The following is a 72,089-nucleotide window of genomic DNA, read 5'->3' on the forward strand; positions in this document are numbered from 1 at the left end:
AAAGATATATACGGACTTAGTTATACTATTTACATAAAATCGGACGAAAATATATATGGAAGCTATATCTATATCTGACCCGATTTTCTCGAAACTTGACACAAGTTATTCTAGACTCAATTCAGTACACGATGCAAAATTTCGTGCAAATCGAAAGATATATACTGACTTTGGTGCACCATTTACATAAAATCGGACTAAAATATATATGGGAGCTATATTTAAATCAGACCCCGACACACGTCATTCTAGACTCAATTCAGTACACTATGCAAAATTTCGTGCAAATCGAAAAATATGTAGGGACTTTGGTGCACCATTTACATTAAATCGCACGAAAATATATATGGGAGGTATATTTAAATCTGGTCCTATTTTCTCGAAACTTGACACATGTCATTCTAGACTCTATATACGGAAAATTTCGTGCAAATCTAAAGATATATAGGGACTTTGGTGCACGATTTACATAAAATCGGACGAAACTATATATGGGAGCTATATCTGAACCGTTTTTTTACGAAACTTAGCACATATTATTCTGGACCTAATTCAGTACCCTATGCGAAATTTCGTGCAAATCGAAAGATATATACAGACTTAGTTGCACCATGTACATAAAGTCGGACGAAACTATATATGGGAGCTATATCTAAATCTGAACCGATTTTCTTCAATTTAAATAGGGTTCGTCTTTGGGCCAAATAGACACTTTCCAACCGAATTATCTGTTATTTTATATTTTGAGTTCTAATTGGGTAACAAATTCCCATAAAAAGTTATTAATTATTAAATGTTGGTATTTTTAGGGTTCTACGTTTGTAGGTGTCCCCAATATAAAGAAATCCACTTTTTAATTTTTAAATTTTACAAAATGTCCTTGTAAAACATAATCGACATAGTTTTACTTCTATGTTCCTTATATAAAGATAACAAGATTTATCGCTTAGTACCAACAATTTAGCACGGTCGTAATTAACGACTTTTAACCCAATAGTTTTATTATCGATACACATACAAACTTCAAATTCTTCCCTTACCAATAGTGAAAGTTTCACGTCAATACATGCATTCATTACTGAGCTATGGCTATTTAAAGTTTACCTTGTGTCAAAATATAGCGGCTACACGATTCTGTTTGCCTATTACCCGAAATTGAAAAAAATAAGAAATTGTATGTTCACAAGAACAAACAAAATGCGGGGATAGGTAGGTGCGTTAGTTAGTACTTACGTTGTGTGTTTTCATGTTATTTTTCAAATTCTGAGCATATTTTTAGGCGTTACATGAAAAACATACCGCATACAAATTTGTAATGAATATCTTATTTCAATGTATGCATGTAAAAGTATGCTCAGACATTGTAAACTAAAAGTCAAACACACACCGAACGATCTTTTGTTTTTTTAAAACTTGGAATTTCTTCATTTTCATTTTTTTTGTGGTAATAGGCAAACAGAATCGTGTAGCCGCTATATTTTGACACAAGGTAAACTTTAAATAGCTATAGCTCAGTAATGAATGCATGTATTGGCATGATATTTTCACTATATGTTGAGGGAGAATTTGTAGTTTTTATGTGTATCGATCGATTAACACATTTATAAAATTAAGTATTAACAAAATTAATTAGTTTTTAAAAACTGCCTTTAAATTTTGGGGGAAATTAGTTTTTTAAGAAAAAAAAATTAGATTGCTGTTGAAATTTAGAGTAAATGAATTTAATTTGTTTTTGTACAAAAAATTAGAATAATTGAGGGAATATCAAGGACATAAAGAACAAATGCTGCTGTAGAAGTTCAATTACTATACGTCATGAGACGTTGTAAAATATCAATACGATTTATGAAATAATATATTTTAGATGTCCTTCTAAAATATATGGGGTCCTCAATATGTTTGTAACACCTAGATATAATGCTAAGACCCCATAAAGTATATATGCATGTTCTTTTTTAGAAAAAAATTGTATGTCGATTTAGACATGTCCGCTTGTCTGTTGAAATCACGATAGACCTCTCAATGTTTAAGATAGAGATTTGAAATTTCGTAATGATATTGGTAGGATTTTTGGTATTTCAAATTAGAGATATGGGTCCAGGTTTTTTCGTAGCTCCCAAAAAAAGTCCCGCCCAATTGTCAGAATTTTGAGGTTTTTGTAACCTTTTTCCAGCCGAAACGATCTAATTTGGTACTTTTGGAAGCTGGCATATATCTGTGCATTTCAATTTTTTACGAAAATTTGCCTTCAAAAGGGGTGTAAGTTATTCTTCCTTGTGGCCCATGGGTTACAAAATATCCTTGGAAAACATAGTCGAGATAGTCGAACGACTTTTTAGCCCATTTTATATATTTAAAACTAAATCTAATTTTACATTTTTTACACATACTCTTATTTTTATAAAAAAAATATTTTTTTTTTTGTCATCTATTTTAATTTTCAAATTCTGATCGCCTTATATATAACCGACTCCATCTTAGGAATTATACACGATTATATATATATATTATCGACATTGTTAGACGTATTGAGCTGCAGTGACTACGTTGGTCAAGTCATGTTGTGAGAATGGATGAACATTGCCAGAAGGCATATGCGTCTTTCAAGAAGGGGAAAAATAAGATGGAAAGATCAAGTGGAAGATAACATTTGCGAATATGGTCATTCAAATTGGAAAAATTGTGCAAAAGACCGACTCGCCTGGAAATCTTTTTTAAGCTCGGCTTATGGAACGAAAGTTCTGTCACAAGCCAGCTAAGTAAGTCTTAATTATTAAAGAAATCATTATCGTCGTGAATATTGTTACTTTTTTTTTTTAAATATTGTTAAAAATAATACACCGAGTTCAGCCATGCTTAAGTGTGAGATGAAGCTAAGATATGTAATATGATGCGAATGCATTCCAATTTCAGATATTAGACATATAAAGCATTTTTAGGAATCTTCTATTATCACCTTACACATGTTTATAGATTTTTAAATCATTTATCTACTATAATCTCACCATTTGTAATAGCCAATTAAAACAGGTACATGATTTTTTTTCTTAATTTCTTTTTTTTTAATATTTATATTCTTCTTTTGAAAATCTTTATAATAATATGGTATTTTAAAAAATGTTTATAATATTCATATATATATTTGGATTAATTTCAATTTTTCAATAAAGATATAATTTTTTAAAAAATTCATTTTATATCTATATTTTTAAAATGTATATGTAATTTTTTTAGGTATATGATGTAGAGGTACGTTTAAAAAACTACATTTAAAATAAAATTAAAAAACAACAGTCTTATTAAAAAAAACGAGAAGTTAATAACGATGATGAGAATCAATTCAATTGATAATTTCGAATTAATAAAAAAAACAATGTGATGTCCTGATTTAAAAACAAGCGATATACGTACAATTATAATAAAAAAAAAAAAAACAATTTTTAATATTCAATGTTTTCGTATCAAAGTTATTAATATTTTTAAAATGTTTTGTAAACAAATTTAACAAAACAACAACTTCAATATATTATAAGCTACATCACTGTTGCATATACCCAAGAGCCTATCTAAAAAAATGAAAAAGTAGATTCATCAAGGTAAAAATCGTTTAAAAAATTCACATCGCTTGAAAAAAAAATGTTCTAACATATTTTGTTTTAATTTAAAAATCGATTAAAAATTCACATCGCTTGAAAAAAAAATGTTCTAATAGATTTTGTTTTAATTTACAGTTGTGATAAATAATGTTAAATATTTTTGTATATATAAACAATGTGATGTAGCTTATAACACAAAGGACAACTATTAAAAATGTTTTTTTTTTCTTTTTTGTAATATAGGAATATTAATAAAAACTATGATAACATTTAGAAAAAATTCTCCACTTCCTGAATATTTTTTTAAATTTATTTTATAAATATCTTGTTTTTTTCAATTTTTCTTTTTTGTTTGTTTTCCTACTAAATAATGAAAATGTGAATCACAATATGTAAATGACTTGTTTTTTCGCGTCTTCTCTATGCGCAAATTGTTTTTTGTCTAATTTTTTTTCTGTTTGGGTTTTTTCTATAACAAATATTTATACATTTTTAAAAATTATGATAAAAAACAGCAGACTTTGTAAATAAATGTTTCAATTATAATAAATGCAACAACAAATTTGTTTTATGTGTGTTTGTAACAACAAAATGCAGCAATAACAAATTAAAATTTCTTATATCTAATAGAGATTAGACGAAATTAAATATATAAGGCTAATGTATTGTAATAATAATAAATGATGAAACAAAATAGATGCAGGATTGCTGTGCTTTGAGATTTGTGGTTTCGTTTGTTTTTTTGCTTTGTTAGACTTTCAAGGTGATGTCGGTGAACGGTGATTGTTTTTTGATTTTTAGGCATCCAATTTATGTGGCTAGTTTTAGTTTTTGATTTTTTTCCAAGGGGGTTGGTGTTTTGTTTTAGAACCGAAAAATGAAATTTTGTTTTTTTGAAAAAAAGAAAGAATTTTGGTTAGTAATTTGCAAAAAAGAAAGAATATAGTAAAAAAAAGTGAAGTCAAATTTTGATAGAAATGAAATATAAATTTGTTTAAGCCACCTGTGTATAGGAGAAATAGTTTTTGTAGCTGCGTCGCCTGTAGTAAACCATAACCACATATGAAAGGAAGAGCATTATTGTAATGATGGCCACCAAAATACCTGTTTGAGAGAAGAATCAATGAGATTATATATAAATATAATGAACTACTAATGAATTATGGATAATTAGGTTTTATGGAAAATATATAATTTGTTAAAAAAAAAATATTTTTTTTTATATTTTTAAGTCATTGTTCACGTTTTGTTGTATTTTTTCATATACCAGCATGTCTTGCGTAAGTCCAGTGAAAAAAAATATATTTTGGTATTCTACTGATTGCATAAAAACTTGATGTCTTATGTAATCAAGATAAAAATTCTTGATTATCTGTAGTCAACAGAATTTCTCTACGTCTTCTATATTACCATACAATATTCTATAGACACGAACAATGTTTAAAGTCTTCTGTAGGTAGTTAATACAATTAATAATAAACAAGAAATTCAAAAGACGAACGGGACCGACTAAATAATACCCTTAACCACTTTGGATACATACAAGCGATGATAATGTGTACAATATCCTATTGATAGGAAAAACATAGCATATTTGGATGTTCATTGACATGGAATCGGGTGAAAAACAAATGTGATCTACATAGATATTTGAACCAATAAAAAAGCATACACATACAATTCTGAAATCTATGAAAAATCATGTCAATCTTTTTTGTGTAATATTTGTATGAAATCCGGCAGATATATGTAAACCTTAACCGATTTCAACAACATTTCACACACATCAAACTGGACTTAATTCAGTATGCTGTGCAAAATTTTGACTGAAACGGACAAATATTGGGTGTTTGGTGCACCATTTACATAACATCGGACGAAACTACATACGGGAGCTATATCTAAATCTGAACCGATTCCTACAAATTTCGCCTACATCAATCTGAACATCTTTCAGTACTCTGTGTAAAATTTTGTCTCAATCGGACAAATATTGGGAGTGCATTATTCACATAAAATCACATTATTCACATAAAATCGGACGAAACTGTATATGGGAGCTATATCTAAATCTGCACCGATTTTAACCAAACTTCGCATACATCTATCTGGATATAATTCAGTACGCTGTGCAGTACATTGTACAAAATTGTGTGCCAGTATTCCAAACTTTTGGTCTTTAGTGCACAATTTACCGATTTTACATAAAATCGGAGGAAAGTATATATGGGAACTATATATAAATCTGAACGAATTTTCACGAAACTTAGCACACGTCATTCTAGACTTAATTTAGTACGCTATGGTAAAATGTGTTTAAATCGAAGTTTATATAGAGGCTTTGGTGCACCATTTACATAAAATCTGACGAAAATATATATGGGAGCTAGATCTAAATCTGAACCGATTTTCACGAAACTTTACACACATAATTCAAGACTTAATTCAGTACGCTATGCCAAAATTCGTGCAAATCGAAAGATATATAGGGACGTTAGTACATCATTTACATTAATTCGGGCGAAAATATATATGGGAGCTATATATTAATCTGAACCGATTTTTTCCAATTTCAATAGGGTTCGTCGTCGAATGAGCTGTGCCAAATTTCATCCAATTCGAATAATAAATGCGACCTTTACTTGTTTACAATTTAACATGGACAGACAGACGGACGGACATGCATAAATCGACTTAGAAAGTGATTCTATGCACATTCTCAAAAGGAACCATGTATCTCGTTTCCTTTTGTCTGTTACACACATATGCACAAATACATAATACCGTGTACCACAGTGTGGAGAAGGATATAAAAAATGAAGATTCAGTTTACTTTCATACACTTTATTAAAAAAGGTACTGGTATATTTCCTTAAAAAATTGCTAAAAATCGAAATCTTTGTCCCCGTTTAAAATTATTTCTGGAATAATGAACGAAAAGATCCCCACAGCGTGTCGATTGAGAGTTAACATATTAGACAAAAATATTGCTCACGTTTATATCAGTAATATTGCCAAAGACACAATTTCCCTTAAATTCAAGTGTTTCGAGAAATCCTAATCCGAATATTTTCAAATCTCTTGGAATTGGGGAATATTGTACCCCCTTTTTGGGTTATATCCCAACGTAAACTTTCAAAACACGTGTGTTCTATTTTTGACCCCTCTTTCATAATCCGTTGCAATTTCCCGGAATTATTTTTTGTGTCGCACAGTTTTTTACACTAACTAGGAAATTATTTTTTTTTCACAAATTGGCTCCTATTTATGAACTTAAGACAGATTTTTTATCTCAATTGGTGTATTTTTTATTTCCAAAAACTTACCCATTGCCGTACCAATATTCGCCTCTTCATAGGTCATCATAAGTGTTGAAAGTTTACATTCACTTTCCCAATCCTGTGGTAAAATATCACTATAAACATTGAACAATTTATTCAGGGGGCATTCGATGCCACAATCTGGTATGTACATTGGTTCCGGTTCAGCTGTGGTATTTTTATAGAAAATCGAAATAAATGGTTCATTTTTATCGTTGAGACGCATTTCCAATAAAATACAAGCAGTATAGGGTGGACTGTGGATCTACAAAAATAAAGGACAAAACAATTAAAAAAAAAAACAATAACAACAATTTGTATATAAAATGCCTTTATCAACTTCTGAACGAATTCCAGAGAGAGAGTGAAACCACCATAACCTTATTTGAAAATTTGTATTATTTTTAAATCGATAGTAGTAGCCCACTAGAGTTCGTTCGAGCAACAGGCCGTACATATCAACTTACATCAAACAATTTCAAAGTATTTAAAACATTCGAAACTGTGGTATCATGAGCCGAATAGATCCACACCGAACGATCTGGATTTAGTTTGCCCTTTGATTTATCAACAAAACGTTGTAACATTTCTTTAATTATGGGACCAGATTTCAGGCGGGCCATTTGACGTGTGTAGGTGGCAATGGAAAAAGTGAAAGCAGCCACTGCAGTCATATCGGCACTTGGATATATTTTCTTGGTCCATTCTGGCAATGTTTTATTGTAAAGTTCTTCAATAAAAAACGTGTTATTAATTCGTTGTATATCTTCCAATGTATCAACCGTACGTCCCGAATATTTTGTTAAATAATTAAATAGATAGGTATATTGATCTTTGATTTTTTGAAATTCCGCTGAGTCCATCAATGCCGAATAGGCATATTCGTAGGCTGGACAACCAGCTTTGGCAGCAAGAACCTGTAAAATTAAAAATAAAATATTTTAGTTTAATGTATATTGGGATATTTGTCGGTTATTTCTTACCGGATCCATTTTCTCTGGTGTTGTATGCACCGGAATGGGCTGCCAATGTATTTCGGGATTCCATACATCCTTGGCCACCGGTTCATACAGTCCAGCCAAATTTGATAATGCACTCATCAATGTACGATCTACATCGGTTGATCGTATATAGATCTCATCTTTATTATAGGTTTTACTCAGCAGACTGGAATAGCGTTTACGCAACCACTGGCCCAAATGATAGTGTTGTTGTTTACCAATCTGTAATCAAGAGGTAATAATAAAACAATGTGATTTATTAAATAGGAAATGAAATTATTTGTTGCTAGGGTGAAGATTTTAATATATGTAATCGGTATGCTATAATATTAATATATCAGATTTTTAGTGTAAATACATTTGTGTACCATCAGAATTAAGGCTAGTGTGGTTATATACACTTTGATATGACAAAAAGGCTATAGAGAAGACAAGGAATTGTCCGTGTGACGAATATTTATACCCTTAGCCTTACAGCTAATGAGGATATATACACTTTTGTATTGTTACAAAGAAAATGTTGAATTTTTTTTCAATCCAATATTTTTAAATGAATTAACCCAAACATTAGAAGATTTTTTTTTAAATAAGGGCACATATTGGCCCACTCCTTCTGGTACCTCCCCCACAATGTGTCAAAATTTTGAAAATCTGTTAATTCTATACCAAGCTAATGTCCGATTTGATACAAACTTTACACTTGCTTCAAAGAGCAACCAGGGACTATCACTAATCCTATCATAAGGGTCATATGATTGCCACTTGAAGATCATCGTCTTCGTGGTCGGTATATCGTATGGCTTTTTATGCCTTTGACCATGAACCTAGGAGTTAACTTCTCCAGAGGAGGTGGATACCTTTTCTGTACTCTTTTTCTTCTCCGCAGTTTGTTGCTCAACGGCGGCCGATGGGTCAGTCAGACGCGAAGTCATCGTATTTTTGGTTGAAGGTTGCGGACCTTCTGATGAGCGAATGCGCTTCACAGATTTGTTCTGCGGGGCAGTATTCGCTCTTCCAGAAGACGATGGTTCCTTGCCAAACTTGACCGTCTTCCTATTCCGACCAACGGTGGGGCTACTCAATGTCTTAGTACCTTTGTCAGTTGGCGTAATCCCTTTCAAACAATTTGGATTCGATGGATTTACAAAGGTCTGGTGCGCAAAATGACCCCTGAAGGCAGCAACCGCTTTTCATCAAAACTTTGCATTTTGTAATATTTCTTTCAAACATAAATTAAGTTAGGCTATGAGGAATATCGGCCCACTACTTCTGGTACCTCTCACACAAACCGATTTTTATGAAACATAGCACACATCATTCTAGACTTAATTCAGTACGCTATACCGAAATTCGTACAAATCGAAAGATATATAGGGACTTTGGTACACCATTTACATAAAATCGATGATACTATAAATGGGAGCTATATCTAAATTTGAACCGATTTTGATGAAACTTAGTACACATCATTCTAGGCTCAATTTGTTACGCTATGCCAAATTTCGTGCAAATCGAAAGATATATATGGCCTTTGGTCCACCATTTACCTTAAATCGGACATAAATATATATCTAAGCTATATTTAAATCTAGCACACATTTCTCCTACTTCAGTACGCCATACAAAATTTCGTACAAATCGAAAGATATATTGCAACTTTGGTGCAAATTTCATCCAATTCGGATCATATATATGCGACTTATACTTCGTTTACAATTTTACATGGACAGATAGGGTTCGCCCTTGGAACAAATAAATGAGCTGTGTCAAATTTCATCCAAATCGGATTATAAATGGTCTATCTCTATTCCTTTTGCGTGTTATGCACAAATACATAAATATGCATATGTACAAATACATAATACCCTTTACCACAGTGTGGCGGTGGTAATGGCTCACGCAAAAGGGGAAGGCCACGATTTAGGTGTAAAGATCAAGTGGAAAATAACATTTCGGAACATAACATTTTAACCGAACCCAAGAACCTAAAAATTCCAATGAAAAAATTATCAAATTAAAATATTATACCACTCAAAGGGAAATAAAACCCTGACCCCCCCATGCCAATTCATATCCATATTTATAATTAATTCACCTACATATCAATTGATAGCTTTGTTTAGAAAAAATCGGTCATATATTTTTCAAACAAAAAATAAGACATGAATAGATAAAATATAAATACTTTATTTAATCAATCGAACTGCATTGTTTGAAAATTGTTAACGTTTTGAACAAAGAAAGTAAACCACAAAATGGTGTGACTACACGTAAGTGACTAGACATTTGTAATATGCGACTGAAATAGTAGGTAAATATTTCAAAAATAAGGCAAGCTACTTTATGACGCATTATTACAAATGTCTAAAGTTGGTGGTGAGTGGCAGGGCATGCACTGGGAATAAGTGTGTAAAGGAATTAAATGAATTTAATTCGAACTCGGGAGTAATAAGCAAGATAAATGATTTTCAAAAGTTGAAACCCGGTTAAGGGTAATACACCTAATAAAAACCTTAGGTGTATTACCCTTGTCTTATAACAATTCACAGAAATCTGATAAGACAGGACACAGATAAACGCCTGCACACACACTCACTGAACACACCCTATTCCTATATCGATTGCAATTATTTCATCATATTTGCTTATCATTATATTTTTATGGTGTTTATTTATTGATAATTTTACATACATACACACACGGATTTTATTTATTGAAATAATAATTATTGTAAATTAATAAACAGCAATTTTTTACTTTTTTATTATTTTTTTATAAAACAAAGAACAAATCAAACAACTGGGTGGCGAACAATTTCCTTCAATGCCGTTGAAAAAAATAAATTATCATCTATAAAGTCCTGAATAGGAACAATAGGAATAAAGAAATTGAAATCATGTGTTTACAATCTTCCTAAGAATAGCTTGCATTATTTATTTATAGAAGAGATAAACATAACAACAGCAACAACAAAAATGCAAAAAAAAATCAACTTTGTACTGTAACTCTAATATTCGATTTGTAGTGGTTTTCAATATTTACGCATCATGGCAGCAGCAGAAGTCACGCTGCAGCTCCTAGCTAGCTGTTGCATTCTTATCATTTTGCAAAGCTGTCCGGGGGTATAAGTCGTCATAGTAAAATGGTCATTGCTGCAATTGTTGACTTATTTTATTGGATGAATGATGGACAGACTGTGCTGCAGTGTTGTCTGTCTGTCCACATTTTTGTAGTCAAGCATTCATTTAATTTAATATAAAAAAATAATGATAACTGCCTACTGCTGCACTTTGTGTTAATAAACTCATTATGAAATGATTTCAAGTCACGTGAGGAAGACGGACACAACAGAACAGAATCAATTGAATGCTTTTGCTTGGGGGCAAGTCGAATACTTGGGGGCAAGTTTGTTTGTTTGGGTTTTCATATTAAATAATAACCATGATGCTGCTAATGATGTTTGAACTCGGATTTGAGTAAAGTTCAATGAATTGATTTAATAAAAAACAATTAATTTATGTGGAATGTTATTTTAAGACTAAAAAATGTTATCAATGTAAATATTTTTGAATTATGTTTTAATACTTGCTAGATTCGGAATTGAATTAATTCAAACCAGTTTTGGAAATACAATTTTAAACATATATATTGGCGGGACCGGATATAGAAGACATTTGTCAGACGCCATGCAAAACAAAAACAAGTAAAACCAGTAAGAAAAGATAAAAATTCGGACAGGACCGACTGTATCATACCTTTCACCACTTTGGGTACATACAAGGGATGATAATGTGTACAATATCCAGTTGATAGAAAAACATAGCATCTTTGGATGACCATTGACATAAAATCGGGTAAAAACGAATGTGATCTACATAGATATTTGAACCAACAAGAAACCATGCACATGCCATTCTGAAATCAATGAAAAATTGCATGTCAAACGGGCAGACTTGGATTCTTTGGTGTACCATTTGTATGAAATCGAGTAAAATTATGTAAGGGGACTATATAAACACATGGACCTAATTTAGCAACCGCCGCATACACCATTTATTTTTTATTATCACCCTATATTCAATTTAATACCCTCTGCCAAATTTCATGTAAATCGAACAAACGTAGGCCCTTCGGTGATCCATTTGCATAAAATCGAACGAAAAAAAAAAAAAATATATATATATATATATATATATATGACCTATATCAAAATCTGAACCGTTTTCAACAAACCTTATCACACATAACTTTTTCCTCAATTAATCGCTCAATCGGACAAACTATATATGGGAGCTATATCTAAATCTGAACCGATTTTAACAAAACTTCGCCGACATCAGTCTGAACCTAATTCAGTACTCTGTGCAGAATTTTGTCCCAATGGGGAGTTTGGTACATCAAAATCGGATGAAACTATATATGGGACCTATATCTAAATCTTGACCGATTTCAACAAAACTTCGCATACACCAGTCTGCACATAAGTTAATACGCTGCGCAAAATGTTGTTTGATTCGTACAAATATTGCGAGTTTGGTGCATCATTTACATTAAATCGGACGAAAATATATATGGGAGCTATAACTAAATCTGAACCGTTATTCACGCGAATCTTAACACTCATCGTTCTAGACTTAATTCAGTACGTTATGTCAAATTTCGTATATATCCAAAGATATATAGGGACTTTGTTACATCATTTACATTAAATCGGACGATAAGATATATGGTAGCTATATCGAAATCTGAACCGATTTTCCCCAAACTTACCACTCATTATTCTAGACTCAATTCATTACGCTATGCCAAATTTTGGAGAAATCGGAGGATATAAAAGAAATTTGTTGCACCATTTACATAAAATCGGGCAAAACTATATATGGGAGCTATATCTAAATCTGAACCGATTTTCACGAAACGTAGGACATATCATTCTGGACCTAATTGAGGACCTTATGACAAATTTCGTGCAAATCGAAAGATATACAGGGACTTTAGTACACCATTTACATTAAATCGGACGAAAATATATATGAGAGTTATATCTAAACCTGAACCGATTTTCACGAAACATAACACACATCATTATATACCTAATTCAGTACGTTATGCCAAATTTCGTATAAATCCAAAGATATATAGGGACTTTGTTGCACCATTTACATTAAATAGGAGGGAAAAAATGGGAGCTATATTTAAATCTGAATCGATTTTCACGAAACTTAACACACACTATTCTAGACTTAATTCAGTATCATTTAGATAAAATCGGACGAAACTATATATGGGAGCTATATCAAAATCTGAACCGATGTTTCCCAATTTCAATAGGGTTCATCCTTGGGCCAAATAAATGAGCTGTGCCAATTTTCATCCAATTTGGATAATAAATGCAACATACACTTCATTTACAATTTAAGATGGACAGACGGACATGCATAGATCGACTCAGAAAGTGATTCCATGCCTCTTCCTAAATGGAACCATGTGTCTATCTCATTTCCTTTTGGCTGTTACAAACATATGCACAAAGATATAATACCCACAGTGTGGTGAAGGGTATTGAAATACCATGTGAGTAATTCTCATCAATCCACAAAAGAGATGCCCTTCTCAATACTGTTTTCGGAACCCTTTTGCAACAAAAATGGTAGTACTTGGTTTTACTCATGCCGTCTAGGCCAGTAATATTTAGTTTTATTCATTTTTACACAATGAGTAGGTGAGATAATCCTACCCAATTGTATCATCCCAACCCGTAACTCTGTAGAATAAAAATATCTAACTGTCATTAAATTGAATTAATAATTTTGTGCACACAAATTGTTGATCATTAAATATTCACACAAATATTTGTATACAATATTCATAATGGAAAATTTGAATTTTTTTAATCAAATATTATCATGTTTAGACCACTTCTTTCTTTGTACTTTCCTACCCTACCTACCTTCTATCTTCCCACAATACTATCAAATGGCAACAAAACCTAATACCATGAACAACGTAAACATTCAAAACTCATTAACAAATTGTTATTTAATATTATCAAAAGAGAAAAAACATCAACAACAACAAATAAAGTATTCATTAGTATTCTGCATGTGTGGCAAAAAATCGGAGCAGTTTTTTTGGTGCGTTTGGCGCAAGTTAATGAAACTGGTTAAAAATTAAAGACATACAACATGATTTATGTTGTGTTTTTTGTTAAAAAAAATCTACGATTTTAGTGAGTGGTATGGCTAACATAGACAAGCAAAAATAAAAAAAAACTAATACAGGGTGCAAAAGCAAACAATGATAAATATATGATAAAGATTAAAAAATAGTGATAAGACATATAAAATATGAAATTTACAAAAGCTATCAAAAAAAAGGAAAAATTTAAAATTAATTACATTTCTATTTACAATTAAATGAAATCTTCCAATAAGAATTGCCTTCACACAATACTAATTTCAAATAATAAAAAAAAACAAGTTTCAATTTAGCAATCTATTTAAACAGCATTTGACTTTTAACCAAAAAAATTTTAGAAGGTATGTGGGCTGGTTTATTTGCCCAAAACACACACACATGTGAACGTGTGTTTCTATACGTAGGCATTTTGCAAAATGTGAAATGATACATAAAAGGGTATTAACCCATATCAAGTGTTTTCAAGAAAAAAAAAATAGCAAGACAAAAGTATTCAATTCTTTTTTAACGGTATCATTTTTCTGTTATTTATCTTAACACTTTTTTTATTGATAAGAGAAGAAATTTATTGAATGACAGGAGAATTTTGAGTGTGTTATTTTAATTTTGGGTTTCTGCAAATTGGTATGACAATTTTGTAAGATCATTAAATAAAATATACGCATTAAATATTTATGCAGTACAAATTAATTACAGTATTTCAAGAATGAGTTTACACATTGAATAAATAAAAACTTTTGTTTTCAATTTTGTTAGTAATAAACATAAATTTCTATTTAAAGTTAAATTTAAATAGAAATTTATGACCCCAATTCTCGGGGTCAAAAATTTTTTTTGATTTCATTCGAATCTACACTAATTCAAGAATGTTCCTACAAAATTTCAAGATAAAATCTCAAGAACTCTTGAAGATATAGCCGATTTATTGTGTCAGCATCAAGTAACGGCTTCTCAAACTTTAAACGCGTTTTTCTCTTTTGTGAATGGCGGGCACGATAACTCAAAAACTAATGACCCAATCGATTCCAAATTTTTACACGTTTCTCTGTGAGTTTGCAGCTGTCGTATGAACTAGGATAAAGCCAATCGGTGAAGATCTTCCTTATTTTTTAACTTGGTTTTTGGTAAAAAATCGGCGATTTTCCAAAAATATTTTTTCAAAGGACCGCCATTTTGTTAGTTTTAGAGCGAAGTCAATAATCCTAGTTCATACGAGAGACAGACATGTGCTCTTTCTAACACCGTTGGAATTTTTGGATTCCGATGTTCCAGTGGAGAGTTATCATACCCGCCGTCAAAAATAAGGACTTTTCTTTAATTACAAAAAAATAAAACATTTTTGTAAATTATTTTTCTTCTCTTTTAAATCTTCAAATATATATGTGCTAACATTAACAAGCATTGGTATTGCTTGGGGGGTTCCCTTAATCGAACAAACATTAGGAGTTTGGTGCACCATTTATGTAAAATCGGACGAACACATATGCATTGTTGGAGCTATATCAAAATCTGAACCGATTTTCCCGAAACTTACCACACATCATTCTAGACTCAATTCATTACGCATGCCAAATTTCGTGCAAATCGAAGAATATATAGGGACTTTGGTACACCATTTACATAAAATCGGAAGAAAATATATATGGGCGCTATATCTACATCTGAACCGATTTTCACAAAACAAAAATCATTCTAGGCATTATTCAGTACGCTTTGCAAAATTTCGCCCAAATCGAAGAATATATAGGGACTTTGGTGCACTATTTTCCTAAAATCGAACGAAAATATATGGAAGCTATATCTAAATTTGAACTGATTTTCTCGAAACTTACCACTCATCCTTTTACACTAAATTCAGTACGCTATGCCAATTTTCGTGCAAATCGAAGGATATATAGGGACTTTGGTGCACCAGTTACATAAAATTGGACGAAAATATATATGTGAGCTATTTCTAAATCTGAACCGATTTTCACGAAACTTAACACAAATCATTCTAAACTTAATTTAGTACGCTATGCCAAATTTGGTGAAAACCGAAAGATATATAGGGACGTTGGTGCACCATTTAATTTCAATCGAAAGAAAATATATATGGGAGCTATATATTAATCTGAACCGATTTTTTCCAATTTCAATAGGGTTCGTCGTTGGGTCAGCCAAATGAATGAGCGTGCCAAATGTCATCCAATTCGAATAATAAATGCGACCTGTACTTTGTTTATAATTTAACATGGACAGACAAACGGACGGACATGCATAAATCGACTTATAAAGTGATTATATGCATATTCTCAAAAGGAAGCATGTGTCTACCTCGTTTCCTTTTGCCTGTTACAAACATATGCACAAAGACATAATACCCTGTACCACAGTGTGGTGAAGGGTATAAATATCCAAAAACAATAATATTTTGTTGTAACTAATTTTTAAATTGTTTATTTTTATTTGTACCAATTATCATTAAACTGTTTTTGTCAATAGACATTTACTCACACGGAAGTTAAACACAAACAAAAAAAACAAAGCAAGATAATAAACGTTTACTTTTTCAAACTGCAAATATTAATTTAAAAACAGACAGAAATAACATTAGTGAGTAAATAACGTCACATGCGGATAAGAGAAGTGATGCCAAAGAATGTAAATATTTCAATTTGTAATATTACAAATATTAGAAGTGTAAATAAACTATGCTTCCCAACAAGTGTATGTGATAATTCTTATCATCGCCTAATTGAATATTTATGGATTATTAATTTATTTTTATAGTTGACAACACAAATTATGCCCTCACTTTCGTTTAAATAGCGCCTCTGAGTGTAAATACAAATTTACAATGCATTTTGGTGATGATGGCGACTATTAGAAACGAAGTGCAAATGTTTTCCTAATAACATCTTATCAGCTAAATAACAACAATGCACGTGACTGACAACATCCTCATCATCTGTAAATATTAGCTGTCACTGAATTGATTTTGTATTTAAAATTTACATAAAAAAGGACGACAGATGGAAAATATTATTTGAGAAATTTGCATACATTTCTAATCGGAGATTGTAATGAAATATAGTATTTCAAGAATGATTTTAAACATTGACAATTATTAAATAATTTTAAAAAATAGAAATTCGAAATAACACTAATAATCGAGAAACTGGTTTAAACCATTTACACAAAGCTGCATTCAAAAAGAAGCTCAATGTTTGGGTACCACACCAATTAACAGAAAAAATAGGATGGATTGATTTTCCATCTGTGATGCCTTGGCCAAACGGAATGAGATAGACTCATTTCTTAGGCGGATGGTGACTGGAGATGGGAAATGTATCACATATGATAACCCTGTGCGAAACCGATCGTTGTCAAAGAGCGGTGAAGCACCTCAAACGGTGGCCAAAGCAGAACTAACGGCCAGGAAGGTTAAAATGGCAACAAATCATACAATAAAATGGTGCATATCCGAAGCATGTAAATAAAGTCATATAGTAAACAATACAATTTTTTACAATTGTCCCTTAATACTTTTTAGTAGAACTTTAGGAGTACTATCAGCGGTAAAAAAAAATTTGAGGGTGCACCATTTACATAAAATCGACGAAAATATATATCGGAGCTATACCTAAATCTGAACCGATTTTTACGAAACTTAACACGCATCACTCTAGACTTCATTCAGTTCGCTATGCCAAATTCCGTGCAAATTGAACGATATATAGGGATCTTGGTGCACCATGCTTAAACAAACAGATTATTTTATCTATTCCAATAGATATTTTCATACGATTTTTTTATTCATATAATGTCGGTCCAATGCTTTTTGATAAAAAAAACTATGTACAAGTCTTGTTTTAAATTGCATGTTATTCTATATTATTTAAACCATTTCTAACCATATGTTACCATCAAAGATATGCATCGAAAGTAAAAACAACAAATATTTTGTATAATTATCTTTTTCGAAAGAAAGACACGATTCAAAATCAAAAGTCGCCGAGTTATTAATCACTTACAACTTTCGAAAAAAAAACAAACAGCAAAAAAGAAATATCACACATTTTTCGTTGATTTTGAAGGTCGAGCTCCGAAACGCACGTTCATATGTTTTAATATCTGTTTTTGTCTATATCTGTCGGCACGGCTAGCTCGCACCATTGAGTGTGCATAGTTAAATAGTAAAAGACAAAAAAAAAAGAAAAACGAATTCAAAAAACACGTTTGTTGTCATATTGAAATGAATAAAATCAATGATTTTTGTTTTTAATCCTGAAAATGGGGTTGTGGGGGCTGCACTACATGTAAAACAGCTACAAAGGTTAATAGCCTCTACAAACATGGTGACATTTTTAAATAAAACCTCACTCAGACGCACAAAAAAATGGTAAATAAAACTTACATTGGTCAATTGACCCCAGCCAGTGGGCCAGAATTCCGGTTTACGCCAGGGATCCGTGGGATATGGTTCAATGGGAGTACGGTCACCATGACGATAGATCTTAAGGAAATGACGAAGAAGGAAAAAAAGAGGGAAATACCCAAATTATAAATAAATCCCTCAAACTGCACCATAACAACAACAACAACTTACCACATGGGCAAAAACTAATTTTCCTTTTAGATTTGTTGTACCAGCTGTTGCTTCTTTGGGCGAAAATTCATCGCCAATGGAGGACAACATCATATTGTTCTCTTCCTGCTGCTCACCCATCATTGCTGCAGTTGAGGTGGGCATATTGTTGTTAATGTCCGAAAACGACGAAGACGTCGAGACACCAATCGTATCGAATATGACCAAAAATAACAACAAGAACGAATATGCAATTGTTGTTGTTGTCGGTGGACGTCGACGACAACAACTTTTATTTAGATGACATTTTGAAGGTGTCTGTTGTTGTTGTGTTTTTGTTGTTAAAGACATTTTATGAATTTGCATAATTCTTGGGTTATTGAGATTTTTGATTTCATGCAGCAGCCACAGCAGAGTTTTTTAATTTGTTGTTTTTGTTTTTTATAGTTTTTTAGCCAAGGATGGAGATGTGTGGAGAGATACTTGAGAATTTTGTATATCCTAATTTGGTAATTTGAGAGGTTGTTGCTGCTGTTTGCATTACTTCTTCTTCATACCGTCGCAAAGAAGTGTACGGTTGTTTGTTTTTCTTTCTTTTTTTCTTATTTGACACGAACGACCGTCAACAGTCACCGCCGACAACGAATATACCGTAAAACACCAATTCGTTGCCCACACAACCGAAAACTAAACTGTTTTTGTTTTTTCGCGAACTGGGTAGGTTGAAGTAAGTCGATTTTCGGCTTGTAGTGACAACAAAAACAAATCGTGTTGTGAAGATAACAATCGATTTCTTTGGAGAAGGCGTATTATGCTCAAAAGCTATATTACCAAGGCACGATGGCTAAGAGGGGATGCAAAAGAAAAATTATTTAATCATGCATAACTCTTCTCCCGCACCTAAACATGATTTATTTTGATACAGAAATTCATTGTTTGAGAAAGAGGTTGTTCCATGTAATACCAGTGCCTGCACGACTTAACTATCGCCGTTGGTATTTTGTTTTGTTTACATGTTTTCACTCAAACATTTGTATATGAGAGGGAGAGAGTGAGTGTTTTCTATTTGAGTTTTTTCATGTGATGTATAATTAGTGGCAGACGTATATAGATACTATCGTAACGTATGCATAAAGGAATAAGAGCAAATTATATGTAACGAAGATACAAGTAGTTGAATATTGCAGATGATGATTTTTGTACTGTAATCGCTTAATATTTGCTTTGTTTTTATTTATATCTTAATATATCGAGCCACATTCGCCAAAAAAACGTAACCCTCAAATTTGAAATTTTACAGGAGAAGGTTTTTGTAATAAATTTGGATTTCATACGGCATTTACATTAGAACTTTTTACCGGGTTAACCTACTTTATGAGGATTTATTTGACATATATTCAATGGAATTGAAAATTTAAACCCACTCGGTTTACCAAATCCGGTTAAATGTAAACGACCTTTAATAAAGCTATTATTTTGAAATTTAGAATTATAGTTTAAAACAAACCTATAGTTCTAAATTTCAAAATAATAGCCTTATTAAATCTGAATTTATTAAAAAAAGAGGATGATAGATACTAAGCAACGGTTCTGATTGGCTTTAACATGGCGAAGACCAGGCTTATATTGGTCCCTCTTTCATCTCAATTGTGGACACTGATAAATTTCATCGCTCTATTTTCATCACCCATTGAAATAGCGAGCTGATATATGCCGCGAATTCACCCATAACAACTATAAAAAATGGGTTGAGGCGTCGGGTTAGTTGCCTATACTCGGAAAAGCCCTCCTAATATAAAAAAGCTACGAAAAATAAAACCAAACCCTCCAATGTTAACGTCTTCCTCAAACGTATAAACCACCACGATCTGGGAATATGCACTTGGAATGTGCGCTCGCTGTACAGAACAGGCGCAGTTTTTGCCTTGGCGGATGTACTCAAGTAGTACAAAGCCGATATTATTGCCTTATAGTACGTTTACATTTAACCGGATTTCGTTAACTCAGTGGGTTTCAATTGTCAATTCCTTTGCATATATGTCACATAAATCCTCATAAAGTAGGTTAACCCGGTAAAAAGTTCTAATGTATATGCCGTTTTACAGGAAATGCGATGGAAAGGGACTGGCGTAAGTAAATCAGATGATTACGCCCTATATTATAGCTGTCATGAAACGAGACGGATTTATGATTAATAGGAGATTAAAGACTTCGTCTCCAGATTCACTCCAGTAGATGGGCGAATGGCTATAATCCGGATAAAAGCGAAGTTCTTCTACATCAGTCTCATTTGTGACCATGCTCCGACAGAAGACAAAGGTGAGCAGGACAAAGGCATATTTTACGAGCGCCTAGAAACTGCATATGATCGCTGCCCTGGCCATGTCATTAAAATTCTGCTAGAAGAATTTAATGCAAAAATCGGAAGGGAAAATATTTTTGGCGCCACCCTCGGAAAATTCAGCCTCCATGATGAAACATCCGATAACGACATGAGGTTAATTGACTTCGCCGCAGCAAAAAACATGGTAGTTAGCTGCACCAGGAGACAGAATGAAGTCCGGATATTTTACCAACAACTAAAACACCAAACCGACGGCTTTGATGCTGGCACACCCTCCTGTAGGGATGAAGAAGGAAACCTTGTAACAGATATAGACAGCATGTTGAGGATGTGGAAGAGGCATTTTGAAAAGTTTCTGGTAAAAAATGGTGGCGATAAAGAAGATACCTCAGAACCAATAAGAAATGACGGTATAGATTGTATACCTCCTAGCCAAGATGAGGTCAGAGTAACAATTAATCGACTGAAGAACAATAAAGCAGAAGGTGCCGATGGATTACCAGCCGAACTATTCAAGAGCGGTGGTTAGATGCTTGTCAGGAGCATGCACCATCTCATTTGTACAATTTGGCTAGAGGAATGCATGCCCAATGATTGGACTGGGCATTCGACAGCTCTATCCGTTCAGAGGTGCAGGATATCTGTAACTGGCACAAGGTCGGCAGTTAAAGTCGGAAAATACAAGGGTTTGTGGTGTGATCTTTTTAAAGGAAAAGGTCATACGAGCGCAAAGACCGACTCGCCTGGAATTCTGTTCTGTCACAAGCCAGCTAAGTAAGGCCATATAATTCACGTAGAAAAATCGGATATTGCAAAATATTTGTGGGATTACATATTTTCAGTCGAATCGAAAAGGGATTATTGTATTATAGTTTTTTTTTTGTAACAATGAACCTCTTTCTAAAGTGCGTTTACATTGTACCGGATTTGGTTAACCCAGTGGGTTTAAATTGTCTATTCCTTTGAATATATGCCAAATAAATCCTCATAAAGTAGGTTAACCCGGTAAAAAGTTCTAATGTAAATTCCGTATATATTGGCATGGACTGGATATTCGTATGTTTTCATCGTCTTTTTGCTTTTTTACCCGATCCTTGTTCAGAAAACCTTATATATAGGTACACTAAGACATTTCGTAATGCAAATAACGGAGAACAGTCGGATTCATCTGAAATGTTTAGCATAAATTATCCGGGCCATTTATCCGTATCGCTAATTTTATAAACCGAATTTAAACACTAAAAAATGTTTGCTAATTTCGATTTTTATTACGCAAGAATCTGATACCAAAGTGACACATTACCATTAAAAACCGACTCTTTAATATCTGGAGCGAATAATAAAAAAAATTAAGCAATTTAAAGATTTGCAATTTTGCAACTTAAATAAGTTAGAAGATATATTTCATTATATTTAAAAAATAACATATATTATTAAGATGTAGGCACATTGGCTACAGTTTCTTATTTTATTAAATGTTCTGAAATGTTGAAAAAGTTATATAAAATTAAGACAATAAAAATTAACACTAATTAAATTAATTTATGGAATAGAGACAACATCGTTTTTAGTTTAGAAACGTCTCCTGTAAATAGAATAATTTAAATGATGTTTAGGATGGTGGATTTTTTTAATCATAATAAATAATAATATCTGCATTAACAACCTAATAAAGTAATTTTTCGGATTGAACATTAATTTCTTGTAAACAGGGAATAACAAAAATTTAGTTTCGTTCCAAAAAACGTTTACTTTTAAAACCACAAAATTTATAACCTTGCCTATACTAATAAAAGAGTAAAATGATTGACTGACTGACTCAACGCCCAGACGAAACGGCTGGAGCTAGAATCATAAAATTTTGGGTGAGGGTCACTCTTGGACCAAAGGTGACAAATAAGGCTTGGTGGTGTAGGGTTGTGTTAAATAGGAAGTTTTGGAAATTCGTACTACTGTGTACTAAATTTAGTACAATTTAAATTGTGGGTCAACCGATAGAACTGGAATCCTGAAATTTGAATTTGGAATAATTGTGGGGGTATAGGATTGGTGTTTGTAGAAAATTGGTACTACTGTGTACTAAATTTGGTAGAATTTGAATTGTGGGTGAACCAATAGAATTTGAATCCTGAAACATGGATTTAGGATAACTGTTGGGGGTGTGGGTTTGGGTTAAGTAGAAATTATTGAATATTCGTACTACTGTGTACTAAATTTGGTGCAATTTAAATGGTGGGTGAACCAATAGACTTGGAATCCTGAAATTTGAATTTGGAATCATTGTGGCGATGTAGGAAGTTTTGTTGGGTGGTTGAGGTGGGTACTCTTGGAAGTAATGTGTGCTAAATGGAACTAAATTTGGTACAATTTGGATTTGGGTGAACCTTTAGAGCTCAAATCATAAAATTTGGTACTAAATGGTATTCAAATTCGATATTAATGTGTGGATTGCTTAGTTTTTTCGCTAACGAAGTAGCGGGCATATGCTAGTATTATATATTATCTTTGGTTTGGTCATTAAATTCGCATTTTTTTAAAAAAATTGTTTGTTTTTGTGCCCATTTCTAAGAAGTTTTCTTAATGAATTACTCCACCATCAAACGTTATTAAGATTTGCACTATAAGTTTGGTGTTCGAAAAAAAGTTTCTGAAAATCTTGGACAGCACTTAAAGATCCTATATTTGTCACACATCAAATATGTTTTGTATTCGAACAGACGGCTTGACAATTGTGGACCTTAGTTTCAGGATCGAATACCATGTATTTTTTTATTCTTACCACGAATTGGCATAACGTTTTAATTTAAAAAATATATTATGTACTTACGAAACATGTATTGTCTTTTTTTAATAACAAAGACTTCATTAAATAAAAACGCATATTTTTTGGTAAATCATTATCATGAGTTTTGTTTTCATGGGGATTTTTGTATATATTTGTATGTTAAATTATTATTATTTAAAAAAACCAATTTATAATTTGTCTTATTGATAAGAATTGATATTAAATTGTGTTTTTGTTTTGCGAAGTCAATGAATTGTTTTTTTTTTCAACTCGTTACAACATTTGTTATTTGTCTGGGTTAATTGTTATAAACATTTCTCTTTGTCTTCTTTCGCAACCAACTCCTCATAATGGAGTCATCAATGAAAATTAACTAAATATTTATGTATGTATGTTAATAATTTAAAACAAAATATCAATCACGCAATGATTGTTGAATTCTTATATAGAAGGATTTATTATTAAGTCGATGATGTAAATAAAACTATGTGGCATATATAATAATGGATGTGGGCGGATTAATGGGCCAGTTGATAGTGGTATAGCCTTTTTCGCATGGCTTTTCGTATTTATTTCCCGCTTGGAAATTTATATTTTTCTAATGGATGTATTTCTCTGGCCCATATTTAAACTCGCATAGACCGCAATTGTAAATGATTTTTCTTATGTATATACCCTTTAGGCAATTCTCGCTCTTTTGTTTTGTTTAATCAAAAAAAAAATCTGATTAAACTATTTTCATATAATTAGAAAATACTCGTGTTTTGTTTTAAAAGCGACGATTTGGCATACTTTGTCGTGGTGCATTGCTGTTCAAAAGAATATATAAAACGTTTAAATTAGTTTTTTGTTATATAATTGAGTTAGTAAGTTTATTTTTATATGAGAAATACAGGGGGGAAATTTCCGCTCAATGTTTCGTAATTATGGGTGGAAATTGTGTGTTTGAAAATGTTTCAATAAAGAGAATATTCCTTATTAGCTTTTTGGAAGGCCATTTTTGTAGCAGATAGACTGAGGTGGCAATTGTTGCACGGTTGAGACTTGGTATTTTCGAATTGAAGTTCTCAATGTCGTGAAAACGATTTATTTATTATCTTACATAGTATTGAGAAAAGTCTTTTAGACCTATTCGTACTAACTATCGTTTTATTGGTATATTAGATGTCCATTGAAAATATTCGTCATAGAGAAAATTTTTTTTCGAAACAAAAAGCAGTGGTCAATAGCTTGACTCTTTCGAGAGTCGATGCCCTTTGAAAATATTCAATATAGAAAAGACATCTTTCTCAGAAACAAAACGGTAGGAAATAGCTTTGCTCTTTCGAGAGCACAGCTCTTATTTTTAGGCAATGTAAATTTGTATGGCAACGAGGCAACGGGATATGTGTCTTTTGAAAATAAGTTCGTCATTTTATTGAAAATATAATACATTAAATATTTTATTATATTCGCTCTGCTGTATTCGACTATAAATTAGGGTCTTGGATATGTAATAGAATTCAGTAGGGAGTATTAATGACTATTTTTTAATACTTCAGAATAGGAAATATTACATATATGTACATATAAAACCAAAGATTAATTGAATAGAGACTTAAGGCTAGTTTAAGGTATGGTCACTGATCGTTTTGAAAATTATTTTGAAGTGGCCTTTTGGATACAGTATTTAGCATACAATTTTTCGTTTTGGAAGCTTCACAATGGTATACACACATCATTCTAGGCTTAACTCAGTACACTTTGCCACATTGCGTACAAATCGAAAGATACAGAGGAAAGCTATAGCTATATCTAAACGAAACTTGAAAATATCAATCTAGACCTAATTCAGTACAAAATTTTGTCCCAATTTGGTACACAATTTACATAAAATCGGATAAAAATATATATGGGAGCTATATCTAAATCTGAAATGATATTCACGAAACTTAACACACATCATTCAGCAGACATCATTGTAGACTCAGTTCAGTGCGGTATGTCAAATTTCGTGCAAATCGAAAGATAATTAGGGACTTTAGTGTACCATTTACATAAAATCAGAAGAAAATATATATGGGAGTTATATCTAAATCTGAACCGATTTTCACGAATCTTAACAAACATCATTCTAGTCTACCTCTTTAGGACTTTAGTGTACCATTTACATTAAATCGGACGAAAATATTTAACTGGATTATATCTAAATCTAAACTGATTTTCACCAAACTTTACAAACATCATTCTAAACTAAATTCCGTTCGCTATGTTAAATTTCGTGTAAATCGAAGGACAAAAAGGGACTTTGGTACATCATTTACATAAAATCGGACGAAAATATAAATGGGAGATATATCCAAATCTCAACCGACTTTCTTCCCAATTTCAATAGGGTTGGGCCAAATAAATGAGCTGTGCCAAATTTCATGCAATTCGGATCATAAATGCGACCAATACTTTGTTTACAATTTAACATAGACAGGCAGACGGACGGGCGGACATACATAAATCGACTCAGAAAGTGATTCCATGCATATTCTCAAAAGGAACCATGGTCAATCTCGTTTTCAAACATATGCACAAAGAGGTATAAAAATATGTGAAAATTTTGTCCCATATTAAAATTTTCAATGACCATACCTTAAACCATTCCCATTTCGAAATAAAAATTTATAATATATTACACTTTTAAACTTACCGATTCATATTGCCACCAGGACCACCGCCACCAAAACCACCTCGTCCTGCGGGACCGCCAGCATTACGTGGCACATTGTCTTGTTGATTGCCGCCTCGGTTAAATCCTCCACCAAAATTGCCACCACGAGGACCTCCACCACCACCTGCACGATTATTGCCAAAATTGCCTTGTTGTGGGAAGTTATTGCCTCTGCCACCACCAGCACCACCTCCCAATGGTGGGAATTGCTGATTGTAATCATCACCGGAATTCATGTTATTGGCAGGGAAATTCTTTTTAAAGCCTCCTTGTTGTTGAGGTGGACCACTGGGGCCATTTGGACCGCCGCGATTATTAAAACCACCCGAGGGACCACGGTTTCCTCCGCGATTGAAATTGCCACCAGCCATGTTATTGGGACCACCACCCCTTGTTTAACAGAAAAATGTAAAATGTTCAGTTACTAATTATTTATATTGAAAATATTTGTTATGCTTACATATTGGGTCCGTTATTATTCCGTCTTTGGAACATACCATCATCATTGCCAAAACCTTGATCCAAACCACCAAAACCACCTCCATGCTGATTACCACCACCATATTTTGGTGGCTGATTTGTGGGTAGAGTAAAGCCGCGTCTGTCTTGTTGGCCACCAAAATTGCCACCGGCTGGTATATTATTCATATTTCCACTAAAACCACTTGAGAAATTGTCATTGAATCCACCAGCAGCAGCAGATCCTCCTCCACCACCTCGTCCTTGATTTTGGAAATTACCACCGCCTCCTCCACGATTGGGGCCACGAGGTCCAGGACCACCACTGGCATTATTCCAATGACCATTACCACCAGAATTGTTAATGTTGCCACCACCACGGTTTTGACCAAAATTACCTCCGCCCCCTGATCTATTTTGATTAAATTTACCACCACCGCCACCTCCTTGTGGTCCTGATCCCATATTCATATTTTGTGTTGGGTAAGGGGCAGAGCGATCATTTTTAAAACCTTGGTTACGCATTGGACCAGGTCCATTCATATTTTGTGGCCCTCCACGTCCGCCCTGGAAGTTACCGCCTCCACCACGACCTCCCATGGGACCGCCACCACGAGGACCTCCACCGCCACCTGAACCACTGCCTGTTCCTATAAGGAAACCTCCGCCTCCACCACCACCTGCAATATTTTCGTTTTGGTTTTGGTCATTTAGCAAATCCAATATGACGCTGGCCAATTGCAATGTGGCCACTTGTTTGGCTTTATTCGAATGCTGTATATTGCCAGGGAAGCCAACTTTAAATACATTTATGAAATGAACAATGGAAAAAAGGAATACAAGAAGAGTTGATAAACATTATGTGATATTAAAACAAACAATTACTCTCCGCCATCATCTTGTCGTCGTTCGTTGGCTTCCCTCATCAGAGCCATGTTATGTTATTAGTATATGGTTATTAACAGGAAATTGATGTATGATCATGTATTTTCTTGAATTTTTCTAAACTTACCACCACCAACGCCGCGACCGCCTCCTCGCTGTGGTCCTCCACCACCACCGCCGCGTACCATTTGATTAGATCCACCACCTTGTGGACCGCCACTACGTTCCTTTGGTCGACCGTGTTCCACAACAATTGATTGTCCCTTAAATTCGCTGGCATTCAACGCCTGAATGGCATTCTCCGCCATTGCGGGATTTTTCATGTGTACAAAACCACACCGATTCATGACATCACATTCAACGACAACACCATAGTTTTCAAACAAATGACGAAGTTCCTCTGGTTTTGTGCCTGGCGGTAAGCTACCAACAAAAACTTTGGTAGGTTGCTAGAAAAATACAAAATATTATTTAATAAAAAGTAAGATATGTATATATAATATATGGTAATTTTTGTATATAAATGTTTGTTTTCCCTGGCCATTATAAAAATGATGCCTTAAAAGAAAACACAATAAACCAGGAATTTTAATAGTTTTACCAATTTTGTTTTGTATATCTTTGGTTGTACTTACAGCGTTGAAGGCTATACTTACAGCCATTTTATTATTTTTCTAATTGTAACAAAATACTTTCACGAAATTTATATAAAAAATACTTCTTGACGCGGCTTTTTCACATGTACAATAGAGTTGAGTAGTTCCGGAACGAACTAGTTCATTGGAACTATTCCGAGAAAGGAACGATCGGAACTAGTTCCAGATCTTTAATTAATATAGTTCCTTTCTCTGATCTAGTTCCTTTTTTGAACTATTTGAAGCAAAGGAACTGTATGGAGCAAAGGAACTATAAAGAGCAAAGGAACTATATGTGGAGCAAAGGAACTACATTAAGGAACTAGTTCATTTTTAATAAAGGAACGAGAAAGATCGATCTGCTACGTGAACTAGATTGCCCCACTCTAATGTAGAATAATAAGGGATAAGTAAATCGACTTTCGACTAATTGTTTAATAGAATTTTATATTGAAAAGTCAAAGAAATCGACTTTTTTCGATTTTTGTGGAAATCGCAAAGTCGATTTTCAAAATCGACTTTCAATTTTTCTTATAAATACTTGCAGCCTCTTATTCTGGATGCCAATTCCAAGTGAATCTACTCACTCTTCCCCTTCGACTTATTCTGAACAACATTTCCCAGTGATTTTTTTTTCGAATTCTCAGTTTCGCTTATTCTGAATGAAGTTCGAAAGCGAAAATATCCTTTTTGGAGAAAAATTAGTTATTCTGGAATACAGGGAGTGGGAGAATGTTATGACATTTTGTGCAAAATTTTTCGCTAAAAAATGTCAAAGGGAAACTACAAAAACATAATAAATATTTTTATGAAAAATATCTACACAATACTCATTCTATGACGATTAGTCTGCATTTCCACAGGCAGATTTTTATTTGGCAAATTTATTTATTTATTTTATTTTTTTATATTATAAATGAAATAAAGACATTTTGAGTGAGGATCTGTTCCTTAAAAAAATAAAATCTATGGAAAAAGCATAAAGCCAAATTCGCCTGATGAGCCGCTGAATATGATTTGAAGGACATAATACATATTATAAAATAATTTTACTACAAGAATCGATATTTTTTACGATAACACTTTTTTCCTTTATGATATCGAAGAAAATAGTAAAATATCGTAGATTCTTGCAGTACGAGAACAGACCAATTGTATGTAAATTTTTTAACTCGAAAACAACAAACAAAATTCCATTGGAAAACCTATTGAAAACGATGTATGCTCAACCAAATATTTCCATATATAAAGATAATTAGGAATATTTTAGCCGAGTTTGATGCATTTTGGAGGTGAAATAAAGACATTTTAAAAAAATTCGGTTTTTGCCATCATAAAAAAATGTTCTTTGTTTTTGCCATCATAAAAAAAGAACTGACGGTCTTAAGAACTCCTCATAGATGAGATGAAGGTATTCTCGTAGAAGAACTGACGGTTTTAAGGTTCTATGAGAAGACCTTCATCTCATCTATCAAAATGAATTGAGTTATTTTATGAGAAAACCTTCAGCACTTCTATGGAAGACATTAATGCATTTTAGTTCACTTTTTTCTGATTTTCTCTTCTTTTAAAATAGTTGAATGTCTTCCTCTTCTTTTAAAGTAGCTGCATGCCTTCCTCTTGTTTTAAAACTGCCATAGCTCTTCTCCTTCTAGATTTACAACGCAAAGCATTTACAACGACATTTTTCAATTATTGACCATTAAAACGTTCGTAAAAAAATGATTAGCGATCGGACAATAAACATGGCTTAGTTTATTGTCCGATTGTTAATCATTTTAAATTTTGTACCATATGTATTCCTAGGGCACTGAATACAACGATATATTTTTTTGAAGTCAATACTTCTAGTGCGGGGTTGACCTACTTTATGAGGATTTATTTGACAAATATATACAATTAAAACCCATTGGGTTAACTTAATCCGGTACAATGTAAACGTACTATAAGGTTCCATTGGGGTCTTGTGTTTTCAACTTAAATCAACGATAGGCATAACTTTGATAAGGTTGAGATCCAGATTACGTCAATACAAAATATTTTGCTTCTCCTTATAAATAAAAATCTATATATATACAACGCCTCAAAACGAAAAGAAAATGTGTGCCCCAAGAGAACTTTGGATGCTAATATCAGATACCACGAATTCCGATAGAAAAAAGATTTTAAGGATTTTAAACGGCATATACATTATAATTTTTTACCGGGTTAACCTAATGAATCAGGGCCGTTAGTGCGGTCCTTAAACTAATCTAAATGAGATCATTTCTCTCTTCTCGAACGAAATTACAAAAAGTAAACAAACGAAATAATTTATATTGACAACAACAACATTTATAATATTGGCAGGCATGGTTGTACATATTTGACACGCTCAAGTACAAATATTGCATAGTTGTATTTGGATTTTTGAAATGAGACTACCCATGGTACAATTATTCAAATTATTCAAGGAAGGCCATAGCATGGTACAATAACAAGAGGCAGGCTAATGGTATCTGCTGATTACAAATTTTTCTTTTGTGTGCCCCTCTTCTGTCAAAACAATAACTAATTTTTATATGTATATGTAATGTCATGGCATAATTAGAGAAGATAGTCTCATTTGAGAAAATAATTGTAACCCTTTTTAATTTGGAACTCATCTATCAATTTCAAATTGTTTGAAAAATAAATTCCATAAAATTTTATGCATGTCCATTGGCATATTTAAAAAAATAAAAATGTATATTTTCTAAAGATTTTATGTATTTTAGAATGGAAAATTTTATTCAAAATTGTATATAAATATTGTACAGACATGGTCTGTTCCCGTACTGCAAGAATCTACTCGATTTTACTATGTCCCGATTTATATTAGGCGAGTTTACTTGCGGCAATTATTATCGTTCCCTTTTGAACTTGCTCCATGCGTCTATACAAGGCAATTCGGTTTCGAAAATATTTCTTTTTTCATTTGATTTCAATTGTTTTTTCACATTTAAATAAATATAAAATGTCAACAAATACGAAATACACAAAACTAATTGCCAGAAAATTGTCGGTACGAGCAATTTTTTTCCATTTCTATTCCCCTTGCCCCTCTCTCCTACAGTCAAAGACTTGCCGCAAGTAAACTCCCCAAATATAAATTGGGACTATTTTCTACGATATCATAAAGGAAAATTCGTTATCGTAGTAAAAAGTAGTAGATTCTTGCAGTACGGGAACAGACCAACAGTCTTATTTTTTAGCCTGGAAAAGGAAAAATGTGTTATCGGTGTAAAAAATAGTAGATTCTTGCAGTACGGGAACATACCAATTATGTAATTATTACCACTGAACACTTGTTGTGCATACATTTCAAAGGAGGATATTTTCATTTAATAGTACGTTTACATTTAACCGGATTTCGTTAACCCACTGGGTTTCAATTGTCAATTTCTTTACATATATGTCAAATAAATCCTCATAAAAAAGTTCTAATGTATATGCCGTTTATGTTTTGAAAGCTGAATGTTGTCAAAAGTAAAATTATGAAAAAATATATATATGCCTGCATGAGTCTACCTTGTGTAATTATGACATGATTTAACGTCTTGAAAAGGACAAAAAATAAAATAATTTAAAATTCAATTGTAATTAAAATTTAACATTACAGCATCCGAGAATAAAATCTTTCAATGTTATTTGGAAGAAATATTATTATAATTATATTTGCTTGTCATTCCATTCATTTTTCGCGATACATTTTAATAATTTAATAAAATGATTAAAATATCTCAACGAAACAAAGCAACCTGTTGAATATGCTTATATGTGAATATGACATAATAAGATATTACACTAGACTACAGGTTTTGTTAATTTCGTCAAGTAAGCCCACCTATTGTTATTGCTACCATGAGTAAAATGTTAAAATATTTAAAAAATGTGAAAAATTATAGCGATCCTTCAAAAAATACGGTAAGCTTTAACTAAGTATGCCCAAATCGCATTTTCTTATTCCTCTCCCCAATACTAGCAAAACTGAACACATTTTTTTCAAAAATTCCATAACTACATGTAAACATCCCTATACCAATGTCAGCTAACAGCTGATTTCATTGTTTTGAATGTGGCAGCATTTCAAGATAGCAGCCGGTGTTGTCGGATGTTTTGCACGGTGACGTCACAGTATACATAAAAATAGTTATCGTCAAATAATGACATTTCGTTTGTCATTTTCATTTTTATAATAGAAGGCGACTACGCAGTTTTCTTACTGGAGATTATTTTTTAAAACAATAACTTCATAGCAGTTAAACAAATAAAGAAATACAAAAACAAATAAAATAACAAACAAACGGAAAAACTAACTAACGAATTAAATTTAGAAACAAAAAAAAGTAGCAACAAAAATGCAAAGCACAATAAAATCAAGGAATTAAACAGAAAAGAAAAAAAACGAAAGCAAACGTGCGCAAAATTATCAATGAATTTCTGTAATAAAAGAACGATAGCTACGACGACGACGTTTATACGACGAAGAAAATTGTTGAGTATAGAATTGGATTCTTAGGTTACCGGTCGGTCGGTCGGTCGCTCGCTCCCTCCGCACAACAAACAGTTCGTCTGTCTTTTTTCGAACAGCTCAACAATTTTTGTTTAGCAGCGAAGTAAAACAACACAAAATAAGTAGAGTAATTAAAAACCCCCCGTGTAACATAGTACATACAAACAAACACACACACGTACAGGCATACTCACACCCAACGACAAAATACAAGGAGTGCAATGAATAGTCTTAGCGCCAATAGCACTGGTAATTGCAGTGGTGGCATTACAGGTATACGCCCTTCTTCGGCCAGTGACGACCAAGTTGGCGGCGGTGGTGCAGCAGGTGGCGATGGCGATGCAAATTCCAGACGCCAGGCGACCCGGGTATTCAAGAAAAGCTCCTCCAATGGCAAAATCACCGTCTATTTGGGCAAACGAGACTTTGTCGATCACAGTACACATGTTGATCCCATCGACGGGGTGGTGTTTATCGACCCCGAATATGTCAAGGATCGCAAGGTATTTGGCCAGGTGTTGGCTGCATTTAGATATGGTCGCGAAGACCTGGATGTGCTGGGTTTGACGTTTCGCAAGGATTTGTACTTGGCCAACGAACAGATCTATCCACCCACCCAAAATGAACGGCCGCTGACACGGCTGCAAGAGAGGCTGATAAAAAAGCTGGGACCGAATGCATATCCTTTTTACTTTGAAGTTCCTCCATATTGTCCGGCATCAGTGTCGCTACAACCTGCCCCTGGTGATACAGGCAAATCCTGTGGTGTGGATTATGAACTCAAAGCATTTGTGGGTAAGTAGTAATAATGGTTGTTGAAATATGTGTATGTGTGTGTCATAATCGGTCCATATTGCAGGCTATTTTTTGTCGATATGATTAGATTGTGGTTTTGATGTTTTTAATTAGACATGGCGTTTTTTTCTCTGTAGATAGCTACAAGTGATATTAGATTATTTTTTGATCAATCAAGGTCATGCTGCAATAAATAGTCAGTCCGACAGTCATAAGATCACAATGGGGGCAAACAAGCAAGCGTCGAAAAAAACAGCGAAAAAACGAAAAACAATTGAAACCCCAAATTCAGCAAAAAATGAACGTTTAATTAATCAATCAACACTGAATGCCGCCTCAGTTCATATCCATATGTTTTGTTGTGGCGTTTGTCTGCCAATTGCTGCTTGCCGCTGTTGCTGCTGCTGATTCGTTGCCTACTGGTAGGGTGGTATGTACATGGACATACACAGGCACACACACACACCCATACACCACCAGTAGAGTTATATAGCAGCAATGATGTTTTTTATGTGTCATCATCACTAATAAAAAAGGCTTACAAAATTTATTCGATCGCACTGTGGTTCATATTTTATATGACTTATGTATGTCTGTCTGTCACCCTTTTGACCAATCACCCACCTTTTCATTGAAATTTGTAATAATCATAATTTGAATTTATTAGACCTTCGGCCCCAAATTTTTTATTATACTTTGATATTGATGAGAGGAATTGTCATTAGATGTATTGAAGACTTTTATTTAATAATAGATACTGTGAAATTAGTTTGAACTGCGGTTCATAATGTCTATGAACTGTGACTCCTTATGACCAATAATCTCGTCAATGGAAATATATCATTAGTAATTACGTGTAAGATTTGATTTCATGTTATCATGTTGTAACGAATTACTCATTACTACTCTCAATAGATGTGGTCCAATTTAGTTGACATTTTTATACATTCTACAATTTTTATATCCTACTTAGATATGTTGTCAGGGAATCATAGCTTTGTGCAGCCTCAAGATTCTGTAACGCCACGAAATATTGGTCCTGGACTAGCTGAGTCGATGAAGCCATGTGTTTCCGTCTATCCATTATAATTTGTAAACACGCTAAAGGCAACACTTATGGACGTATCGTCACGAAATTCTGCATGTTGGACGGGATCTGGTCAAAATGGCCCCTATTTGTTTTTGGTAATGATCCGTTAATATTTAGGGGACGTATGGTTCTTTTCATCATTATCGGTCAATATTAAGCGGGTCAAATTGACCCACATTTTTTGATTTATCTGGCTTGTGACAGAACTTTCGTTCCATAAGCCGAACTTAGGAAAGGCGCGTCGGTCTTTTGCGCAGTTTTTCCAATTTGAAAGACCATTTTCGGCAATGTTGTCTACGACTTGATCTTTCCATCGTATTCGTGGCCTTCCCCTTTTGCGTGAACCATCAGGTGGTTCGCTTTTATATGCCTTGGGCATCTTCATCCATTCTCACAACCTTGTCTGAATCCTTGTTCGATATTGAAAGGCTCTGAGAGGTCCGAGAGGACCTTGTGCCACTTAAAGTTATTAATTTTGCAGGAATGCCAAACGCAGACATGGCTTTAAACACCTCTGAACGGTACGGCTGTCGAATGCAGCTTTATAGTCTACGAATAGGTGGTATGTGTCGATGTATTTTTCGTGGGTCTTTTCCAGGATTTGGCAGAGTTAAAATTTGGTCAATGGTTGAATTGCCCAATAATGTCATTGACCATTGGCTTCAATCGTTCACACAGCACACTGGATAGCACTTTATATGCGATGGGAAGAAGGCTAATTTTTCTCTAGTTGGCACATTCGTCTTGTCTTTTTTGTGCACGGCAGACAGTATGCTGAGGTTCCAATTATTGGGCATGTATTCCTCTACCCAAATTGTACTAATTGTACCCTCAAATTACGTGTTGCTACTAACTGCAGGGTTGTCCTATACGCTGCGTGTTTTCATATCAGTAGCATTACGACACTCCTGATCGTACCATGGGTGTTTTTTGGTACCCAGTGAGCAATTCTTTGACATTGTGCTTCTATATTATTATCAAGGAGTGCTATCATCAAGCAGGTGGGCAAGTTGAGCGGAGTAGGCGTCTGCTACCTGTTGTGTTTGCAGCTTTTCGACGTCGAGTTTCCGTGTTACATTAGATCACACCTTTGCTGCTACATTAAGACGGGAGCGAACATTGGCTACCACAAGGTAATAGTCCGAATTTGCTCCTCGTATCGATCGAACATCACTGGACGAATGCCTTCCGTCTATCACAACATGATCAATTTGATTTCTCATTGCTTGATCAGGAGAAATCCAGGTGGCCTTGTGTATATCGAGATGCTTGAATCTGGTGCTGCTAAGTACCATGTTTTTTGGGTGGGATTAAAAATATTTTATTTTTAATCTCATGGACAGGGCAGCGGTCATATGCAGTTTCTAGGCGCTCGTAAAAAATGTCTTTGGTCTGTGCATCTTTGTCTTCCGTCGGAGCATGGGCGCAAATAAGACCGATGTAGAAGAACTCATGTTTTTTTTTCCGTTCTTCGAGTCAATTGGGATGTAAATGGTGCACCAAACTCTCAATATTGGTCCGATTGAGACACAATTTTGCACAGAGTAGGTTCAGATTGATGTATGCGAAGTTTAGTTGAAATCGGTTCAAATTTAGATATAGCTCCCATATACAGTTTCGTCCGATTTTATGTAAATACAGCACCATACTGCCAATATTGGTCCGATTGAGAGAATATTTTACACAGAGTACTGTATTATGTCCAGATTAATAAGTGCGAAGTTTTGTTGAAATCGGTTTAGATTTAGATATACGAAATTTTGGACAACGTACTGAAGTTATACATAATCCATTGTACCACATTTCAGCGAATTCGCTTGATACACAATATACTGAACATATTTATAATTTTTAGTGGTGACATTTGTTACACAATATGAACCGATTGTAACAAATTTCAGCGAATTCGCTTGAATTGCGCGCTCAAGAAACTCCAAAATATCGAAACTTGGGGGTGTCCTTATATGGGGCTATGCCTAAACGTAAACCATTATAGCTTATCTTCGAACTTGACCCCTGTCTACAGACAAAATACAACTCTTTGCAAAATGTTGGTGAACTATCTCAATTTTTTTAGAGGCTAGAGTGATTACAACAGACAGATCGAAGGGTTAAGTCAGTTCACATATAGACAAAGGTCACATTTTTAATTTAGTTCAATTTCATGTCAATGGTCCATCAAAAATGCGACATCTATTAGATGCATCTCTTGAATATATCCAATGTGGTGAAGTTAACCATATTAGTCGGCCCCGTCCGACTTTACTACTTTCCTTACTGGTTTATATTTTTGTTATACAAGTAGATACGCCTTCGTTACGTCTCAACATGGTATATCCGGAATTATTTTCCGATAAACTTTGCACTGTTTCCCCATCATCATATTTTTGTGTTTTCGCAATAAAGACATGATTAGGCAAAAATGTGAAATTAAATAAAAATGAGTATTTTTAAACATTGGTTTCTGAAAATTGTGAATGAGTCATATGTGAATTACTTTGTGGATTTAGAAAAACCCGGCTTGACAAAATTTACAACACCACTGTGTGTGTGCTGTGCTGTGAGTGTGTCATAACATGCATGTTTTACATTCTTCTCCAAAAAATTGTGTTTTTTTCTAAAATAACATTAAAAAGGCAAATGCTTGTTGAATGGCAGGCGGACAAGCGCTGATGGCGGCAAATACATCAGCACGGCAAGTTCATAAACATTGTGCTGTGTATATTTCGTTTTTCCAAGTAAATTATGCGCTTACTCATGCCGTTCATCGGCAAGAGCCACAAAAAACACCAACAACTATCAAACAACAGATCAGCAGCTCGTAAATATGGCTGGCTGGTGGTATTGGTGCATGATGATGATGATGTTGACGCAGTAACTAAATTTATCATTATTCTGTGGCTCTCGGTTGGTTGGTTGGCTGACTGTCGGGCTGCCTGCCGATCTGGCATCCAGGCTGATCTAGCTTTTGGCGCTGCCGTTGTGTTGTTTAAATTCGTAATTGTTTTCTCAATGAAATAATGTTTTTTGTTCTGTTCTTTTGTTGATCATTTGTTTTCAATTTTTTTGCTGCTGCTTCGAAATCCTTCCTCCCCTGCCTACCTCCTCTTTTCCCACATTTTAATTAATTTTGCTTGGGGAATTTTCTTTTCTATAAACACCCGAGTGTGGTGTGGTGGCGAGAAGCAGAAGCAGTTAATAAAAAACAAATGCCGGCATTTATTTACTTTTGCCATAACTTGCCATAATATACAAAGAAATAAAGAAAGCCTTGCAATATTATTTTTGCGCTTATGTATCAAGTTAATAAAACTTTTGTTTTTTTTCAGTTATGGAATTTTAATATAGTGTAGCGGAGACGGGTTACTATGGGGAGGATATTTTTACAACTTACGTTATGGGTACTACTACGTCACAAGACCTATACTTTAATTATCACTTAACTCGCTTTTTGTTTGCTATAAATATCTCCTGGAATTAAACATGACAAATTGTAATAGCCTTATTACATGTTTTTTTTTCAAAAACACATACACACATTATGACGATGGATGTGCATATAACGAGGTTTGTTTTTAACACATTTCAAATGTCCATCCATCAATTAATTTGCACTGATGTAAAAATAAGCCATTTCTCGCTTTGATTACTTTGTTATATAAATATACAACGGAATCTACTACTAGTAGCCTTCTGTGTGTGTCGGATCAGTTGATTTGTTTACTTTTTTTTTTTAAATGGCTTTTCCAATTAAACAAAATTATTCTTGTTGCTTGGTTCTCTGTTGTGCGGTTTTGGAAAAAACAACACACATTATTTATATTAATTTCAAATAGATACACTGTCGATAAGAAATGATATTCCAAATAATAGATAATAATAAAAAATAGAATTCTAATAAGAAATTTTCAAACGTATCGTATTGGTTTAGCTAGATGTTGTTTCTGATAAACGTTAAATAAATAACAAATATTTGAGAATGTTGCTTCTTTTTGAACTATATTTTTTTAGCAATGATAAATGTACACACAAGTCGTTGCTATGACAGTTATGAGGAATGTGTGTCTGGATCAACATCCAACTTCAGAAATTTTAGTTACGTAAATGGGTGATAATAATCTTAGATCATTTTCATCAATCCGGGCCCAATATGAATTGAGTCGTTTCTGGACTTCCCAGAATGATGTTGAACCAATATATGCACTGTCGAAAATGGGTTATAACCTCAGCTCATTCAATAATCAATCCCGGCCCAATATAAATTGAGACGACTGAAACATCCAGAATGGAATTGAAACAAAACCGTCCTTTTTTTTTTGTTTTGTCTATGCAGGTGATGTTCCATAGGTGCGATGTATAAGCCTAGGATAGGGTAATTAAAAGCAGTAAGGAAAGTTCAAAAGTCGGACGTTGCCGACTATATGATACCCTTCACCACTTTGGGTACATAAAAGAGAAGCTCATATTTACAATATCCATTATATAAAATAGATGCATCTTTAGATTCCATTAAAATGGAATCGTACGAAATTAACTGCTTGAAGTACAAAGATATTTGAACTAAATTAAAACAACCCATACACATACCAATCTGAAATTTATGAAAAATTGAATGTCAATCATCGAGCAAACTATGTATAAGATCTATATATATAAATGAACGTATTTGGGCAACCGTGGCATCCACCATTTGGTATATTGCAACACAGTGCGCTATCCAAAATTTATATCTATACGCTATATCCAATACACGTTATTTTAGGTTCGATTTTGTACTCTGTGCACTAATTTAGTTACTTGGTACATCATTTTGATGACATCGGATGAAAATATATGAGGGGGCTACATACATTGACAGTATGGTGTACCATTTACGTAAAATCGGAGGAAACTATAGCTATATCTAAATCTGAATTGATTTGTGTTATTCGGCCTATATTTGTCTCTTTGGTGCTCCATTTAAATAAATTCGAACGAAATTATATTCGGGAGCTATATCTAAATCTGAACCGATTGCAACAAAACATCGCATACATCAATCTGGATGTAATTTTGTCTCAATCGGACCAATATTGGGGGTTTGGTGCAGAATTTTCATAAATTCGGACGAAACTATATATGGGAGCTATGTCTAAATCTGAACCGATTTCAACAAAACATCGCATACATCAATCTGGACCTAAGTCAGTACCCTGAGCAAAATTTTGTCTCAATCGGACAAATATTGGGAGTTTGGTGCACCATTCACCTAAAATCGGACGAAAATATAAATTTCGTGCAAATCGAAGGATATAAAGGGACTTTGGTACACTATTTACCTTACATCGGACGAAAATATATATGACAGCTATATCTAAATCTGAACCGATTTTCACACTTCATTTAACACACTTCATTCCAGACTCAATTCAGTACACTGCAAAATTTCGTGCAAATCGAAGGATTTATAGGGTCTTTGGTGCACCATTTACATAAAATCCGACGAAAATATATATGGGAGCTATATCTACATCTGAACCGATTTTCACCAAAATTAGCACGCATTATTATGGACCTAATTCAGTAACCTGTGTCAAATTTCGTGCAAATCGAAGGAAAAAAAGGACTTTGGTGCACTATTTTCCTAAAATCGGACGAAAATATATATAGCAGCTATATCTAAATCTGAACCGATTTTCACGAAATTTAACACACTTCATTCCAGACTTAATTCAGCGCACTATGCCAAATTTCGTGCAAATCGAAAAATATATAGGTACTTTGGTGTACCATTTACCTTAAATCGGACGAAAATATATATGACAGCTATATCGAAATCTGAACCGATTTGTCCGAAACTCACCACTCATCATTCTAGACTCAATTCAGTACGCTATGCCAAATTTCATGAAAATCGAAGGAAATATATAAATCGACTCAAAAAGTGATTCTATGCATATTTTCAAAAGGAAACATGGGTCTATCTCGTTTCCTTTTGCCTGTTACAAACATATGCACAAAGACATAATACCCTGTACCACAGTGTGGTGAGGGGTATAAAAATACAGTGTAGTTTCTCGTAGCCTGGGAAGAAACTTGAAGTTTTAAAGGTGAGGGTCACTCTTAGTCCAAAGATGTCAGATAAGGCTTGATTTTTGGAAATTCGTATTTCGTATACAAAAGGGTACTAAGCTGCACTAAACATGGTACAATTTGAATTCGGGTGAGCCGATAGAGTTGGGATCCTTAAATTTGGAGTAAGGTCACTGTTTTTGGTGTATGATTTGGATATTTAGGAAGTTTTTTTTTAAAAACTTTTTGTAGTGTTATATTACCAATAACCATGTATTATTTTAAATAATATTTTCAAAGATCACCAGACCGAATAATTTTTAATAATTCTTAATTTGAAATATATTAAACACGTCTCTCTTTTAGGTGAACATATCGATGACAAACCACACAAACGTAACTCGGTACGCTTAACAATACGCAAAGTTATGTACGCTCCGTCCAAAGCGGGCGAACAACCATCAATTGAAGTTAGCAAAGAATTTATGATGAAACCGAATAAAATACATTTGGAAGCCAGTCTCGACAAGGAACTTTATCATCATGGCGAAAAGATATCGGTGAATGTACACGTGGCGAACAATTCAAACCGCACCGTGAAGAAAATTAAAGTCTGTGTACGACAATTTGCCGATATTTGCCTCTTTTCGACGGCGCAATATAAATCGGTTGTAGCCGAAACTGAATCCGAAGATGGTTGTCAGGTATTGCCCGGTTTTACGTTATCAAAAGTATTCGAACTGTGTCCACTGCTTGCCAATAACAAAGACAAGTGGGGTCTGGCACTGGATGGTCAATTGAAACACGAAGATACTAACCTGGCCTCGAGTACACTAATAACAAATCCAGCTCAGCGTGAAAGTTTGGGCATCATTGTACACTATAAGGTGAAGGTGAAATTGTTAATTAGTGGCCCGTTGATGGGTGGTGATTTAGTGGCCGAATTGCCATTCACTTTAATGCATCCCAAACCGGAGGAGGATGAAAATCCTCTGCTGAGTGACAAATCACCGCGTCAAAGTATACGTGGTGATGCACAATTGGTACAGATCGGTAACGATGATAGCAGTAGCAATACAACCACCGGTGCAAATAATAATGCAACAGGTGGAGGCGTGCAAGAAGTGCCAACTACCAATTTAATTCAACTGGACGATGATGATGCCCAAGATGATGATATAATATTTGAAGATTTTGCACGTCTTCGATTAAAAGGTGCCGAAACGGAGGCCTAAACTCTATGTGTCTGTCCAAAAAGAAACAAACAACCAACAAACAAATACAACAACAACAAAACAAAATAAGCCATATGCCATTTATTGTAATGATGAAAATACGTGTAATTCTTTTTAAATTAGCATAGATTATAAATTCCTCCAACATTCTCTGTTGCAAGAAAACAACAAGAAAAAATGTGAAATGTTTTGTTTTTTTTTTCTTTATTTTCGTTCTTTGTGAACGATGACGATCACATTAAATTTGATGTTAGTAGGAAACACAATCCCAGTTTGTTAGATGTGGAACTGAAGTTATTTTTTTATTAATTTATGCATGAATAGAATATCAATCTGTTTAATGGTAATGTGTATTTAAAAAAAATATTTATTTCATAAATTTTGATCGTTATTATTGTGGTGGTCACTTAAATGTGGAATAACCTTTGGAAATGTAAAAAAATAGTTCACATATAGATAAACCACAAGATACACATATTTTCTTAAATTAATATTAAATTGTATTATAACGTCATTTGTTATATACGTATATTTAATAATTAAAATATAAAATTGAAAATGTTTTTAAATTAAAAAAATATATATTTAAATTGTTTGTAATTAAAAGGGAAATATTTTTAAATGAAAAAGAAATATTTTTAAATTAAAAATATATATTCATGTTACGTTTTGGAAATATGTATATTAATTTAGCAGCCTGTTTCTGTAACAATGTAAAGGAAAAAATCGAATTACTTTTGTTTTACATTTAGAGGGTTGGCCGTAGGCCACACGAATTCGCTTCATTCGAATTTTACAGAAACTGCCTGTAAATATTGAAATATCATTTAATGTGCAAGGCATATTATATATTTTCTTTTAATTTAAAAATATTTTTTCTTATAAAGTATTTTTTTAATTTGGATTTTTTTATTGAAAATATATTTTTTTTTAATTTGAAAAATATTTTTAATTATAGATGGGATTTTTAATTGAAAGAAATACACGCTATTGAATTATCTCAAAAATTAAAACTCAAAATTTTGTTTAATATATATATATATATATATATATATTTAAAGCATTTAATACTGAAAGTAAAACAACTGTGTTTTATTTAGATAAAAATTGTTAAAATTAAAAAATATATATATACATATATTTGAAAAATAATATGAAATAATTTGTATAATTCTTAAATATTGTAATTTTCACCAAAGATATACCATCAAAATTTTTGATATTTAATCAAACAAAATAAAAAATCCCAGTATTTTTTCCAATAATCAGAATTAATAAAATTGAAATTAAGAAAGATTGTCAAACATTTTTTCATCATGAAAATTTCAATTTAAAGAATTTATTACTGAAATAAAACAACTGTTTTTTTAGATACAAAATTATCAAAATTAAAAATAATATGATATAATTTGTATATGTCTGAAATATTGTAATTTTCACCCAAGGATACGGTCATCAAAATTTTTGATATTTCATCAAACCCACCATAGTTTTTATTTAATTCAAATATAATATTTTAACAAAAAAGTCTGAACCTTCACATTTTAAGAAAGAATGATATATCAAGAATAACTAATAAACTGTGTACAATATTTCTTCAATAATTTTTAATTAATGTGTTTGTCAATAATTGGATTTTTTTCAAAAAATTAAAAAAAGCTTTTCAATATTTGTTTAGGAAAAATTAAAACTTTTTGAAATTTGAATTAAAAAAAAAATCAAAACAATATTTTTGAATCTCGAAATAGACACCCATCAATTTTATTTGACCTAAATCGGCAACTTTCATCAAACATACAGGCGTTGGAATCCCACATTCGGTGCGAAAAAATGACCAAAAATATGAAATATTTCCAAAACCAACATTTCTATTCAAGCTTTTATTTTTTACTTTTTATTCTTTAATTGTCTGCAATTTTTTTAGTTGCGTTTGTATATTTACGAACTATTTACACATTTCAAGAATAATAGACCTGAGGACTAAATGTTATGTGGTGATAGACGAAGAGTGGCCTAATTAGTTCTAAATCTTACAATGAAATTTTAAATCTGTTTCTTTAATATTCAAATGAATACAATGATTTAGAAATAGGTTTTATTGACTATATATTTTTACTAAAATTAATTAAATATTATTCGAAAAACAAGAGGGTTTGGTGATTGTTAAATTTAATATGGAAATATTAAACCATTTTTTATATTTCAAAATATACATTACCATCAAAACAGATTGATAGAAAACCGTCGGTGGTTATATCTACCATTTGTCGCCTATTTTTTTTTTAACCACTTTAGATTTCCTTTAGTTACCGGAATGCTACACAAACAAAAATATCAAAAAAGAAAACAGCGAATGTTTTTAAAAAATCTATGTTTTTTATTTTTCTAGTTAAGTGTTAAGCTAGATAAACCTTAAATGAAGATGAAGAAGAATAAGAAGAAGAGAAAACATGTTAACAAATGTCAAAAAACAAAATTACAATAATAAGATACACAAAAGCCATTCGATGTCCATGTTGATGTTGAAGATTGAGACCACCCACTCACTCATCCTCCTCCCCAGTAGTATGAACTGTACGTACATATATGTCACACAAACAATACACACACATGCAATTGAATTCAATTAATTATTTTAAATATTATAAATATATAAACAAAAAAACAAATTGTATGTATATGATGTCCTTGTCATCTAGTATTTAAGTTATAATTTATATGCTATTAAACTATAACTATCTACCTACCTAACTATCTATCTGTCAAACAATCAACTCTATGTACTGTGTTTTTTTTCATGATTATTATTTTTTGTTGTTTTCAATGTGGCAAACAAACAAAAAAATTGATATATATCTATAAAACAACTATAAACATAAATAATTTATATATATATAAAAAAACAAAATGTAATACGAAAATATCTGCCGCTTTTGTCTGCTGTATATTATATGTAAATTATCGAAACAACAACTACTATAACTGCAACTATTATTACTCTTACTACAGAGAGAAGAAGAAGAAAAAATGTTCTGTTTGTTATCTATGCAAAAAAATATTTATGCATATATCATAGCTACATAAATTTACATAATCTATTCCCCCAAAACAAAAAGAGAAGAATGAAAAAAGATGAATCCCACATTAAATATACTCGGCAATAATCTTAAAAACAAACTACAAACAAATTAAAAATAAAAAAAATCATAAACGATTCTTATTCTTACCATAGTCGTATAATAAATATCATCCCTTTATATATACATTTTTGTTTTGTTTTTTGGAACAATTAGACCAAAGTAATGCATACAAAAAAACTAAATTTATATAACAAAAACAAAACGAAAAACTTGCTTTCCAAATTACCTTACAATTGTTGTTCTAGTTTTTATTCAAAGCAAGATGAAATTACCACAACAACCACTACCACCACCACCATTAAACACCTTACTTGCATACACATTAAATTTCAAAGTAAAAACAAAAAACAAGAGCTTTAATAATTATATATATTTAATGAAAAAAGAAAAACAGAAAAGTAAAAATTATATGTTGTATATTATTTTTTTTGTCAAAATTTTTATTTTGTATATTAAAAATAGCCTTATTTATATATATATAAACAAATTCTCTTTAATGAAATAATCAAACGTCGTATACTGATACATACACACATATATGCATTTCGGCGCATTTTACTCCGGATATTTATTTTAACAAACAAAAAAAAGTAAAAAATAAAAACACCAACAAACAACAAATACATACAACAAAAAAATAAAAAAAATACACACAATAACATATAGAAAGGAATTTTTATTTATAGTTCATACGATTGTTAAAAGGGTGTAGTGTACGTACGAAGAAAATAATATATTAAATTGCTCATATCACAGTTTCTTGATTTCAGTAACCCAGAACAAGTCAAATTTGTTGATCTGACCATTCTGTTTTACTTATTTGCGTTAAATCAAAACATTCACATAAAATATTAGTATGTCCCTGTACTGCAAGAATTTACTAAATATTACTATTTCTTTTCGATATAATAAAGGAAAAATTATTCTAGTACTTCAAATTTTTTACATTTCTGGAGGTTCTGAAACACACATTATATCAAGTCTTCATATAAGAATTTGAAAAATGAACATAATAACCTTGTAAAGGAGTATTTAATGAGATTGAGACAGATTTCTTAATAAAAAATTCTTGAAAAATGTTTTCCCTTATAGGAACATTTATAAACTAAATACTACAAACATATGGATTTTCAATGTTGTCCGGTACTCGAAAGAAGATTTAGAAGGACAAATTCTTATTTACAAAATACTATATCGGTTGAGAAACAAATGTTTATTAAGTTATCCTATTTTAAAATTATAAATACTAAAATTTTTCGGATGTATGTCCAATATATGTTGGAGGCCCCATCAAAATTAAATTGAATGTCCAGACTCATAGATAGAGAAATATTGCTCATCTATTGCTATTATTTCTGGAATATATGGTATTGAAAACAGTTGGAATCAGTTCACTTTTTGGTGTGGCCCTATTTTTGGCATTTTAAAGGTTTGAACCATTATCCAATGCTGGTATTTCATTTTCTGAGAGAATAAAAAAACTCAAGACATACAATTTGCAATGTAGATCAATGTTTTAACATGTCCGTCCGTTCATCCATATAGTCTTGGGAACAAAGTATGGCAAAGATCACTTATTTGGCCGAAGGACGAACCATATTGAAATTGTAGAAAATCGGTTGAGATTTAAATATAACTCCCATATATATTTTCATCCGATTTTATGTAAATGGAGCACCTAACTCCCAATATTTGTCCGATTGAGATAACATTTTGCACAGAGTTGAATTGAGCACAGATAGGCGTATATGATGTTTTAATGGTTTCAGATTTAGATATAGCTCCCATATATATTTTTGTCCGATTTTATGTATCCGACTAAAACAACATTTTTCAAACGTCCTGAATTAAATAGAAATAGTGGTATTTGAAGTTTTTTTTTTAAATCTGTTCAGATTTAGATATAACACCCATATATATTTTCGTCCGAGTTTCAGTAAATGGTGCACCAAAAACCCTATGTTTGCGCGATATACACCAAATTTTGCATAGTGTACAGAATTGAGTCTTGAATGATGTGTGTTAAGTTTCGTTGAAATCCTTGCATATTTAACGAGTAAGGAAAGTAGTAAAGTCGGACTGGGCCGACTATATGATACCCTTCATCACTTGGGATATATTCTACATATGTATCCTAACAATTTCATGTCAATGTTCGAATGTTGAACGAATTTAAATATGTGATCTTTAACTATAAGTGAACCTACCAACATCAATCCATAAACATACCTATCTGCAATCTTTGCTAAATTTCATTACATTCGGGCAGATTTAGAATCGTTTGTGTACAATGGGACAAATTTATGTAAAGCGATTTATAGCACACATGATTCACGCTATTTGGTAGCCGCACTGTTCAAAATTTGGTATAATATTTACATCATTCTAGACTTGAGTCAGTACGCTATGCCACATTTCGTGCAAATCGAAAGATATATAGGGACTTTGGAGCCCCATTTACCTTAAATCGGACGAAAATATATATGGATGCTATATATAAATCTGTCCCGATTTTCTCGAAAATTAGCACACGTCATTCTAGACTCAATTGAGTACACCATGAAAAATTTCGCGCATATCGAAAGATATATAGGGACTTTGGTGCGCCATTTAAATCTGAATCAATTTTCTCGAAACTTAACACACATCATTCAAGACCTAATTCAGTACCCTATGGCAATTTTCGTGCCAATCGAAAGATATATAGGGGCTTTGGTACACCATTTACATAAAATCGGACAAAACTATATATGAGAGCTATATCTAAATCGGAACCGATTTTGACGAAACTTAGCACATCATTCTGGACCTAATTCAGAACTATGTGCCAAATTTCGTGCAAATCGGACGAAAATATATATAGGAGCTATATCTAAATTTGATCCGATTTTCTCGAAACTTGACACACATCATTCTAGACCTAATTCAGTACCCCATGCCAATTTTCGTGGCAATCGAAAGATATATAGGGGCTTTGGTGCACCATTTACATAAAATCGGACAAAACTATATATGGGAGCTATATCTAAATCTGAACCGATTTTCACGAAACTTAGCACACATCATTCTGGACCTAATTATGAACTATGTGCCAAATTTCATGCAAGTCGAAAGATATATAGATACTTTGGTGCCCCAATTACCTTAAATCGGACGAAACTATATACGGGTGCTATATCTAAATCTAAACGGATTTTCTTCATAGGGTTTGTCCTTGGGCCAAATAAGTGAGCTGTGGCAAATTTCATCCAATTCGAATCAAAAATGCGACCTGTACTTTGTTTACAATTTAGCATCTACAGACTGACAGACACGGACATGCATAAATTGACTCAGAAAGTGATTCTATGCATATTCTCAAAAGGAACCATGTGTCTATCTCGTTTCCTTGGCCACAGTGTGGTGAAAGGTATAAATACCAGTATTTCAACTTTTAATAGTTTTGGGCAGGGAAGGAAGTACTTTGGACTATAGACTTCCGTTGTAAGACTTTCCTAGAATCGATGCATTCTTAGGTCTTTTGGTAATCTGAATTGTTTGTATGTGATGTTGAATATTATCCAAATATGTCATAATATAAAATCCGTTTTTCATTGTCCATTGAAACCTATAGACATTTTTACTAGCACTGTGTGACAGTAGACAAACTCTTCCAACGCCTTCAATTTTATCGAGCTTGAAAATACGAAATTAATGTTAATACGTGTATTACAGGAACTATAAGAACTCACCATACATTTATTTACCCTGGAGAAGAAATTCTACACAGAAAATTTCTTTTTGGCAAGGTTCAGAATTTTGGATATTTGAATGGGAAGTAACACAAGAAGTTATACAAAATTGTAATCCCATGTAATCATTTCGCAGTAAATTTGTTTAGTTTTCTGTTGGAAAATGTGACACGTTATGGGTGAGACATCAAAAGCAGACGACCAAAAAAATATTGGACCATTTATAGTAGAGGAAGAATGAAATAGACTTGGATAGATTAAAACGAAATGATATAAAATCGCATTTGGCCAAATTGTTTTATTTAAAGTAGGTATATGTTTTTAAGGCACACTTTTGATCGTATCAAATGCGGAATAATTAAACGTTGTATAATATTTTCTATATACCATTTATTGCTGTAGCGGGTACTATGTTCATTCTGCTCAATCAGTTCCTTATTCTGAATCCATAAACAATATGTGGTGGGATAAGCTGGCTAATTAAAGAAGTGTGGTGGAATAATTCCCCATGTCGGTATGATGTTCTTCAACGTTCCATCAACCTGATTTCAATTGTGGAAATACCACAACAGTTCGTTGTAACTTTAGTTATCCTGCTGTTATTTGTGGTGGGCACAGTATTGAATTCGTCCCTTTTATACGAAATTTTGGGATATGCAATTTTTCCCCTCAAATTTTCAATTTTTATTTCGTTATATTAATGACTTAAATTGTGCACTCTACAAATATATTTAATAAATTTAAATCCATTATTTCTAACGATGTATTATTTATTATTGTTCTTTTGGTACACATTTGCTTAACGTTTGTTTATATTAAAGTTTTATGAGTTTTTTGGCAATAGACTATTAAATGAAATGTTAAATTAAGTGCTAATTATTATTGGGCAAGCAATACGATTGTTTACATTTTGAAATTGGAAATTCGATTTTATGGTAGTGAAAGGATAACAAATATTTTTTATTGGGAAAAATAATATAAGCAAATACTTAGAAGCAGTTCATAAATAATACAATTTTAAATGATTTGTATGAAAGACGTAGCATATCGATCATTTGCTGTAAGACCGGCATAAATTATTACGTCGCCATTTTTATAATGATGCAGAATTGTTCGCTATATGACACTGTATGCTGTGTAAAAAATCTGGTTGGGTAGCTGTAGAAGTTTTTCTGTTCCATGTAAGGTTTGTGTATATTGAAAAATTAAAATTCATTTTCTGTAAAATCAATTTTTGTCTTATTACGGCCTTGCATCAAATGAGCGAGATGACTTCAAAATAAAATGTTTGACTCAACTTTATTTAAAAACCAGAGACCCTACACAACTACCACGGAACTCTATTATTTTGCTGATCTATATTACGAGCCTGGGAAATATTTCGAGATATTTGCCCCCTTTTGTCTGATTAGAGAGCTCCTCTTTCTTACCCTTGCATATTTTCCGAATATTGTTTCACCGGGGTGAACATTTACAGTTTAGCATGCAAATATTTTAATTTTGCATATAAATGGCCTGTTCCCGTACTGCTAGAATCTACTACTTTTAACTACGATAACACTTTTTTCCTTTATGATATTGAACAAAATAGTAAAAACTAGTAGATTCTTGCAGTACGGGAACAGACCAAAAAGGTTTTGGCCAATTTGAGCGGCTAAATTTTGCTGATCATGATCAAAACAGGCCTTCTAATTAATTGGCCAAAATGTTTTGTGATGTTCGGCTTTTAATTGAGCGATTAGAAAATCAGAAAAAAATTTCATTTTCTGTCCATTTCTTTCCCAAAAATTATAACAATAACCAGAAGCATGTACAATTTAATAGCGATTGGCGCGATATTACGCCCCCTAGGTGGGGATGGGAATACTAAAATCTAAGATACTCTCAAATATTTAAGTATAACTCCGCTATCCGAGTATATACAACCCTCTAATTGATATCAATTTGAAAGTCTTCTAATTAATTGGCCAAAATGTTTTGTGATGTTCGGCTTATAATTGAGCGATTAGAAAATCAGAAAAAATTTCATTTTCTGTCCATTTCTTTCCCAAAAATTATAACAATAACCAGAAGCATGTACAATTCAATAGCGATTGGCGCGATATTACGCCCCCTAGGTGGGGATGGGAATACTAATATCTAAGATACTCTCAAATATTTAAGTATAACTCCGCTATCCGAGTATATACAACCCTCTAATTGATATCAATTTGAAAGTCAATTACTTTACAATTAATCTTGGATATACAACTTAGATATACACAGTATATTTAAGTTGGGACCATTTGAACTGCTAATTATTGACCCCTATTTTTCAAAACAGTCATGCTTATTCCATCATCAGACCCCCTTCTCTGTGTAAAATTTCGGGTAATAATTGTGGTCTCTAGGGCGACCAGAAAAACAGAAAAAAAAATTGTTGGTCCATCTCATCCCCTAAATATTAACGCATCATTACAAAAAAAAAAAAACACAGTAAGGGAAGTAGAAAAATCGGACTGGGCCGACCTTTGCAGCATTCATTCAAAATATAATCTGAATCAGACACCCAATCCGATGGAAAGATCAAGTAGAAGACAACATCTCGAAAATTGGTCTTTCAAACTGGATGAGAGGCGCACAAGACCGACCCGCATGGAAATTTTTTTTAAGATCGGCTTATGGAACAACCCTTCTGTCATAAGCCAGCTAAGTAAGTAAAGTATGCCAAATTTCGTGCAAATCGAAAGATATATAGAGACATTGGAGCGCCATTTACCTAAAATCGGACGAAAATAAATATGGTAGCTATATCTAAATCTGAACCGATTTTTATGAAACTTAACATACATCATTCTACACCTTTTTCAAATGTTATTCAAAACATTTCAATTGCAATTCGAGAATTTCATTTGTAATTCGAGAACTCCATTTGCAATTCATAACATTTCACTTGTAATTCGAGTATGTAATTGGTAATTCATAACATTTCATTTGTAATTTTAAACTTTTCACATGAAATTCAAAAAATTTCATTTATAATTTAAAAAATTTCATTTGTAATTGTTATATTTCCATTTGAAATTTGTAGAGATTCATTTGAAATCCAAAGTATTCAACTTGAAATTTATAATATTTCACTTGTAATTCAGAATATTTCAGTTGTAATTCATTTCAAATTCATACACATTCCTTGTGTGTTACCATTAATAATTTTCGAATTTAAAATTAAATTTTATGAAAAACAAATGAAATGTTATGTATTTCAAATGAAATGTTAAGAATTTCAAGTGGAATTGTTTAAATTTCAAATGGATTTTATTAATATCAAATGGAATTTTATGAATTTCAAATGCAATACTTGGAATTTCAAATGGAATTCTATGAATTTCGAAAGGTATTCTATTAATTACAAATGAAATTCTCCAATTGCAACTGATATGTTATGAATTGCAAATGGAATTCTCGAATTACAAATTGTTTGTTGTGAATTACAAATGGAATTCTCGAATTACATTTGATATGTTTTGAATAACATGTGAAAAAGGTGTAGCCTTAATTTAGCACATCGACATATCAATCAAATCAAATATTCGCAAAAAAAAACAGAAAATTTGTCATGAAATTAGGCTAAGACTCGAGATTTAGCCTTTCCTAAAATTAAGTTTCAGTATTGGTTGTGTAAGGTTGATTTTTATTAATATTCGGCGGTATTTTTATTGAGATCAGCTGTTTGGTTAATTTTGGATTTTTTATATTTTTGGTCTACTCCATTTGTTTTTTTTTTCTCCCATTTCCAAAATGGGATAGTCCCTTATACGAACTTGTCGTCACATTGAGTGTACATACAATTGATATTAATATATAAAATGGTTAAAAAAATTATTTAAAATTTTCTCACACCCTAACAATAGATTTCCAAATGTTAAGAGTGCATAAAATGAAATGTTAGCAAATAATGCCAATTTCACTAATCTTGACTTTTTCATTTTAATTAAATTCCTACCCCAAAAAAAGGTTTATTTAAATATGCGAAAATAAATCAGACATTTGTATAAACAAAAGAAAAAATACGAACACATTAAATGTAACAAATACTATTTTGTATTCTTAAATAAATAAATTATATGCAATAAGAATATGTAAAACCAAAAAGAAAAAAAAAACAAAATAAAGTACCTATATGCCATAAATTGTTGTATAAAAAAAAGCGAATTTTTAATTAAACAAAATATCACCAAAAATAATTTTATGTCAATCCGTACAAAATTAATAACAAAAAACCTCCCATCATCCTTAAGAAATACAAAAAAAAATTAAAATAAAATAAATATTAAAAACAAGAAGAGTAACCACCTTTATACAAAAACTAGAAAATACATGCAAACAGGTGTATGTAATTTAAAAATACAATACAAAAAACATAAATCCCACAACTATTCATTATTTTTATGACAATGTTTGTCTATAAATCATACAACAACAAACAAACAAAAATACTAAAACAATATTAAAAAAAGAAACAAAAGAAATGGAGTATTGTTAGCATTTATTAAATAACAACTAATTAAAATAATAATAAAAATAAACGAGAAAAAACAAAAAGTTATTAATAAAAGAGAAAATAATTTAAAAAATGTTTTAATGATTTTTTATTCATTTAAGTAAATAGTACATTTATGTATAAGTGTATTATGCAATTTATGTAATCGAATGCAAAAAAATAATAAGGCAATAATTAAAATTTTTCGAAATGTGAACTCATAGAAGTAATACCCTGCCCTATATAACGGTCTTAAATAAGTCCGCCCAGTCTAAACTTACATGTGGGGACTGTGAATTATGTGCAAGTAAGTTATTTATATACTAAGAAAATTGTGGACTCAGGATGGCAAATTTGGCCAAGAACTGCAATATACCGAACTACGTGGATTTCAGTTTTGTTATGGAAGTGAAACCTCGGTCCTTTCTTCTGTAATGTCTGTCAGAATCGCATCCACCACAGATCCGGTTCGATGAGATGCAATTGATGTGGGGTAGGTTGGTATTTTCGAGGTTGTTCTGAGTTAAATCGAATACAGGAGTATTGTGATAGGAGTCATGTTGCAAGATGCAGCGCCAGTTTGTCTCAGTTATCGTCCTATTTTAGAAGGAAATAACCACCCGGTACTAGGGGATTTCAATTAGTTATGCCATTTCGTTCTAGATAACGACCAGTGGGATACAGAGACATTAAGAGTACGTGGGTACCAACATACGGGTCTTACCCCACGGTGCTATAAATACCAGCGTGTCAATCCACTTTCTAAAACCAAAGTGTAGGTACCAATCGATCGCACGTATATATTTGAACGTGATCACATCCTTGGATGAGAAGCGGAGCCCATCTAAAATGCCTGCCTTTCTAAGGGTCAGGAACCCGGTTGTAATGTAACTCCACACCAAATGGAGCCAGTACGATGATTTTCAGAGGGCCAACACCAACATGCCAGTATATATTCCTAGACCTAGGGTCTCTGGTAGCATAGGTACCAAAACCTTTGGTCAGATTCATAGCCTAGGCTATTACCAGTTGAACTTCAAACAGTTCGAGATCTGTCACCCACAGGCTGTAGCCGGGCCGAGGCTACAGCCATCATAACTAATATTATTTGAATAAAAAGCAAAAGTTAGCACAAATAGCTTTCGATATTGGTAGCCACCACGTATTCCACCCCTCCCAACAATTATTCCACAAACCTGTTAGTTCGGGAATAGTCACCCATAGACTAGCCCCTGCACCAATGGTGTACATCGCTGTCCGAGTAAATTGGTTGATCAAGATTTTGCACGGTGAATGAGGATGCCACCACAACCTGTCATTTCCCTCGAATCAGACCACCTCCTTATCATCTTCTTCGTGAAAATACCATCGAACTTCATAATATCTCAACGTTTTCTGATCCATGGGCAACGTGATTGGCAATCATCGTTCACTGGGCGAATACCCAAAATAAAATCAATCTTCCCACAAAAAGGCAACAATATTGACCAATGAACGTGATGAGCTTCGTCGTACGACCCCTGAAACCAAAGGGTGAGGGAACTTACTGCTGAAGTCGACAGGCTACTATTCGATCACCACCTAAAGCAGTGCAGTGCATTCTGAATCCTGAATGGAAGGACGACTGGAAGGCTGTCACATGAAACGGATTGACTTTGATAGATCCGAAGATGTGAGTGTGTACTTGAGCACAAAATTGTGACCGGAACAAGTAAATTTTGAGAAGGACGACAGGACGGTTGCCATATTTAATGACGTGAGTGTAACAGATCCGAAGTAGTACGCATGTTATTTTAACCAGAGTGCGACTCGAGGAGTTACCTCCGTAATTTACGAAGGAAGATGTTTCAGATGCCATCAAGAATGCAAAGTGATCTAAAGCTTTGGGCCTGAACAGAATTTATATGGATGAATCCGGATTCGAGTACATAATATTAACCCTAAATTTGTCCATAGTCACACTTATTTTTCCTGAAGCCTAGAAAATAGGCGGGATGGTCCTTCTACATAAGATGTCAGAAGAGGTAAATTGTACAGACCAATTCCCCTTCTGTCGCCAGTAGCAAAGACACTTGATGCGCTACTCCTCCCATCGATGAAAAGCTGTTATCCAGTAGCCCAACGCCGACATGTATTCCGTAAAATGCAAAGACCTACAACAACAGTTTAAGCCCAAGGTGGAGGGATCTCTCTTAAATGCAACTCCACATCGAGCCGAAGCTCCCGAAATCTTTTTGCTAGCAAACAACCACAATAATGCTTCCAATAGGGTTCAATTCCAATTGCCAAGCTGAAACCAAGATTACTGGAGATCCTGACATCCGTTGCTCCGGACAAACTGCGTTCAGTACTAGTTTTTAATGTTTTGACTACGAAACTAGCAAACCTTCGTGCAAATTTCTACGTCTTTATAATACTTCGATATTGGTTATCCAACGATAACCAATATCGAACGTTAACCAAATCGGAAATCCCTGCTGACATACTACACGAGGTTAGCATGTGTAGCATAAGTGAAGAGATCACGATTAACGTCCTATTGATTATGAACATAACTGATAGCCATTGAATCAAGTTTCTTGAGTACAAGGGCACAGGACATGCAGACAATTATCGACAGGAGCACCGAATCACACATCTTTCTGTCAGAGGAAATAAGTGGGAACAAGGTACTCAAGTCCATGACCGACCGAATTTGGGCACTGACGAGGATACATTAAAAAAGGCAATATGCTGGTCAGTGTGGCGCCAGTGTGGTAAGTGGTACACAGTGAAAAAATATTCTGACCTGCAAGAAGACTGACCTGAGAACAGCAACAATGTGGCTTTTCATGACCAATGAAACATCTTCATGAAGAGACGAATATCATATCCTGCCATCGACACAATAATATGTTTATCAATGCTGCACTTGTGTGTTATCGCCGGAAACACCCTTGTCAAAGCCTTATGGACAGGCTTCAGGTACTTTAGGAGAGATCTTCATGGTCTTGATGAAGAGAGAAGTCCAAATTCGTGAAGCGTGAGCCATTAAATCGACAGGCATATCATGCAAGTCCGAATATGTAAATTCCCAGGCAGTACAATAAAATAATCCACCATGCATAGCAAAAGAGGAGAAAGAGTTACCTAGAAAAACACGAAGAGAAAAACGAGAAGTCTTAGCACAGTTCCTCAATTATTCCTGGAAATTGGAGGCTCTATACCTAACACATGGTTTACAGATCTACAGGCCTATCAGACAGTTGATGTGTAATACATGAGCATAAGTTGGACTAGGACCACACTTCCCAATAGTCACTACTCCTTCAGTCCATCTATAGACTAACTCCCTGACCATTCGTTGGGTGATCGGCAAGACTGCTCGGCCTTCAAATTGTTCAGAGGAAATTTCCCTGTTCCTGATTAGAAGAAAATAATCTTGTTATCTTGCAATATTGTTATAAACCCTCTCATATCTCATATTTAATTCCGTATATAATTTACATTCATCTAATTATGCTTTCTTTTTTAGAAGTTTAAAGCCCCCACTTAAGAACCACTCATACCCCGGCCTCATATAACTTTGTTACAACTCCAATTCACACACACATACTTAAATATGTGTATTGTTTTTATGCTGCGATTTGTTGTGCACAATGGGAGGTCATTGTAATGTAAACGACGGATTTTAAGTTGCCGTCGTCTCCATGTTGACCACTTCTAAAAACAAACCGGAAGTATGTTGTTTCCGGTTACATTACCTCTTTGCTTTTGTGCATGTTTTTCTTTCCTTTTCAACTCGGTTCGTAATTCTTTCTTAAGCCGATTGGCCAACTTTGCCGTCCGTTGGGAAATGTGTTTCTTTTTCCAAAAAGAATTAGCAGGAAGGGTTGGATAGGGTGGAAGGGTAATTTTGTTGTTGTTGCAAAATGAAATGTGTGTTGTTAGGGATGTCGACTGAGGAAAATTTTTGGTAGGTAATTGTGTAAGGCTTAGAATTAAGGCTTAATAATTCTGAATTAAAGACTGTCTAAAATCCAGACTATAAATAGCCTGCAATTGTTAGCTGCAAATAGTCAATTAAAACTAAGTTTAGGTAGACCAAATTACATTAAAATGTATTCCATCAAAATATACTCTTTAGTTCGTCTAAGGACAAAAAACCTTGTACTTCGGGTCGCCTATAGAGAAAGTTCATATTTAAGGACTCCCTGCCGTTTCATCTAGTATATAAAAAATTCCTGGCTTTCATCTCCCATAACAACAACTCGGCTATAACTTCTGACTTTTTCTTCTGACCTTTCTAAACAAACTCCCTGGATTACAAGAACTCCGTGCATAGACTCCTCCTGCCGCTTCTGTTCGACTACAAAGACTCTCTGACCTTTAGATCATCTACATATACTTCCTGACCTTCAACTTCTTTATATAAATTGTCCCTGCCTTCATTTCATCTACAAATACTTCACGTGTCTACAGCTTGTCGTTCGTATATAAAGACTTTCTTGTCATAAAATAGTCTAAACATTTTCCCAGGACTTCACTTCGACTATGAGGAGTCCTTGATCAGAAACTCAAGACTCCTTAGACTTCTGCTTCTATGAACGACTCCCTTCAGCTAGTCTATAAAGAAAACTCATTTCATCTCGTCTATGAAAGAATCCCTTCAGCTCGTCTATGAAAAGACTTCCTTCAGCTCTTCTATGAAAAGACTCCCTTCAGCTCGTCTATGAAAAAGACTCCCTTCAGCACGTTTATGAAAAAGACTCTCTTCAGCACGTCTATGAAAAAGACTCCCTTCAGCACGTCTATGAAAAGACTCCCTTCAGCTCGTCTATGAAAAGACTCCCTTTAGCTCGTCTATGAAAAGACTGCCTTTAGCTCGTCTATGAAAAGACTCACTTCAGCTCGTCTATGAAAAGACTCACTTCAGCTCGTCTATGAAAAGACTCACTTCAGCTCGTCTATGAAAAGACTCACTTCAGCTCGTCTATGAAAAGACTCACTTCAGCTCGTCTATGAAAAGACTCACTTCAGCTCGTCTATGAAAAGACTTCAGCTCGTCTATGAAAAGACTTCAGCTCGTCTATGAAACACTGCTCGTCTATGAAAGACTCCCTTCAGTTCCTTACGCTCAAAATATAGTCAGTATGAAGTTAAAATTTTTGTTTTTTTTTAGTTTAGAGGGGTATTTTACTTCAATTTCCAACTTTTTCTAGATTTCAAAATATTTTCCTCCGTGGGAACTGCATTCGGACGCATATGTCCAAAAAGTATTTCCGATCGCCATCAAAAATATTTCCAATGACTAATGATCAAAGGGAAAAATATAGTCATACCTAGATACAACTAAAAAGTCCCGCAATACCAAAAAAATAATACTCCATCCATCACAAGTTATCCATCAAAATTCAACAAAACAGTGGCAACAAAAACAACAAAAAGAGAATATATCTAATTACAACAAGATAAGCATACATATCATATCAAAAAATGTTTATAAATAACACCATGAACAAGTGATTTGAAAACAGTTTGAAAAATTTTACCGAACAACGAAAGTCAATGGACAAAATGTGGTTTAGATTTTTAACAATTTTCGTTTTGGCGATTTTGGCTAGCCAACAAGTCAATGCGGCAGGTTAGTAATTTTTGGAATGTCAATCAGGGAATATTCAATAATTTAAAAAAAAATATATATTTTTAGCTTTCAAAAATGAAGCCGATGCCGAGGCCGCAATTGCAGCTGCCGTAGATTTTGGAACTGCTTTCAAAATGTTCTACACTGCCTTTCAACGTTTGATGCCCTGCGGTTATCCTCCACTGAAGATTCCTGTCTTGGCCCCTTTTACATTGGATTTCTATAGCTTTAATTTGACCAATGGTTATTACAGGTAAGACCGGTGCGATGTATGAGAACCCAAAATGTGGGAGTGCGGTCATTTGTATATGTTCCACTTCCATAATCTGTGTCCAATCTGTATATAACATATAGACCTTCCACTCCTTTCAGTGCTGTCGGCAATGTTTCCAATCTCATGATAACTGGTATGAGCGATTTCAAATTCCTCGGCTTCAACTTCAACGACACCACAAATCGTACCACCTTCGATGTTATCTTCCCGCAAGTACAATTATGGTCTGAAAGTAAAATGGACGCTATGGCATATGTTGCTGGCTTCCCCGTCAGAATGGCTGATTCGGGTCTACTCGATTTGAAAATCACAGATTTCCGTATGGTTGGCGAATTTGTTCTATCACCATCGACTGTGGTTCCCGGAAGTTTAGAAATGACCGATTTCGTATTGCATTTCTCGATTGCTGATGCCATGTACAATGTTTGGAACGACTTGTGGGATATTTCGGGTAATAATTTCGCCAATAAATTTGCTGAGGAGTTCACCAAAATGTGGGTGCAACAAATTCAAGCTCAGGTTGAAGAGATCTATGCCCAGTTGATGTTGCCCATGGTAAATGGTGTATTGAGTGGTATATCGATGACCGATTTGATTAATTTCTTTGTACAATCATCGATTGAATTTAATATGGCCAATTGTACATTGTAAATTATATATACACACAAACATAAAATGAAATAACGAAATGTGTACATATGTAATAAAGTAATGCAATCTGAAGAGTGTTTTTGTAGCCGTCTTTTATAGACGAGCTGAAGAGAGTCTTTCATAGAGGAACTGAAGGGGGTCTTTCATAGAGGAACTGAAGGGAGTATTTCATAGATTGACAGAAGGGAGTCTTTCATATACTGGCAGAAGGGGTTCTTTCATAGATGAGCTGAGGGGAGTCTTTCATAGATGAGCTGAAGGGAGTCTTTAATAGACGAACTGAAGGGAGTCTTTCATAGATTGACAGAAGGGAGTCTTTCATAGACTGGCAGAATGGAGTCTTTCATAGACGAGCTAATGAGAGTCTTTCATAGACGAGGCAATGGGAGTCTTTCATAAACGTCCATAGAACCTCAGCTCATCTATGAAAGACTCCCATCAGCTCGTCTATGGAAGACTTCCTCATAGACGAGCTGAACGGAGTCTTTCATAGACGAGCTGAAGCGAGTCTTTCATAGACGAGCTGAAGCGAGTCTTTCGTAGACGAGCTGGAGTGAGTCTTTCGTAGACGAGCTGGAGTGAGTCTTTCATAGACGAGCTTTGAAGCGAGTCTTTCATAGACGAGCTCTGATCCGAGTCTTTCATAGACGAGCTCTGAAGCGAGTCTTCCATAACCGAGCCCTGAAGCGAGTCTTTCATGGACGAGCTCTGCAGCGAGTCTTTCATAGACGAGCTCGGAAGCGAGTCTTTCATAGACGAGCTCTAAAGCGAGTCTTTCATAGGCGAGCTCTGAAGCGAGTCTTTCATAGACGAGCTCTGAAGCGAGTCTTTCATAGACGAGCTCTGAAGGTAGTCCTTCATAGACGAGCTGAAGCGAGTCTTTCATAGACGAGCTGAAGCGAGTCTTTCATAGACGAGCTGAAGCGAGTCTTTCATAGACGAGCTGAAGCGAGTCTTTCGTAGGAGAGCTGAAGGGAGTCTTTCATAGACGAGCTGAAGAATGAGAATACGCATAGAATCCCTTTGTAAGTCGATTTATGCATGTCCGTCAGTCCGTCTGTTTGTCGATATTAACAAAGTACAGGTCGCATTTATGATCCGAATTGGATGAAATTTGACATAGGTCACTTATTTGACCCAAGAACGAACCCTATTGAAATTGAGAAAATCGGTTAAGATTTAGATATAGCTCCCATATATACTTTTGTCCGATTTTATGTAAATGGAGCACCAAAGTCCCTATATATCTTTCGATTTGCACGAAATTTGGCATGGGTACTGTATTAAGTCCAGAATGACGTGTGTTAAGTTTCGAGAAAATTGGTTCAGATTTAGATATATATATATATATATATTTTCTTCCGATTTAATGTAAATTGTGCACAAAAAAACAAAATTTGGCCGACTGCCACACAATTTCGTACAATGTACTGAAGTTACTACAACCTTTCGTGTGTCAAGTTTTCTTGAAATTTGTTCTGATTTCCATTCAGCTCCTATAAAAGACCAATAGTTGGCCGATTGATATATCGTACTGAAATTAATATCAGTTAATCTCTCGCAAGTTTCCTTGAAATCGGTTCAGATTGAGATGTGGCATAGCTTCCATACATAATTTCGATCTATTCATGGTTATTGTACACCAAATAATAAACGGGTGAGTGATTGATATAACATTTTAAACAATGAATCATACCTAATACCGTGTGTAAAGTTTGCTTTAAATCTACTAACAAAATTTAGAATTAGTTGCACAATGGCATGTGTTGGAGTGATGTTAGTCGATTTACTTATAGATAAAGATTACACATAAGTTCGTTCAATTTCATGTCAATGTTCCTTAGAAAAAAACGACGTCTGTTAGGATACATATGTAGAATATACCGAAAGTGATGAAGGGTATCATATAGTCGGTCCAGTCCTACTTTACTACTTTCCTTACTGGATTAATATATTTTTTCCATGGACTACCCATAGGCGTGGATATATTTTTTCATCGACTACCTTTAGGCGTGGATTTAAAAAAATGTCCATTGATTACATTTTTCCAACAACAATTTGTACGTTACCTTAAAAAATAAAATAACAAACAACTTTTCCATTACACACCAAAATATCTTTTTAGTCAGTTACAACTAATTTAGATTTCATATCATCCCGCATTATGAGCATACTGCCTCATAATTAAGTTTTCATTTTAGTTTTTTTTTTTTTGTTTTGTTTCGGATTACCACTTCCTTTTGTTGTTAGAAAAATCCCGCATATCTATATCCTTACCACTTATCTACCACTAGGTTGACCACAATATTTCCTAAACCCCCATGATGATGCTGTTGCTGCCATTGATGTGGCTGGCCTAAATGCAGTTCCGTTTTAAGTTTTGGGATGTTTCCTATTTTATTCGTTTTGTTGTTGTTGTTGGTTCTCAGTTGGATATATTCCAGAGTTTAGTTAATTAAATATTTAAGTCATTAAAACCACAACAATGATGATTATGATTTTAACCTGTAGCTTTTTCGGTAATGTTTTGTAAATTGTTAACAACAATAAAGTTTTTTTTTTCATTTTTTTTTGGCAGCAAAAGAATACACCACCACCAACAACAATAATACAATTTACAGTCGCCAGCTTATTCTATAAGCAAGCAAGGTGGAGAAAAGTGTTCGTGTGGTACAATTGTGTGATTGAAGGGAGAGGAGGGGAAGGGTGGCAAGTGTTAATTTTTCAAAACAGTTGTTATGATAAGTAAAATGTATCAACAAAATATTTAAAACCAGTAAGGAAGTAGTAAAGTCGGACTTCACCACTTTGGGTATATTCTACATATGTCTCCTAACAGACTCCGCCTTTTCGAAAGAACATTGACATGATATAATATATCTAAATCTGAACCGATTTTTATGAAGCTTAGCAGACATCATTCTAGACTCAATTCAGTACGCTATGCCAATTTTCGTGCAAATCGATAAATATATAGGGACTTTAGTGCACCATTTACATTAAATCGGAAAAAAATATATATGGGAGCTATATCTAAATCTGAACCGATTTTCACGAAACTCAGCATTCATCATTCTAGACTTAATTTAGTACGCTGTGCCAAATTTCGTGGAAATTGAAAGATATATAGGGACTTTGGTACACCATTTACATAAAATCGGAAAAAAATATATATGGGAGCTATATCTAAATTTGAACCGATTTTCCGCAATTTCAATAGGGTTCGTCCTTGGGCCAAAAAAATGAGCTGTACCAAATTTCACCCAAATCGAATTATAAATGCGACCTGTACTTTGTTTACAATTTAACACCAACAGACTGACAGACCGATGGACGGACATGCATAAATCGACTCAGAAAGTGATAATATGCATATTCTCAAAAGGAACCATGTGTCTATCTCGTTTCCTTCTGCCTGTTACAAACATATGCACAAAGACATAATACCCTGAAAAGTTGTTTGTTATTTTTTACAGTGTGGTGAAGGGTATAAACATCCACGTTTAAGGATAGTCCATGGACAAATATTTTTAAAAATCCATCCCTATGGACAGTCCATGGATTTTTTTAAATCCATGTTTACGGATAGTTCATGAAAAAGTATTTTTAAAATACCACCACCCTTTGTTACATTTTGACACCACAGTGCCTCATGCATTTCAAAATCTTGTGGCTTTTGGGACACTTTTACCGGCGGAAGATAATGAAATCTTAATTTTCTTTTTAGTAGCGGGTCAGGGAATATTGCCCGCATTTGTTTTTGTGAAAACTTCTATGGCTGTGGTGTATTCATTAAAAATACATTTGAAGTTTCCAACATCATGGCTTTCGAAACTGTTTTAGTTGTGTTGAAAGTTGTCCATACGAGTACATTTCCCGATGATGATGGTGTTTTACCTGTATTATTGTGTATGTAGGTGTGTGTGGCTGGCAGGCAGATTTTCATTTGTATATATTTTTGACACAAAAATAAATTAAGTTTTTGAACAATTAACCAAAATACAATGAAATGATTTTAAATGAATGCCAAATATGCGGGATGGTATGGGTGATGACAGGACACTACGCTTCGAATTAAGTGGGGGGATTATTTCGAGAATTTTAAGTAATCATGATTAAAAATGGGGGTGGTGGTGACAAACCACAATAAACAAATCATTTAAATCCAAAGACACAAGAAAGAAAAAAAGATTAAATCGGTCCTAAGAAGAATTGGAGGTATGACTCTTTACAAAGTTTTCTATTTTGTAAGGCGATTAGAAAATGTAGAAAGGGAGGATTAGCACAAAACTTAAGGATAATCAAACAAAGAAATCGAAACATTTTAAACTGTCTTTGTGGTTACATTAATGTGGTTGGGTTTTATTTGGGTGTTAATGAATATAACCAAAAAAACCAGTGAGCGGAGCAGTATAGTCGGATGGGGCCGACCATACGATACCCTAAACAACTACCACGGAACTCTAACTTTCTGCGGATGTGTATTCCGTTCTTGGGCAATATTTCGTGATACAGTAGACCACGTATATAAGAACATCTAAAAAAATCGGGAAATTTGTTCTTATAAGCGAGTTTTTCTTATATGACTGTATTTTATATATTAAACTTTTTTGTTATATGGATGAAACATTTTCTTAAGTCCGTGTTTTTCTTATATAAGATGTTCTTATATCCGTGGTATACAGTATTTGATCACTCTAGCCCGATTAGAGGTCAACAACACCTCTTCCTTACACTGACATATTTTCCAAATATCACTCATATTCTGTACAGGATATTAGTTAATTGTCAAGATTCCCTCCACCATAGGTTGTGTTGTGATTTTTGGCTTATTATTGGCATCGGCTCGAAAAAAAGCACAAAAAAAAAAAAACAAAATAAGTATTCGGTCCACTTCATCCCATAAGTATAATCTGACCATCACCAAAAGTTATATGCGTAGTCCTTGACCATAACTAGAACCTCATGGAAAATTTCAAAGCAATCAGCGCTATATTTCCGCCCTCTAATGTGGTAATGGGTTACTAAATAATATCTGAATACGTAAGCACTTGTAAATATTTACGTGTAAGTCCCACCAATACCAATATAATTGGTATCAATTTAAAGGCCAACCACTCCTCTTGGATATAGTATCAACTTCTCGGGTCTATGTCCTTCAGGGGTAAATATATACGCCATAGAATACAAATTTTGTCATTTTTCACACAAAAGTCAGGGTCCATTTGACCCGCTAAATATTGACCGATCTTTATCAAAACAGGCATGCTTATTCTTTGGTCCGATTGTCGGATGATCGGACCATAATTGCGGCCTCTGAACCAGAAAAACGGACAAATATTAAGTATTTGGTCGATTCAATCCCCTAAATATTAACCGATCTTTACCAAAAACAATAGGGTCTTCATTGACCAGAGCCCATCTTACATGCAAAATTTCATAAAGATTGGTCATAACTGTGGCATGTATCGTGTTTACACATTATAATGGACAGACGGACGGAAGGACACACATGTCTAGATCGACTCAGCTAGTCGAGATATGACGATCGGTGTACTTAAAGGTGGGTCTAGGACCAATATTTCGCGGCGTTACAAACATTTGGGGCTGCACAAAGCTATAATACCCTGACAACATAGTTGTGTAAGGTATAAAAACACAAATTAAAAATCTTAGCACACTTTTACGCGCAAGGAAAATGAATGTTGCCAGACCAAAATATTTTAAAAATCCACGCCTATGGATGGTCGTTAGTCATTAGGAAAATGTGTTAAAAAAAATCCAAGCCAATTTTTTTAAACTGGTCTGCATTTTTTTTAGATTTTTCCGCTCGTCTATAAAGATTCACTTCAACTGGTCTATGAAAGACTCTCTTCAACTGGTCTATGAAAGACACCCTTCAGGTCGTCTATTTAAGATTTCCTTCCGCTCTTCTATTAAAGACTCCTTTCAGTTCGTCTATGAAACAATCCCTTCAGTTCGTCTTTGAAAGACTTCTTTCAGCTCATCTATGCTTATTTCTTAATTTATAAGGACCCCTGTTTCAATCAATTTAGTCTATACGGAGTCACAACCTATTGTTTAGTTTAGAAAGGGTATTCCCCACCCATTTTCAGCTTCTTCTAGATTTGTGTATATGAATTTTCCCACCATGAGAACTGAAGTCAAACTCATGTGCTCAAAAAGCATAACCAATCGTCATCAAAAAATATTTCCCATGACTAATTGTCAAGTGATATAGTCATAAGGGCTACGACTAAAGATATCCGCAACTACCAATAGAAAAGTAAAAATAGTCACAAGTTATCCATCAAAATTCTATCAATAAATTGAAAACAAAAACAACAACAAACGAATATATATATTTACAAGAAGATAAGCGTACATATCACACCGAATAAAAAATATTTATAAATACCATATGAAAAATAATTTTAAAACAGTTCGAACATTTTCACCGAACAATGAAAAACAAAGGACAAAATGTGGTTTAAATTTTTAATAATTTTTGTATTGGCGATTTTGGCTAGCCAACAAGTGAGCTCAGCAGGTTGGTACTTATTTGGCACGAAAATATTAGGTGGATTATTAATTTTAAGATACCATCCTCAAGCTTTCAATAGTGAAGCTGATGCAGATGGCGGAATAGACTTTGGAACAGCTTTACAAATGTTCTATACGGCCTTTCAACGTTTGATGCCCTGCGGCTATCCTCCACTGAACATTCCCGTCTTGGCACCATTTACAATGGATTTCTACAGCTTTAATTTGACCAATGGTTATTACAGGTAAGTTAGAAGCGATATATGGAAACCAAAAATGTGGGAGTGCGGACATTTGTATCTGCGCTTAATTTTCATAATCGGTGTTCAAACTGAATTTAACATATATTCCTTCTACTGTTTTCAGCGTTGTCGGCAATGTTTCCAATTTTGTGATAACTGGTATGAACGATTTCAAATTCCTCGGCTTCAACTTCAACGACACCACAAATCGTACCACCTTTGATGTTGTCTTCCCCCAAGTACAGATATGGTCTGAAACGGAAGTGAACGCCATGGCCTATGTTGCTGGTTTCCCTTTACAAATGGCTGATGCAGGTCTCATCGATATTAAAATCACCAATTTCCGTATAGTTGGCGAATTCGTTCTATCACCATCTACTGTGGTTCCCGGAAATTTAGAAATTACCGATTTCGTGTTACATTTCTATATCGCCGATGTCATGTACAATAATTGGGATAATTTGGCGGATATATCGTTAAATAATTTCGTCAATAAATTTGCTGAGGAGTTCACCAAAATGTGGGTGGAACAAATTCAAGCTCAGATTGAAGAGATTTATGCTCAATCGGTGTTGCCTATTGTTAATGATGTATTGAGTCGTATATCGATGACCGATTTGATAAATTACTTTGTACAATCATCTGTAGAATTTAATATGGCCAATTGTACCTTGTAAAATATATATACATACATAAAAAGTTATGTATATGTGTATGTAATAAAGTAATGCAATCTGAAGATATTCGTTAGGAAATTTTGTTTAAAAAATCCACGCCTATGGATAGTTGTTAGGAAACTATTTTAAAACCAGTAAGGAAAGTAGTAAAGTCGGACTGGGCCGATTATATGATACCCTTCACCACTTTGGGTATATTGTACATATGTATCCTAACAATTGCATGTCTATGTTCCCTCTTTCTCCAACCTATCCTAACTTTAATTTCATTCGAGCAGATTTAGAGCCGCCTGCGTAACATGGGGAAAATTTATGGAAAACGATTTATTGCAAAATTGATACACGCTATTCGGTACGCCGCGTTGTTAAAAATATAATCTATATGTGGGAGCTATATCTAAATCTGAACAGATTTTCACGAAAATTAACACACATCTCTCTAGACTTAATTCAGTATGCTATGCCAAATTTTGTGCAAATCGAAGGATATTTATAGGGACCTTGGTGCACCATTTACATAAAATGGGACGAAAATATATATATAGACCATTTACCTTAAATCGGACGAAAATATATATGGGAGCTATATCCACATCTGAACCGATTTTCAGGAAACTTGACACATATCATTGTAGACCTAATTCATTACGCTGTGCAAAATTTCGTACAAATCGAAAGATATATAGGGACTTTGGCACACCATTTACCTTAAATCGGACGAAAATATATATGGAAGCTATATCCAAATCTGAACTGATTTTCACAAAAATTTGCACACATCATTCTAGACCTAATTCATTACGCTGCGCCTAATTTCGTGCAAATCGAAAGATATTTAGGGACTTTGGTACACCATTTACCTTAAATCGGACGAAAATATATATAGGAGCTATATCCAAATCTGAACCGATTTTCACGAAACTTTGCACACATCATTCTAGACCTAATTCATTACGCTGTACCAAATTTCGTGCAAATCGAATGATATATAGGGACCGCATACATTAAATCGGACGAAAATATATATGGAAGCTATATCTAAATCTGAACCGATTTTTCCCAATTTCAATAGGGTTCGTCCTTGAGTCAAATAAGTGACCTATACCAAATTTGTTTACAATTTAACATCGACAGACAGAAGGACGGACATGCATAAATCGACTCAAAAAGTGATTCTATGTATATTCTCAAAAGGAACCATGTATCTATCTCGTTTCCTTTTGCCTGTTACAAACATATGCACAAAGACATAATACCCTGTACCACAGTGTGGTAAAGGGTATAAAAATTCACGTTTAAACCCCTGGCTTATGGAATGTTCTACATTCGTTTAATTTTTTTTACATTTTCCTCAATAAGGATTTTTTTAAACAATTTTACTAATTTTTCCTCTCTGGTCATTATCCTGCAGAAAATCCGCTTAAATTTTTTCCCACATTAAAGATTCGCTGCCATTAGTGTAATCTTCTTCGTTTCAGGTCAGAATTGTAATGCAACAGGAGGTGGCATTCATTATGGCTCATTGGCGTTAATAATGTAATTTTATAGCAGGCTACTACTACTGGGGTAGTCCGTTACCTTTATCATCCGGACTATGTTAGTGTGACGATTCATCTTACAGCCATTATTGAAGCTCGTGTCTTTCAGGGGAAAAAAGGAAAAGAAAATTGAATGCAAAGAAAAACGGGACTAACATCGATTACTGGCAGGAGGCGAGATGGCAATTGGCGTCAATAAGACGAAACCTACCTATTTAAGTGTGATAATAAGAAAGGAAACGGAAGTCCAATTAGGATGAAGCTGCTTCAAACGACATCAACAATGACAACGATAAACGTTACCGTTGCCGTTTCGACTTGATCCAATCCAATTCAAAAGTCAATTCACTGAGCAATCTTCAGATAATTTACAAGCATCTGGCCGTTGCCGATGTCGAACTCATGTTCCGTTTGCACCTTTTCTTCCATGCTTTTCCTAATTGTATGATACAATTTTGTGACAGAAGGTGACTGGGTGTGGGTGTGAACGATGGCTTTTGGTGAATAGTTAAATTGGTATTACCAACAAAGACATTGACACCTTAAAGACCATGCCGGACAAGGACTAAGGATGGTTATTTATAGCTGGCTAGTTTGTGTGTGTGTATAGCTTGTTATTGAGACTATTACAAATCCATGGCTGTCATCGACAGTCAACTTGAATGCAAACAAAAAAATGCAAGAAAAAAATATCCAGCTGATATTTATACTTCAAGTTTTCAATCCAGCTCCGCCTTCCACAATCCACCCCCTCATCACTTATCCTGGTCGTAATGCACAAATCGTCAGTTAGCATTTCCAGGGTGGTGGTTGCTATGTTTACTCAAAACATATAATTTTCATATTGAATTATCCTAGCTTCATTGAATCCAGCCATCCATCCATGCTAAGGATATGCAATGCGATGCCCCGCCGCCATAAATGGTGTTTATGATTTACATTATTCTTCGATACTGTGTATTTATTTATGTGTCTTTGGGGATAATTGGATTGCTGGATGTTGGATTTTCTGTTCTGTTCAGTTTCTTCTTCTTCTTTTTCTATTTTATTTGTTAGTTTACATTCTAAGTATCGATTTGCATAAGTATTTCCTCTATAATAGAATAAAAGCTACAAAAAACTAAGTGATAGCTATCATCGATTGCTTAAAGGCAGCAATCATATTCTGATTCTTATTGGAAATATTATTTTTACACATTTAGGTTAAGATGAATGTTGGATAAATGTAAATAAGGATGTTGCAAATGGTGTTGGAAAATAACACCAAAAAGGAGAACATATTAAATATGTATCCTAGAAACATCGGAAATACCTTTATGTTGAAGATATTATTAAAGACGTTTATTTTAATTTTTTAAAAATATTTTTGGGAGCTATCCATAGGCTTGATTTTTTTATATACTTCACCACACTGTGGTACAGGGTATTATGTATTTGTGCATATGTTTGTAACAGGAAACGAGATAGACTCATGGTTCCTTTTGAGAATATGCATAGCATCACTTTCTAAGTCGATCAATGTTAAATTGTAAACCAAGTACAGGTCGCATTTATGATCCGAATTGGATGAAATTTGGCATTGGTCACTTATTTGGCCCAAGGACGAACCCTATTGAAATTGGGAAAAATTGGTTCAGATTTAGATATATCTCCCATATATATTTTCGTCCTATTTAATGTAAACGGTACCTATATAACTTTCGATTTGCACGGAATTAAGTCTAGAACCAGTGAGCGGAGCAGTATAGTCGGACGGGGCCGACCATACGATACCCTACACAACTACCACGGAACTCAAATTTTCTGCGGATGTATATTCCGAGCCTGGGCAATATTTCCTGATATTTGCACCCTCTTGGCTGATTAGTGGTAAACAGCACCTCTTCATCACACTGACATATTTTCCGAATATTACGAGTATTCAGTACAGCTATTGTCCAGATTCCCTTCACCGTGGGTTGTGTTGTGATGTTCGGCATTCATTTGTGGTCTATAGATCGACTCGATAATAACACAAAAAATTAAGTTTTCGGTCCACTTCATTCCAAAATTATTATCTGATCATCACCGAAAATTATAGGCGTTGTCCTTGACCATAACTGGAACCTCATGGAACATTTCAAAGCGATCAGCGCTGTAGTTCCGCTCTGTAGAGTGATAATGTGTTACTAAATAATATACGTATACGGAGATACCTGTAAATATTTAGGTGTAACTGCCAAATCCGAGCACACACAACAACATAATTGGTATTAATTTAAAGGTCAACCACTCCTCTTGGATATAATATAAACTTCTCGGGTCTATGTCCATCAGGGACAAATATATACGCTATAGAATACAAATTTTGTCATTTTTCACACAAAAGTCAGGGTCCATTTGACCTGCTAAATATTGACCGATCTTTATGAAAACAGGCATGCTTATTCTGTTCACGATGTTTGGGCCAAAATTGTGGCCTCTGGAGCGACCAGAAAAACCGACAAAAATTAAGTATTTGGTCCATTTCATCCCATAAATATTAATCGATCTTTCCGAAAAACAATATGCGTCTTCATTGGAAAGAACCCATCCTACATGCAAAATTTCGTGACGATTGGTCCATAACTGTGGCCTGTATCGTGTTTACAAATTATAATGGACAGGCGGACAGACGGACGGACGGACACACATGTCTAGATCGACTCAGCTAGTCGATATATGACGATCGGCACGATATATTTGGCACAGGGTACTAAATTAAGTCTACAATGATGTGTGCAAAGTTTCGTGAAAATCGGCTCAGATTTAGATATAGCTCCCATATATAGTTTCGTCTGATTTAATGTACATGGTCCACCAAAGTCCCTATATATCTTTCGATTTGCACGAAATTAGGCATAGCGCAATGAAAAGCTATAATATGTGTGTTAAATTTTGAAAATGTAGGGTTATAAATATATATTGTT

General features: G+C 33.7%; 3 protein-coding genes across 3 annotated transcripts; 1 reads left to right on the forward strand and 2 right to left on the reverse strand.

Moving 5' to 3' along the window:
• Positions 1-4,590: 4,590 nt before the first annotated feature.
• LOC133338342 (prostatic acid phosphatase) lies at positions 4,591-18,936 on the reverse strand. Its single transcript, XM_061546518.1, has 6 exons — positions 18,708-18,936; positions 18,516-18,614; positions 7,900-8,139; positions 7,384-7,833; positions 6,923-7,181; positions 4,591-4,700 (listed from the first exon to the last, which is right to left on the reverse strand). Exons 1-6 carry the CDS (start codon positions 18,849-18,851, stop codon positions 4,591-4,593), a joined length of 1,302 nt encoding a protein of 433 aa, XP_061402502.1. The 5' UTR covers positions 18,852-18,936.
• A 5,648-nt stretch (positions 18,937-24,584) lies between these two features.
• On the reverse strand, positions 24,585-28,545 carry LOC133338340 (uncharacterized). The gene is made up of 5 exons (XM_061546516.1): positions 28,496-28,545; positions 27,988-28,309; positions 26,977-27,772; positions 26,496-26,906; positions 24,585-24,624 (listed from the first exon to the last, which is right to left on the reverse strand). Exons 1-5 carry the CDS (start codon positions 28,520-28,522, stop codon positions 24,585-24,587), a joined length of 1,596 nt encoding a protein of 531 aa, XP_061402500.1. The 5' UTR covers positions 28,523-28,545.
• A 4,660-nt stretch (positions 28,546-33,205) lies between these two features.
• LOC133338341 (beta-arrestin-1) lies at positions 33,206-42,201 on the forward strand. Its single transcript, XM_061546517.1, has 2 exons — positions 33,206-33,824; positions 41,332-42,201. The coding sequence occupies exons 1-2, from the start codon at positions 33,251-33,253 to the stop codon at positions 42,198-42,200; spliced, it is 1,443 nt and encodes a 480-aa protein (XP_061402501.1). The 5' UTR covers positions 33,206-33,250; the 3' UTR covers position 42,201.
• Positions 42,202-72,089: the final 29,888 nt, after the last annotated feature.

This window comes from Musca vetustissima, unplaced genomic scaffold (genome assembly GCF_032173495.1).
Source record: "Musca vetustissima isolate MV318-11 ecotype Yass unplaced genomic scaffold, APGP_CSIRO_Mvet_v1 utg431, whole genome shotgun sequence".
In the NCBI taxonomy this organism is placed as follows: domain Eukaryota; kingdom Metazoa; phylum Arthropoda; class Insecta; order Diptera; family Muscidae; genus Musca; species Musca vetustissima.

Excerpts from the sequence above, each read along its gene's own strand:
- LOC133338342 (XM_061546518.1), bottom strand. The coding sequence starts at position 18,851 with ATGCCCACCTCAACTGCAGCAATGATGGGTGAGCAGCAGGAAGAGAAC. Across the intron at positions 18,615-18,707 it reads AATTAGTTTTTGCCCATGTG|ATCTATCGTCATGGTGACCG; the intron begins GTAAGTTGTTGT and ends CATTTCCTTAAG. Across the intron at positions 7,834-7,899 it reads CACCAGAGAAAATGGATCCG|GTTCTTGCTGCCAAAGCTGG; the intron begins GTAAGAAATAAC and ends TTAATTTTACAG.
- LOC133338340 (XM_061546516.1), bottom strand. The coding sequence starts at position 28,522 with ATGGCTGTAAGTATAGCCTTCAACGCT. Across the intron at positions 28,310-28,495 it reads TAAGTATAGCCTTCAACGCT|CAACCTACCAAAGTTTTTGT; the intron begins GTAAGTACAACC and ends GTATTTTTCTAG. Across the intron at positions 27,773-27,987 it reads CGGTCGCGGCGTTGGTGGTG|TTGGCTTCCCTGGCAATATA; the intron begins GTAAGTTTAGAA and ends ATGTATTTAAAG.
- LOC133338341 (XM_061546517.1), top strand. The coding sequence starts at position 33,251 with ATGAATAGTCTTAGCGCCAATAGCACTGGTAATTGCAGTGGTGGCATT. Across the intron at positions 33,825-41,331 it reads TGAACTCAAAGCATTTGTGG|GTGAACATATCGATGACAAA; the intron begins GTAAGTAGTAAT and ends TCTCTCTTTTAG.